Below are 72,089 nucleotides of genomic sequence, written 5' to 3' on the forward strand. Positions count from 1 at the left end.
GAAATCCCTTAAAAATCAGAGTTATTTGTCCAGTAGCCTTTCCCAAGTCTGAGTTTTCCTGATGGCATTCTTGTAGAACCATCTATCCCCTGTGTTTCCTGCAAATTAGTTAGATCTAAAATCTCAATCAGATTCACGTTCATATTTTTTCAAGATTAATTCATAAGTGATGGTGTATACTTCCATCACATAAGGTCTGGCTGTCTCTATTTTGTGATTTTGGCAGCATCGATAAGCATTGCCTAGACCCATTAGCCTATTAAATCTATCATTCCTTCTCACTCATTAGCAAAATACTTCTCTAAAGAGAAATTTGCCCTTATCAACTGTTCAGTTACCTTGAGGTTCATATTAGAAAGACAGGGACTTAATTCTTTCCTTTTATTTCTCAGTTTTCAAAATAATGAGTATAAAGGAAGAAAAATAAGGGGAGAGGGTATAGTTCAAGAGGTAGAGTGCATGCCTAGTGTGCACAAGGTCCTGGGTTCAGTCCCCAGTACCTCTATTATAAATAAATAAATAGACTTATTTACCTCCCCACCCCCAGATAGATAAATAAATAAATAAATAAATAAATAAATAAATAAATAAATAAATAAGCAGTGATAGAGGAAGACCTACTCTGATACTTTATTCTGAGAAGAAAGAGAGAATAAAGTGAGTTGATTTAGGATGGTGTACATCAGGTGTTGATAGGGAGAAGCCAGGAAACAACCCCCCAAAAATCTGAGGGTGGGAAACAGCAACCTGAAGGCTTGTCTGTTTACTGCTGAGTCTGAGAGAGAATTCTGAGTCAAGAGTACCTTGAGGGAATGCGGGTCAGAAGCCCATATCTGTGCAGAGGAGGGCCTGGTTCAGAAGCAGCATCAGCAGCCAGAAAAAGCAGGTCAGGGTGCCCTGTGGACCCAGGGAGCGAAGAGTTACACAAATGAGCAGTGGGTTATTGTGTGCAGACTCTCTGCCAAATGGAGACTGGAAATACTCTCCTTACAAACTGACAACAAGCCAGGAAGTTTCCTAAGAAACAGCACGGGATCGGTAACATTTAGCTTAGGCAGCATCACTTCTAAGCAAGGCAATAAAGATCAGCAACTCTGGTAACCATGTGTTCTATTTATTGCCTTTATTAAACATGTCACAACTCTTGGTGAGGATCAGTTTCTTTATCAGTTGTATGGTCTTGCCCTGGAAACAAGAAGAGGCTTCGGAGTTGAGACATGAGCTTAAGAATGTTGGTCTGTTTGCTCCTCCTAGTAACCACTCCTCCTATCCACCTTTCTCCAGGGGGAACTCTCTACCTTTCCTTTCCCCCTCCCCACCTGACCCTGCACCCAGTTGACTGTCCGTATTAAATTCTCATTGGGAAAAATTGAGAAGGAGCCTCTTCCCAGGAATATCAGCCTCTTTTTAAATGGGACTCATGAAGCCTACCCTGTCCTGTTCTCCAGAGAGAATGAACAAGTGAAGACTTGGCACCAGCTGTGGAAACATGACCAACCCGTTGCTTCCAGCGACTTTGAGTTCCAAACCTGTGAGTCTTGGCTTTTTTACTGCCTTTCAGCTTCCTAAACCCATCCAGTTCAGCATTAGGTAATGGCTGTGATGACAGCTGACTCATCTGGGAATGCAGTTTTCCTGGAGGATTCCTCTGCTCAGGTAATCACACCTCAGGAGAAAAAAACTGGTTTATACAAGCTTATACTCCTGGATATTGAAGAATGTCAGCACAGGGTGGGGATTTCTCCTGGCGAGGAGGAGAAAAGGCATCAGACTTCTGGGACCAACATGTGAGACTTCAAGTGAACAGTCTAGGAAATGTGGGCCAGCAGGGTGCCACTGCTTAGAGCCAGAAGCTGAGTGGTATAAAATTGAATGAGAAACCCTCCTTTGCCTTTGATAGCTGGGGACCTTCAAACCAGGTTGCCCTCAAAGGTAAGTTTTGTGAGAGCAGGGACTTCTACTTTTTTATTCACAGTTGTACTCCTGATGGATGGATGGATGGATGGATGGATGGGGATTCACATTCTTTATTCCTCGGTTTTCTGATCTGTTAATGTAGCCTGGGATAACCAAGTCATAGGCTTGTTGGGAAGATTAAACAAGATGGAATATGTACATTACTTCACTGGGACCTGGACCCTAGCGAGCACGCAGTAAATTCTTGCTCCTGGTATCCTTTCTGCCTCTGTCTAGACATCTGGCTGAGGCCATGCTCTCTTTCCTCATCACTTTTTGACCAAAAGCTCTAGGAAAAGATTGGGTGATTTTCAGGCCCTGGGAATAGCACCTACAATAATACAGGTCACCAAGATAAGTTAAACCACATTCTCCAAAATCTTTTCCCCCCTTTTATCTCACTAGATCCTCACAATTATCCTAGTAAGACTTAGGAAAGCAAATGTTTTTCACATTTGACAGGAAGACAGGTTTAGAGAATCCAAGGGCCTTACAATCTGCCCAAGATCTCAGAACTGGTTAGTAGAACTAGATTCCAGGCTATGGGAAAAAAACCATACCGCATGTTTTTCTCCCCATGATACTCAAAAGGGTTAGAGGTCACAGGAAGAAAGAATTCCCTTTCTAGAACAAATTACGTTGAAGCTGTACACAAATTATTCCTATTCATTGATTTCATCTGTTTTATTTCATTGAGGTAGCTCTGTGATTCAAACGATGGCCACGTGGGATGAGCAAAATGAGAACAATATATGACAATGTATCCTCCTTGGAATGAAGAAAGGTAAGTCTCCATCATAGAATGCCAACAAGACTGCAATCAGCTTACTGATAGCTGATTTCTGCAGCCTCATTGCAGGGGAGGGGTGCTGAGTATCGTTAATTTGTCTGAAATATGTGTTTTCTTAAGTAGTATATTCTCATTAAAAAATTTCAATGAAGAAGCTTATCTTAAAAAAAAAAAATCAAAACCTCCCCTCCATATTCATCCTCAACCCTAATCTACAGAGTTAATTTCTTCTGATAGTTTTCTCTGCATGTAGTTAAGATACACACACATATACACATTTTGTGGGGTTTCCTTTTTTTTTAACATTTTTTATTGATTTATAATCATTTTACAATATTGTGTCAAATTCCAGTGTTCAGCACAATTTTTCAGTCATACATGGACATATACACACTCATTGTCACATTTTTTTCTCTGTGAGCTACCATAACGTTTTATGTATATTTCCCTGTGCTATACAGTATAATCTTGTTTATCTATTCTACAATTTTGAAATCCCGGTCTATCCCTTCCCACCCTCCCCCCCACTGGCAACCACAAGTCTGTATTCTCTGTCTATGAGTCTGTTTCTGTCCTGTATTTACGCTTTGTTTTTGTTTGTTTGTTTGTTTTTTAAATTCCACATATGAGCGATCTCATATGGTATTTTTCTTTCTCTTTCTGGCTTACTTCATTTTGAATGACATTCTCCAGGAGCTTCCATGTTGCTGCAAATGGCATTATGTTGTCGGTTTTTATGGCTGAGTAGTATTCCATTGTATAAATATACCACCTCTTCTTTATCCAGTCACCTGTTGATGCACATTTAAGCTGTTTCCATGTCTTGGCTATTGTAAATAGTGCTGCTATGAACATTGGGGTGCAGGTGTCATCCTGAAGTAGGGTTCCTTCTGGATACAAGCCCAGGAGTGGGATTCCTGGGTCATACAGTAAGTCTATTCCTAGTCTTTTGAGGAATCTCCATACCGTTTTCCATAGTGGCTGCACCAAACTGCATTCCCACCAGCAGTGTAGGAGGGTTCCCCTTTCTCCACAGCCTCCCCAGCATTTGTCATTTGTGGATTTTTGAATGACGGCCATTCTGACTGCTGTGAGGTGATAACCTCATTGTAGTTTTGATTTGCATTTCTCTGATAATTAATGATATTGAGCATTTTTTCATGTGCCTTTTGATCATTTGTATGTCTTCCTTGGAGAACTGCTTGTTTAGGTCTTCTGCCCATTTTTGGATTGGGTTGTTTGTTTTTTTCTTATTGAGTCGTATGAGCTGCTTTTATATTCTGGAGATCAAGCCTTTGTCGGTTTCATTTGCAAAAAGTTTCTCCCATTCCGTAGGTTGTCTTCTTGTTTTACTTATGGTTTCCTTTGCTGTGCAGAAGCTTGTAAGTTTCATTAGGTCCCATTTGTTTATTCTTGCTTTTATTTCTACTAGGAGAAAATTTTTGAAATGATGTCAGATAACGTTTTGCCTATGTTTTCCTCTAGGAGGTTTATTGTATCTTGTCTTATGTTTAAGTCTTTGATCCATTTTGAGTTGATTTTTGTATATGGTGTAAGGGAGTGTTCTAGCTTCATTGTTTTACATGCTGCTGTCCAGTTTTCCCAACACCATTTGCTGAAGAGGTGGGGTTTTCTTAATCATAAATGGGATCATACTAAGCATACTCTTCTTCAACTTTCTTTCTACAACTCTGCGGTAATCATGGACATCCTTCCATAACAGCAGAGATCATCTTTATTCTTTTAAATAATTGCACAGTATTGTATAATAAGCCATACCATGGCATTCTCCTATTAATGGACAATTAGATAGCACTCGAGTTTTTCCTATAACCAAAATTAATTCTCCATGTATCTCTGTCCATTTGCATGAGAATTTCTTCAGAATAAGAAGGGCATTGACCAACATTCCTTGAGTCCTTTGCCTTCACATCACGTGGGTAAGAAAAGAGGGTATCTGAGCCATGGGTGTAAAGTCGTTTCACTATTAAAAGAAAAGTAGAGAATTAAGGCTTAAAAAGGGCCAAAGCAGAGTTTTTGGTTTTTGTTTTTGTTTTACAACTAAGTGAGTGTACATTTGTGCCACTCCACATTACATCTGAGAAATTTTCCCTATGTCACCTTCTAAAAAGTCTGTTGAAATACTTGCTTGCAACTTATTACAGGCTGATAATCGGAGAAGATTGCCATTTGCTCTGATTTCTTCTTGTTTGGTTTGTACATATTTATGCTACACATAATCATGCAGAATTAAACAACAAGATAAATTTTAACCTATGAAATTAGCAAAGAATTTTATAGGTAGTAATTTTCAACCCTAGCAGAGATATGGTAAATGATCACCTTCATTTATTCATGGTGGGAGTCAAACTTCATAAAATACCTTTTTACTTATTATTTTTATTAATTTATTTTTAATTGAGCTGTAACTGATATATGACATTATATTTCAGTGATTCAATATTTTCATATATTTCAAAATGACCATCATAGGTGGAGGGTATAGCTCAGTGGTAGAGCACATGCTTCGCATACACAGAGTCCTGGGTTCAATCCCCAGTACCTCCTCTAAAAACAAATAAATGAATAAACCTAATTACCTCCCCCTTCAAAAAAAAAAAAAAACGACCACCATAATAAGTCTAGTTAACACCCATCACCATACATAGTTACAAAATTTTTATTCTTGTGATGAGAACTTTTAAGATCTCTCTTCGTAACTTTCAAATATGCAATACAGTATCATTAACTATAGCTATTTGATATGTGATTAGAACAGACATTCAGTTACCTAGCTTCAAAACCCAGATTCCCTTTAAGCTCCAAACATATTCATATTCTAAGGATAAGATATCAAAAGGCTGTATTTCTTTTATTTGAACCCCTTACCCTTTATCCCACTTAGCTACACAACTACCTGCTTCCAGAGAAGCCGAGTGGATGAAAAAACAAAAATGGCTAGAATCTAGGTGCTCCCAAGAGACTACTCAAAGCAGAGAAACTTTTAATATATCTTCTGACTTTAATGCCTTTTAATCAACTATACTGAGATACAATTCATGCAATAAAATACACCATTTCAAATGAACATTTTGATGAGTTTTGACAAGGGCACACAGTCATGTAACCACAACCACAGTCGAGGTGAAGAGCAGTTCTAATACCATAAAAATTCCCTCTTGCTCCCTTACAGTTGAGTCCTACCCATCCCCTGCCCTAGGCTGTCTTATGTTTTTTGGAACTTTGGGGGTTTTGTTTTGTTTTGTTTTGGGCTTTTTTGACATTTCAGATTTCCCTTATCTTGAATTTCACATAAATAGAATCACGCAGAATTAATCTTTTGAACCTGGCTTCTTTTGCTCAGTCAATGATTTTGGAGATTCATACATGCTGCTCTATCAGTAATTCACATCTTTGTATTGCTGAGTGGTTTTCCGCTATAGAGGTGCACCACACTGTATCCATTCGGTGTTTATGAATAATTGGGCTGCTTCCTATTTGAAGCTGTTATGAATAAAGCTGCATGAACATTTGTGTACAAGTCTTTGTATGGATATACTGTTTTCACTTCTCTTGGATAAATACCTAGGAATGATTCATATGATAAATGTAGAGTTCACTCGATTTTTAAAACTGCCAAAATGTTTTTCAAAGTGTTCGTATGTTTTACTTATCCACTGAGAGTTCCCCACCTCCTTGCCAGGACTCAGTGTTGTCACTCTTTAATTTTGGACTTCAAAGAAGTATGTCCTGGTATCTCATTGTGATTTTAATTTGCATTTCCCTTACAACTAATGATGCTGAGCATCTTTTCATGTGTTTATTGACCATTAATATATCTTCTTTTGTGAAGTATCTGCAAATTCTTTGCCCAATTTTATCAGCTTGTTTGATTTCTTATTATTTAAATTGAGATGTCTTTGTATATTCTGTATACAATCTGTTATTAGATATAAGTATTGCAAATATTTTCTCTCAGCCTATGACTTGTCTTTTCATTTTGGGCAGAACATTTTAATTTGATAAAGTACAATTTATCAAAATTTTCTTTTATGGTTCATGTTCTTTCAGTTTAATCTAAGAAGAAATCTTTGCCTACCTCAACGTTGTGAAGATTTTCTTTTTTGTTCTCTCCTAGAAATTTTATATATTTTAACTTTTACATTTAGGTCTGTGATCCATTTTGTATACAGTATAAAGTAAGAGTATGAATTCACCCATTTTGCATATAGATTACAGTTGAAAATATTATCCTTTCCCTATTGAATCTTGGTGTATTGGTCAAAAATTGGTTGACTATAGATGTAAAACCCTTAAAATGTAAATGTAACCCAAAATTCTATGAGTTCTGTTCCATTGTCCTATGTGTCTATCTTTGTGCAAATACTAAATACTCTCTTGATTTCTATAGCTTTATATTTTTGTAGCTTTATAACAAGTTTTAAAATAGGATAGTTTAAATCTTCAAATTTGTTTGTTTTTTTTCAAAGTTGATTTGGCTATTCAGAGTTCTTCGCATTTCCATTTAAAATTCAGAATCAGTTGGTCAATTACTACCAAAAAAAGATTCTGATGAGATTTTGATACGGATACCAAACCTGTAGATAAGTATGGGGAGAAATGCCATCTTAATATTATTGAATCTTCTAATCCATAAACATGGAATTCCTCTCCATTTATTTAAATCTTTTTCTTATCAACATTTTGTAATTCTCAGTGTTTAGTTCTTGTGCTTCTCTTGATGAGTTTATTCCTAATTATTTTATTCTTTCTGAGGCTTTTGTGAATGGCATTTTTTAAAGATTATTTTCAGATTGCCCTCTACTATAAAATACAATTACTTTTTGTTTAATGACTTTCTACCCTGTAATATTGCTGAGCTCATTTATTAGTTTTAGCAGTTGTGTGTGTGTGTGTGTGTGTGTGTGTGTGTGTGTGTGTGTGTGTGTGTGTGTATGTGTGTGTGTGTGTTTGAGGGGGCTGGGTTTCTCAGTATTTTCTATATATCGGACTATGTCCTCTGCAAATATGTAGACAGTTTTCCTTCTTCCTTTACAATCTGACTGCCTTTAATTAATGAATTAATATTATTTTATTTATTGCATTGACCAGTACATCTAGTAAAATGTTGACTAGAAGAGGATAGCTTTGTCTTGTTTCTGATCTCAGGGGGAAGGAGTCAGTCTTTCACCATTAAGTATATTGTTAGCTGTGAGGTTTTTTGTAGATGTCCTTATTTAAAACAACAAAAACAACAACAACAAAAACTCTTTATATTTTCTATTTCTCTCTTCATTATATTAATGTTCTCTCAAGTCCTTATACATATTTGTAATAGCTTCTTTAAAGTGCTTGCCTGCTAATTCCATTGTCTGTCACTTCTGGGTTTGTTTCTATTTATTTATTTTTTTTCCTCTCTAAGGCTCATATTGTCCTGCTTTTTCACATGTCTAGTAATATTTGACCGGATGCTAGACATTATGAATTTTATATTCTTGATTACTAAATTTTGTTAACGTTCTTAGAAGAGTGTCAGACTGTTCTGACAGCCAGTTAAGCAAATTGAAGATAAGCTTAATCTGGCCGAGGTTAATGTTTCAGTTTTTTAAAGGGCAGGCTTAAAGGAGCCTTTACTCAGAGCTAGTTCAGCCCCCACTTCTAAGGCGTGACTCCTCTGTGGTCTCTGCAGAAGGCCTGGGTGTCCAAGGAAGATTTTATACTCTGGCTAATTGGAATTCCAGATAGGCTCTGGGATGTTCATCTTTCAGCTCCCTAGTAGTTCTTTGCCTAGTTTCATATAATTTTGCCCTACACGTGTACAATTTAGTATTGAGCAAAATACTCCCTGGGACCTCTATGCAATTTTCTGGAGCTATATCTCCATTCAGCTCCTTCCTCTGCAACACTCTGCCCTGTAAGTTCCAACCACCTCAACTTTCCCAACCTCCCATCTCAGTCTTCTCAATTCAGTGACACTGCAGTGTCTTATTTGAGTTTTCCCTCCGTGTACAATGGTCTAGAAATTACCTCCATGCAAAAATCTAGGGTAACCATAGGTCTCATCTCATTCATTTCCCTTCTGTCAGGGATCACAGTTCTGCAACATTTTGTCCAATGTTTGGAAACAATTGTTGCATAATCTGGTCTCAGTTACTCCATCGTTGCCATTGGTAGAAGTCCAATTTTTTTTCTAAATTTTGAAAATTTACTAACTTACCCAAAACTGAAACCTTAGTATAGGCCCATAACTCAGATGTCTCAATTGTCAAGATGAATAAGTTCTGAGACTCTACTGTGCAGCATGGTGACTATAGTTAATAATACTTGAAAACTGAAAATTGATGAGAGTAGAACTTAAGCATTCTCATCACCAAAATGAAAAAAGAGTTAACTATGTAAGGTGATAGATATGTTAATTATCTTGCTCTTGGAAAACATTCCATAATGTAGAGGTATATCAAATCATCATGTTCTAAATGTTGAATATATATAATTATATTTGTCAGTTATTCCTCAATAAAGTTTGACACATAAGTAAATAAAACTTGATAATTATCAAGATTTTGCCTTCCATTCTATAGTGTGCTGAATGGTGGCCCTCCAGAAGATATGCCCACATTCTAATCCCTGGAACCTGTGGCTGATACTGCCTTATCTGGTGAAAGAGTGAATATTACCGCGTATGGCAAAAGATGTGATCAAGAATATTGAGAGGAGGTGCTTATCCCGAATTACCCAGGTGGATTCTAAATGCAATTGCATGTATCCTTACAGGACAAAGATACAGGCAGTTTTGACACAGAAGTGGGGAGGCAATATAACCAAGGGGGCAGAGATTGGAGTGCAACAGCCACAAGCCCAGGAAAACCTGGAGTCGACGGAAGCTGGAAGGGGCAAGGGATGCCTTCTCCTGTGGAGCCTCTGGAGGGAATACTGCTTTTCCCAACACCTTGATTTTGGATTTTCAGCCTCCAAAACTGAAGACTACATCTCTGTTATTTTAAGCCATCAAGTTTGTGGTAATTTGTTATGGCAGCCACAGGAAACTAATGCACATTCCTTTTACTTTATTTTTTTTTTTTTTCTTCCCTTACTGAAGTATTTTAAAGCAAATCTCAGCCCAAATGTTATCATTTGACTTTTTCTTTTCTCCCCCCTCCCCCATTTCCTGTAAATAGGAGTGCACCTCTGGAGGCCTACTTAGAGTCAAGTTTGCATTATTGGCTAGAAACTTCCTACGTGGCGCTCCGGGCCTCATACTGCATCACATTAGCCAACACACAGTATCTGATTGTTCCTTAATGTGTTTTTAATGAGGCCCAATTTTTCAAATAACTTACACAATCCCTGCTTAAAGACAATTTCCAAACTAATTTTAAACCCACATTTAAAATGTGTCTTCCAATCCAGGCGTAAAGAGTGTTGCAAATAATATTTGATCTGAAAATATTCTAATATTTTACTCTTCCCACTCACACTTAGCCAAGTTGTCCCCAGCCTCTCTTGCTTCTAACTCTAGATCAAATGCCTCTAAGCTTCTGTCTCTAGCTGTCACTAAATAAATACCCATGCCACAGTCCCCCAGAATGATCAAACAAAACAGGAATAAAATAGACAATTATCAAATAACCAGTTTTCCAAGAGGCCCACATTATGCAATTTTCCAGTGTGGATCTTCACTTCTCCTCAATTGCATTGTAAGGAAACCATATTTATTTTTTCTGTTCACTGTCTCTCTCATCAGCACTTCACTTTTTTCTTCAAAGTTCCCTGACCTCCCCCTGGAAACTCAACCATCCAAGAGTTTCTTTTTTCTCTGTCTTTTGCCCCAGAATGCTTCCCTGCAAACCACCAACCTAATAGAGGGCTACTGGGCTCCCAGTTTGTCCCCTGGTCCAATACCTAAGGAATGGGTATTATTATTTCAAAATAAGCGTCCTTTGTGTAACAAGGAAAGTGTTCTGGACTGAGTCAAAGGGCCCACATTCAACCCCTGGCTCTGGCTCTTTATGTCTGAAATCCTTTTAAGGGAAGTTAAAATGATGAAGGAATAGAGTCTCCCACCCTGAGAGATGAGCCTGTGTAGACATTTATCCAGCAAAGAATTATATTGACTCACATAGAAAGTTACTCAAATTTCAATTCTTGTCTAATTTGTGTGATTAGGTCACCTTGATTTTGTGTTATTGTGCCTTTTACAGCTCTCTTAACTATTCTTTTTTTCTTTTTAATTGTAGTAAAATACTCATCATAAAATTTACCATTTTAACTGTTTTTTAAAAAGTGTATGGTTAAGTGGCATTAAGTACATTCACATTGTTGTGTTTCCATCACCACCAACCATCCAAAGAACTCTTTTGATACTGAAAAACTTAAACTCCATACACATTAAACAATAACACCACACTTTCCCTTTCCCCCAGCCCCTGGCAACCACCATCTTACTCTCTGTCTCTATGAATCTGACTACTCTAAGTACCTCATATAATTGGAATCATATACAGTACTTTCTTGTCTTTTTGCAACCAGCTTCACTAACCTCACTAACCTCAAGGTCTATCCCTGCTGTAGCATGTGTCTGAATTTCCTTCCTCTTAAAGTATGAATAATATTCCATTGTGCATATTTACAGCACATTTTATTTTACCAATGGACATGGGTTGCTTTTGCCTTTTGTCTATTGCAAAAAATTCTTCTATGAACATGGGTGTAACACTGGCTATTCTTCCTTTTAATAAAGAGATGGGGAGGCTCAGACCTGTTGTAGGCTCCTAAGCATCTAGCTAAAATTTAATAACATTTAAGAGCATTGTCTTATTTTTACAGTTTTATTTTTATGGCAAGTATGCTGGTTTACAAGGACTGCCGTAACAAAGGACCATGAGCTGGGTGACTTTAAAAAAATGTTATTACCTTATAGTTTGGGGGACTAGAAGTCCAAAATCAAGGTGTTGGCAGGGCCATGCTCCCTCTGGGACTCTGGATAGAAGCCTTCTTGCCTCTTCCTAGCTTCCTGTGGTGACCAGCTATCCTTGACGTTCCCTGGTTTGCAGCTGCCTTCGTCATCATGTGGCCACCTTCGCATCGTCTTCCTTTTGTGCATCTCTGTGTGTGTCCAAATTCCCCCTTTTTATAAGGACATAAGTCAGACTGGATTAGGATCTGCTCTAATAACTCCATTTTAACTTGATTATCTCTATAATGACTCTATTTCCAAATAATGTCATATTTGGGGGTGATGGGAACTAGAATTTCAATATATCTTTATGTGGGGACTTAATTCAACCCCATAAAAGCAGAGAAAACTGGTTTTCCATTTGCATGGTTACAGAGCAGTAAAATCTAAATCCCTTAGCGACTAAATATGTATACATTATTGACTCAAAATGAACAGGCTCTTCTTTAACAAGCAGAAATTGCATAAGATTCCTTTTCTCCTTGAATTTCCATTTTCTATTTAGCTCCCCCCACAAAATTATAACCTAATGCTGTGGTTCTCAACTGCAGGTGATTTTTGCCCCTCAGGGGACTTTTGGCAATATCTAGACACATTTTGCATTGTCATAACTTGGGAGGGGGGTGGGTGTGCTACTGGTATATGGTTGATAGAGGTCAGCAAGGCTCCTAATTATTCTGAAGAACACAGGAAAGCTCTCCCCCAAACAATAACAGAGAATTAACTGTCCCATAATGTATTGTGGTTAAGAAACCCTGACCCCACGTAATATATTCTTAAGCCTGAAGGTTTTTATCTACCTACTGCAATAAAAATATGCTTTTAAGAATACAAATTCATATTTGCTATAGACTGAATATTTTTATCACCTCAAAATTCATATGTTGAAATCCTAACTTCCAGTGTGATGGTATTACAGGGGGAAGCCTTTGGAAAATGATTAGGTCATGAGAGTGGAGCCTCATGTTCTTATAAAAGAGACTTCAGAGGGATACCTCACCCCTTCCACCAGCTAAGGACACAGCAAGAAGATGGCCATATAGGAACCAAGAAGTGGGTCTTCCCCAGACTCCAAATCTGCCAGCACATTGATCTTGGACTTCCCAGCCTCCAGAACTGTGGGAAACAAAATCCTGCTGTTTGTAAGCCTTCTAGTCTAAGGTATTTTGATATAGCAGCCTGAATAGACTCAGGCAATTTTCATTACCCATGACCATAAAGTTCTAGGTGTTAAATTTTTTTCTCAATTAATTTATAATTATATCATTATATCAGTATACATTAAACAAAAAACTTTAATGTATTTAAAATCATGATGAATTTCAAACTTAAAAAGAAAAGCTGTGGGGGCGAGGGGTGGGAAGGGACAGATTGGGATTTCAAAATGTAGAATAGATAAACAAGATTATAATGTATAGCACAGGGAAATATATATAAGATCTTATGGTAGCTCACAGAGAAAAAAAACTTGAAAATGAACATATACATGTTCATGTATAACTAAAAAATTGTGCTCTTCACTGGAATTTGACACAACATTGTAAAATGATTATAACTCAATAAAAAATGTTTAAAAAAAAAGAAAGAAAAGCTGCACTGAAAACACACATCTTAATAAGATGAATATAGCTGATAATTTTTTAAGTTAACTGATGCATTCATGGATGAAAATTACTTACCAGTTGAATGAGACAGATTTAGCTTCAACTCCATTTCTATTTTTCATTTTTATAGATGTCAGCTCTGAAAAACCTTGTTGATGTAAATGGTTGAGAATGGGAGCTACATTAGAGCAACATCAATCTTTGGATTCATTTGAGTTCTATCCCCAAATCCACAGAGTGATCTTTCCTCGTATATTATCTTACTGATCAATAGGGCCTTTCTTCAATCTGACAAAATCAAAAATTGAGAAACTCCTGCTTTGCAAAAGGACTTGTTACCCAGTCAGCACCTAAGCTGATCTTTCAAACTGTCTGTTTGGACCTGAGATTTTTATCCTCCGGGGTGAGGCCACACAGTAAGAACAGGATGGGGGGTGGGGGGAGGAAGGAGCACATGCTCAGGCAGAGCTGCCAGAAAGAGGACCAGTGGAAACTGATCTGAAAATCAATTGCCTTAAAACTATCCTTGCCTGGTTCCTTTTGTAAAGTCTTCATTCCCCACTTTGAAGATCACCATTATAAATTTTTTTTTTATGAAATGCTGATGTAAAACACAAACAAAAAATAAGTTGATTTAAGAATCTATCTTAATCAAGAAATAAAGCAGCAGTACATGTGGCACAAGTGTTGATGGTGGGGAAATGACTGAAGCATTGGGAATCCTTACATGGCTGATAAAGCACTAGCTTTGACACCAAACACACACAGATTTGATTTTTAGGGACCTTGCTTGCACAAGTCACTTTACCACTCTGAGCCTCAGTTTCTTCATCTGTCAAATGGCAATAATACTTGTTTCACAGTGTATTTCTAAGAGTTATATAAAATAATTGATAGACAATTGCTTCTGCAGACTAGAAAAGAAAGTTATAAAGCCTTGATGAAAGTGACAGAAGGGTGTGTCCTCCCATCCCCACCCTCAGCATTAACTGAATGAATGGCAGACATCTCAGCAGAGGAATATCTTCCCTTGGGCCTAAGTCCTGGGCTGAATAATACAGATTCAAGAGTTTGATTCTGTCAAAATCCTATAAGTGAGCATTACACAGGACTAAACGATTTTAATCACCCCCATTTATCTAGTATCATCTCTTCCTGGCTCAATTTACGCCAACAAAACTGAAGAGAGGCACACTGCTCTTCACACCATCGCGTGTCTATGCAATGGAATATTACTCAACGATAAAAAGAATGAACTGTTGGCATTGCTATAGCAGGGATGCATCTCAAACCTGAGAGGTTTTATACTAGCTTTTTCTTCTACCTGGAACACTCTTTCTCCAGGTAGCACATGACCTGCTTCTATATCTCTTTCAAGTCTTTGCTCAAATATCATCTTCCTTATGGAGACTTACCTGACCTCTCTGTCCAAATGATCAATCAGTTTCTCCACCTTCCACCCTTGCCATATATATATCTGTAGCATTTATCATTTGACATACTATTTCACTGGTTAATATACGTCTGATTCCATTATATTTTGCCCTCTGCAAAAGCATATATTTTTATAATTTTTAACTGCTGTATCTCCAAATCCTGCTCTAGTTTCAGGCACATGGTAGATATTCAGTAAATACTTGTTGAATAAACAAATAGACTAGGTGAATTATGTTGATTGATTTCCATTGTTAAGCCAAACTTGCATTTCTGGGATGAACTCACTTTGGACATGATGTATTGTCCTTTTTGTCTATTGTTGGCTTTGACTCAGTAACATTTTATTTAGAATTTCTGCATCTAACTTCACAAGGAACTGGAACTCTCATACACTGTTGATGAGAATATGAAATAGTAGAACAGTTTTGGAAAACACCTATCATATGGCCCAGCCATTCTACTACCATGTGTGAAGCAAGAGAAATGAAGTCATTTGATGGTACAAATACTTGTACACAAATGTTTTGTAGCAGCTTTACTTTAATTGTGAAAAATTGAAAACAAACTGTCGCAGCGAGTGTGGCATGCCGTGATCGTATAGTGGTTAGTACTCTGCGCTGTGAAAACAAACCAAATGTCCATCAGTAGGTAAATAGCTAAACAAACCATCGCGTGTCTATGCAATGGAATATTACTCAACAATAAAAAGAATGAACTGTTGGCATTGCTATAGCAGGGATGCATCTCAAATAACAATTCCCAACTAAATAAGTCAGATGAGACAAGAATACATACTAAATGTTTCCATTATATCAAGTATTACAATGGGTAAACTAATCTATAGTGTTAGAAAGTAAATTAGTAGTAGTGTATGGACAGGCTGTAAGAGGCATAGGAGAGATGGATTACAAAGAGGTCCAGGTTAACTTTTAGATATGATGGAAATGTTCATCATCTGTATGTACAGTTGTGGAGACATGTCAACGCTTACCAAATTATACACTTTAAATAAGTGTATCTTACTGTCTGTCAGTTATACCTCAATAAAGCTATGTTTAAAAAAGAAAAAAAGTTAAAAAAAAAGTTTGATTCTGGTATTAGAAAAATTAATTGATCCAACAGTTAAATCTATAGCATCTTTTTTTTTTTTTTTGGTAGGAGGGATGGTAATTAGGTTGGTTTGTTTGTTTGTTTATTCATTCATTTTAATGGAGGTGTTGGCGACTGAACAAGGATCTCGTACATGCTAGGCACACACTCTATCACTGAGCCAAACCCTCTCCCTAAATCTATAGCATCTTATTAGCATTTATTTATTCCCTTGCTAAACATAACAATCGTGTCCTAAACCATAAAGCTGCAGCCAGTACTAAGGTTGCTCCCTGCCCTAGAATGCTGGGAAACCGCAGGGGAGAACTACCTCATGAGTAAGTCCGTGCCTGGGAAGCTCACTCCTCTGTCTGCCTCACTATGTATCCGCTTTTGGATGACGACTGCTCTGTTCCATGCCAAGTGTCTTAGCTCATAATCGCCACACACATTTGAGGTTATTATTTGATGTTTCTGGTATTATTAAACACGTAATATACAAACTTGCTCCTCGTGGACTGAAGGCCAAGAGAAAAATGTCTCCAATGACAAATAGTCTTGGAGTTCAAAAGCTTTGTGCAAATTAAAAGAGCAGAATGGCTGAACGAGTCAACATAAAAATGAATGATTGTACTCATCAGGTTCTAGAAAAATCAGCAGAGAGCTACCAAACAGGATATAATTAAGGATTTTTAGAGCATCTAAATCAAGGATATATGGAGACCATAAAACATTTGGATGGTTTGTGTACTTCTTTCTTTTGTTACAGTGTTCTCATATAAAAAATGGGATTTTTAAAAAATATTATGCTATGAGGCAACAGATAGCAACAGATCTGATATTTTATCCCATATAAAATTTTACCCCCCTAACAGTATTGCAGCTATGAAGCTATGTGATAAAATAACCCTAAAATGCTGTTTTTAAGAATTTGTTTTTATGTCACATTTTATAACAAAATATAAAATGGAAACATTTTACTTAATCTCATTATGCTTTCTTTGCTCCTTGTAAAATCTGATGATTTAATTTCCCACTCTTATTATTCTTCCTGTTATAAAGATTTTAAAATGCAATAAATTAAATTTATATCATTTCTTACAGTATTCAGCTGTTCAGGAGACATCGTTTTGCTGTCTCTTTTAATCCAAGCACACATTGTCTGCGTTGAGTACTTGTGGCTATTCAGTCAAAATATGTTCTAATTTTAAAAGTGTTCTGAGATCAAATAAGCTTTGTAAAGATTAAACATTTAAAACCTGCTAGTGTTCAAAAGAATCGGTTAGCTATGCAATGACAGAAAAATAACCATGATCTATTGTCTACTGAAAAATTACAAAATAACATCAGTAATAATTTTGTTGTTTAAAGGCTTTTTATATGTATACCAAAAAGTCAGCAAATATCCTCCAAATTGTTAGCAATGATGACCTGGGGAATTTTATTTTTAATAACAATCAACTGGGAATGTAGTTTTAGCAGCAGCAAAAACTTAAGTCAATTTTGATCGTTACTTTCAACAGTGGAGTCTCCACCCCATCAATGTATTTGAAATTTGCCTGGTTTAGTCATGAAGGGATTGGAAAGCACCTCCTCCAAACTCCCTGAATCCAGGAGCTGCCCTCCACCACCTCCCAGAGCCCCGCCCCGGGTCTAAGTGTCAAGACACGCGAGGTGCATTCAGTTAGCACTTCCCGAGCGGCTGCTGTGCGCTGAAACTGAAGGGCTGTGCAGGGCCGCGGAGCCAGCCACTCAGAGGAGAATCGCAGCCTCAGCTGACTCAGGATGAGCTCTCTGTGTTCTGATTTGCTTATTTCCCTGCCTTAGACTCGGTCTCTCTGTCACACTGTTTCTGCTCTGTAAAATTGTTCTGTTCCCCAGTTCCGTTCTACAGACTCTTTATCTCTTGGTCAAGTTATCTCCCAAGCTTGTCTGATCACAAGAATCAGCAGAGATGTTTGCTAAAAATTAGGTTCCAAACCTCTACCCAGACCTGCTCACTTAGAACCTCTGAGGTACTTTTAAAGTCACCTGGTGAATCTTAGGATCAGGTAAATTTGAAAAACATTGCCTTAGTTAAGTGAGTATCTAACAGAGTCGTAAAGTTTTATAACCAGATGCATCCTAGAGATATTATAGGCCAGTGGCTCTAAACTCTAGCATTCATCAGAATCACCTGGAGCATTTGCTAAACTACAATTGTGGGGCTCACACTCACTTTCTGAGGCAGTAAATTTGGGGTGGGATTGAAGAATTTGCCTTTCTAACAAGTTCTCATATGATGCCACTGCTGGTCTGAGGATGACACTTTGAGAACCACTGCTCTAGTCCAGTTGCTTTCAACTTTCTTTTAAGCACAAGTCACAATAGGAGATACATTTTACATCAAAATGCAGGATTCACGCATGTATTCATCTGAAAAGTTTCATAGAACAATACTTAATTCTTACTAAGAGCAATGCACTCTGATATTTTATACTTTATTTCACTTCTTTAAAATTCCCTAAATGGGTTGCACAACCCAACAACAGGTTGCAACCAGCAATTTGAAAAAACTCTGAAAGTCGCCTAATCTTGGAAAGGTATTTATCTGTAATCTCCACACTTTTTTAAGCATATGCCATTAAGAGTGAAACATTTTTGAGCATGCACTCCCAAATTTTGTACAATTATAAATTATATACTTGTACGCTGTTGATCCATATATCAAATATTAGTAAAGCTTCATATCGTTTCTTACATTCCAGGTGGAAAAAATGTAAATAAAGGTTCTAACATTTCTACCAGCTCCCTCATGGATCATCTTTGCACACGCTCCACCTTTGAGACAGACACCAGAGACATTGAAGGAGAAGCCCCAGGTCACACAGCTGACCTCCGGTGAGGCAATTTTGGTTTTGTTTAAAAGCTCTTAAAGTAAGTAGATACTTATTAAATTACAAAATTAAATTTTTTGCTCCATTTTTTAAATCCCCAAGTGATACAGAAAAAAATATGAATACTGTTACATTTTTGTCAAAAGTCTACCGATATTCCTATGATGTAATTTCACAGAAGCCTCAGAATGGTGGTGATTCACGGTACCTACGAGATGGGCTTTTCTCGAACAGTGAAACCGGTTCCAACACCCCCATTACTTTCTGATTACAGTGACAACCCTGCCAGACGGTCTGCACAGCGAGACCTCGTGGGGAAGTTCTGCCCCTAATTTTATTGTGTCCAGTTCCTGGTAAATAAAGAGAAGTAAGCTGCAGACACAGGACCATTTCCCCCTCTTTGTGGTGAGCGATAGTGACTGAAATTTTGGATCCCTCAAGAGGCAGGAAATAGGGTCTGCTGTTCCCCAGAGGGAAGTTTTGTCTCTGTTCCCATCACAGAACATCTTCACAAGGTTCTGATTAGACAGTATGCGTGTGACCCTCTTTGGCTCACTCACTCTCTTTCTCTCTCTCTCTCTCTCTCTCTCTCTCTCACACACACACAAACACACACACACACACACACACACACGTAGACAATAGGTTTGATTGGCAGCAAGTTTCAGAACAATTATATGGCCACTAGAATGATTATAACTTCCAAATAATATGAAATGAGAAAGCTCCAACTTAAAAAAAAAAAAAAAAGACATAAGCCTACCTGACTGCTTCTGCAAGTTAAATACCTCGACCCCAAAGACAGCACTTCTAAAATTACAAAGAGGGAACTTAAAAATGCAAGTGATTTCCTTACTTGGGATGGGAAAATCTTTCAAGTTGGATGGAAAAAGAAATATTCATTTTAAAATTAAACTTCAAAGTTTGCAAATAAAAGCAGACCCAGTTCCTAGTTCAGAAAGGGGGATGCCTGGGGGCTTATCAGCCTTTGAAAGAGCTCTGTGGGGTTGCTGACCCGGATACCCTTGGTGCACAGGGAGGAGAAGAAGGAGCAAAACGGTGCTGGCCCCGAGACAGACAATCAGACTTGGCTCCCTCTCCATGCTTCTAGCTCACACTCCAGCCCAACCTTCAACCGCGGCTGTTTCACTCTGTGTAGGCCTGTCTGTGTCTGCTTTCTTTTCTTCCTCTTTTTTTGTTTTTTTTTTGCTGCTGTTTTTCTCTATTTCATCTCACTCACCCTCTCACTGGCCATGAGGTAGCACAAAACTGTATTTATTTTTGTTAAACTCATTTAAAACATACAGGTTTCCCAACTGTAGTTGTAAAAGCCATTGGTTTGAATGTACTAGGTTCTCTTGGAAAAATCGTGTTTCTTTTAAATTTGCATGTGGCCTCTGATCTGTAGTTTTATTCCTTAGGAGGTCAGTGGCTCACTCACAAGAGGGGAAAAAAAAAAAATCCTTGCCCCTGAGTTAGCTTAAGGAATCGCTCAAATTCGGTCTAAAGCCAACACAGGGAATGCCTTCATTAGCTTTGTGTTGTCTCCACCTGGTGGTTGAAAATCAGAACACAAGCCCTTAATAGAACTGGAAAAAATTACTCATTTCGGTTCCTCCCTGCAAATACAGAATCCACAAATAATGAGAATTGACTGTGTTTCTTTAATGTCAGTCTCCCTGCTGAACTGTAAGCTGCATGAGGGCAGGAACTGTGGCTTGTTCACTGCTATTTCCTCAGGGCATAGGCTTTATCTATAGTAAATAATAAATAAATAAAAACCAGTACATAAAATGAATAAAAACCAAGATGTGAAAAGCACTTTATGTAGTTTCATTTCCATTGCCTTTACTTGCCCTCCTATTGTTCTTGTTCTTTTAATACACTATAATTATACTTTTCATATATTCTTCTTTATTCATATTTTAATATTAAAGAGAAATCTAAATGAATCCTACAACCAGATGGCATCCTGTGTTCACCGTCATCCAGGAGGCATCTATGATACGGTTGCCATCACCTGTGCCTTCATGTACTTGGTTGTGGCTGTCCATATTCTCTTTTGTTGAGTTGTGTGCATGGTCCTGTTGGATGTGTTCAGCTTTATTGCCCTTTAAAATATCTTCAAAAATGTTTACACTCTGATTCAATATTGAAACAAAAAGACACCATTTACAAAGAAAGCCTTAGTAGCAAAGGTGTGGTAGTTAAGTTTGATATTTGTAAAGCAAATATATGTTGAAGGAATTACTGCAACTCTATGCTTTTTTTGCAAAGCGGCAAGCAAGTACTTTATGAGACCTAAGACAAGAAGTCAGGAGTAGGTGACGAGGAGCTGCATTTAGTTAAGGAAATATATGTGCAAAAGATTGCCTGTCACCTTGCTACTCAGCGAGTGGTGTGCAACCAGCAGCAGCTTCTGGGAGCTTATTAGAACTGTAGAATTTTAGCCTGATCCCAGACCTTCTGAATCAGAATCTACAGTTTAACAAGACTCCCACGTGATTCATGTGCCCAGTCAAGTTTGAGCAGCACTGCCATTACGTGCCAAGAACATGCACCTGAGTGCATCTGGAGAGCTTGCCAAATCCTTCAAAACAGATGAAACAATTATCAGACATGAGAGATTAATGTGACCAATTATTGTGTAAGGACTTCAGCTGAGACCCTGTGTCATAGTTTAAGTGGCAGCATTCTTTTTTCTTCTTAGTGATACATAATATATTGGCTCTTCCTACAATTAGTGGCATCTTAGACTTGATACAGCAGTATCGGTTCAAGACATTTCTTTGGCTCTAACTTATCATAGTCACGTGTATGGAGACCCAAGAGGGGAGAATTTGTCACAATTTACAGTCATTCAAGCAGCAAGCTCTCAAGTCAATAATGGTTTTCAGTTTCAGCTCTTGGGAAAGCCCAGACTAAAGCGTCAGTGAAGCAGAGAGAGAGGGACAAAGGGCTCTTCTTTGGGGAGAAGGAAAGTAATAAGCCACGTCTTCACAGGTGATCGAAGTGCATGAAAAAAATCCTACACTGTCCGCGGACTGATTGGGGATTCGAAAGGAAGGGAGACAGACGAGAAATAACGTGCAAGAATACTCTTCATTTTGAGAGGTAAATTGCCTTTACATCTTTCTGTTAAAAATGCTTGATATTCTTCATTCTTCAGCATACTGGTCCACAATAGGGACAGTAAGTAAAAATGAATAGAATCGGGGAGAAATGCAACAATTTGTTCAATATTCACAACATTGATTGTTTTTCTTAAGCATCTCTAGGGTTTCTTTTTGTTTATTGAAGTATAGTCGATTCACAATGTTGTATGAATTTCTGGCGTGCAGCTTAGTGATTCAATTACACATATACATATTCCTTTTCATTTCTTTTTCATTATAAGCTATTACAAGGTATTGAATACAGTTCCCTGTGCTATACAGTAGGACCTTGTTGTTGCATCTCTGAGTTTTTATAGGCTCATACATAAGTAAATGCCAAATGTATGCCAATATACTCATTTCAAGCCATTAGATATGTTACCTGATATTACAGAGGCTAACTTAAACCCATGGGCTCTGGAACTACCAGGGTTCAGAGCCCAGCACCAGCACTTTCTCACAGAGTGACTTGGGGAAAGATAATTAACTTCTGGGACCCAGTTTCCCCATTTGAAAATAGGAAAAACAAAAGCTGCTATAAAGACAAAATAAGTAAAGCCTTGGGAATAGTGTCATAGTATGTGGCCAATAACTATGAGACGTGGTTCTGATATTAATACCATTATCATTGCACTTTAATTCTCAAAGTGTAGCCCATAGACCAGCAGCACTGATTTGTTAGATATGTGAGTTCTCTGAGCCCAGCTCCAACCTACCGAAGCAGAAACCCTAGGAGGCATGCCTGCAGTCATTAGTTTCAACATGCTCTTCAGGTGATTTTATGCGGGCTACAGTTTGAGAACACCTGCCGCAGGCGAACAGCCCTGTGGTGGTGGTGACCTAAAGTCTGGGTTCCTGACTCTTAAGCTCTTTAGCTGTTAAGGAAAGAGCCAGTGGAGGCACCGAGTCGATTTGTAATCTTTGGCAGGCCCACTCTGAAGGCTTGATAACGCTGTACTTAAATTGGAATGAGCAGGTCGCAGTAAGGATCAAGCAACACAAAGAAGAGAAGCCCAGGGAACAGGAAAGCAAAGTCCTGGATAAAGTGCTTACAGGGCAGCCAGAGGAGAAGCTTGGACGGCAAGATTCTAAGAATAACACATGAGCGTGGGGCACGTGCTCCAGTGAATAATCAGCTACGAACAAGAAGGCAAAATGAGCCAGAGAAAAGATGATATGGCCTGCGATGTCAAGCTGGCTGAGTTGTGAAATACAACACTTCACTCGGATGCAGTGAGACACTGGGCACTACTGTGCATTCTGTTTAGTTATTCCCTAGGGACAGTACCTTTAAAATCTAGGATGTCAACAATCAAGATATTGACAAGGTCTGTAGCTCAGTGCAACGGCCGCTTGCATTTGTTACCTTCTGGGGTTGAATTCCCTCCTGGAAATTTGGAGCTAGTTTTCTTGGTTGTTTGACCAGGTATGCCCAGGCCTTGGCTGCCAATCCTTTGATGCATCTGATCTTTATTTGCTCCGCTTGGCAATGATGAAGGATGCTCATTAGAAGTATTTTAAAGCAGCAAAGTATGGTTTTCTGAACTTTAAACATAGCTAAGGAGTAAATGAGAAACTCAAAGTCACATGTCCAAATGCTGCTTGTTCATTTTTTGTAGTCTTAGAGAAAATTTTGCCTTGTAGCAGGTCAGTTTCACTAAAGGGGATTGAGAAGGCATTCCCACCCCTCTTCCCTCTTCCCTCTTCCCCTCCCTCTGGCCCCAGGCCAGGACTCACCTTCTCTCCTTATATCCTGTTAGATCTGGAGATTTCACTGATTAAACATAAATCCCAAAGGACAATGAAAATGCTTGCCGGACTAAATTGATCACACAACACTTTGCACACATGCAGTGTTACATAAAATCTCAACTAGAAAGAAATAGTATTTCTGATAAGTGGCTATATTTGATGCTGCCCCATAACCGTTTACTCTGTTCTCAGCTGAACTGTCTCAGGCCTGCCGGGTGATTCATATTTAGTTAGACAGTAGGCACTGAAGAACTGGGGACTATACAAGGAGTGTAATGCAAGTGATCCGAGAGTCACAAAATTTAACACATTGTACTAGGAAAGACTTTCTTCTAAGACTGTCTAGCTGTTTAGACTAAATACACAAATACCTGAAGTGGTCCATAATCCCTTTTTTGTTTTTAAATATATTTTTACTGAAGTATAGTCAGTTTACAATGTTGTGTCAATTTCTGGTGCACAGCACAACATTTCAGTCATGTAGGAACATACATATATTCGTTTTCATATTCTTTTTAACCATGAGTTATTATAAGATATTGAATATAGTTCCCTGTGCTATACAGTATAAACTTGTTGTTTATCTATTTTATGTATAGTAGTTAGTATCTGCAAATCTCAAACTCCCAATTTATCCCTTCCCACCCCCTTCCCCACTGGGTAACCATAAGCTTGTTTTCTATGTCTGTGAGTCTATTTCTGTTTTGTAAGTAAGTTTGTCTTTTTTTTTTCATGTTCCACATATAAGTGATGTTATATGGTATTTTTCTTTCTCTTTCTGGCTTACTTCACTTAGAATGACAATCTCCAGGTCCATGCATGTTGCTGCAAATGTCATTATTTTTTATGGCTGAATAGTATTCCATTGTATAAATATACCACAACTTCTTTATCTAGTCATCTGTCGATGGACATTTAGGTTGTTTCCATGCCTTGGCTATTGCAAATAGTGCTGCTTTGAACATTGGAGTGCATGTATCTTTTTGAATTAAGGCTCCCTCTGGATATATGCCCAGGAGTAGGATTGCTGGATCATATGGTAAGTCTATTTTTAGTTTTTTGAGGAACCTCAATACTGTTTTCCATAATGGCTGCACCAAACTACATTCTCACCAACAGTGTAGGAGGGTTCCCTTTTCTCTACAGCCTCTCCAGCATTTATTGTTTGTGGACTTTTGAATGATGGCCATTCTGACTGGAATGAGGTGATACCTTATAGTTTTGATTTGCATTTCTGTGATAATTAGTGATATTGAGCACTTTTTCATGTGCCTATTGGCCATTTTATGTCTTCATTGGAGAACTGCTTGTTTAGATCTTCTGCCCATTTTTGGATTGAGTTGTTTTTTTCTTATTAAGTTGTATGAGCTGTTTATATATTCTGGAAATTAAGCCCTTGTCAGTCCCATCTTTTGCAAATATTTCTCCTGTTTTTGTTTTTTGTTTTTTTTTTTTGCATAATCCCTTTTCTATTTCTTTTTCCTTCAAATATATGTTGTCCTCAAATCACAAAAGTATTCTGCATAGCAAAAATAATCCAAAAAGTCAAAAAGTGGAAGCAATCCAAGTGCCTATCAGTGGATGAATGGATAAACAAAATATGGTATATACACATAATGGAATATTATTCAGCCTTAAAAAGGAAGGAAAATTTCGCACATGCTACAACATAGATGAACATTGAAGACACTATGCTAGGTGAAATAAACCAGTCACAAAAGGACAAATGCTAAAATGATTCCACTTATATGAGGTTTCTAAATTTGTCAAATTTATAGAAACAGAAAATAGAATGGTGGTTGCCAGGACCTGGTGGGGAGAGGGGAATGAGGAGTTATTTAATAGGCACAGAGTTTCAGTTTTGCAAGATGAAAAAGTTTCACAACAATGTGAATATACTTATTACTAAACTGTACACTTAAAAATGGTAAAGATGGTAAATTTATGCTATGTTTTTTCATACAATAAAAAAAATTAGTTTTCCCCTAAAAAAAAAGGCTAAATGATAAGTTATGTTACACTGTGGATTTTACCACAATTAAAAATAAAAAGGAAATGCAAAAAAATAAGAGAAACAGTCCAAAAGACTAAAGTGTTACTCAGATAAGAACCCTACACTTTTATTTCCTTATAATCAGATCACAAAATAGTCCTATTGGACAGTAGCTATTTATGACATAACACTTTAATTTTACTAAGAAAAAGCTGAAGCCCAGAAGGAGTAGTTGTCCTGTCTGAGGTCACCCAAAATATAACCTAGGTAGTCTGCCTCAACATCTGCTTTCTTAAATGCTGAACTAAACAACTCTTTTTCAACTGAGAAAGAGAGAGGAGTTTAAAAAGAAAAAGCTCCTTGTCAATCCAGGGACACCACTGCTGCCTACAGATGGGCAGGGCGGGGGGACTCCCCCAGACCCCGTGTGTACAGCTAATGTCTGGACGAGTGTGCAAGATTACCCCATGAGGGGTGGTGAGCAGCTGCTGCTGTCAGGTCCGAGAAGCAGCCAAGGAGGGATGGCCTCGAATTTCATCAGATGGATTGGGGGTGGATGTTTGCAAGAAATTTCTGCCTGCGAAATTAACAAATGAAGGGTTCTGGAAGGTGGTAGAATTCTCCAGAATAGTTTTTCTGAAATGTTGTTGGTGCAATCCTGAGCAAGGTCAAAAGGATGAGGGGGAGAGCATTCATCAAGGTCTCCTTTAACTCTGTGGCTCTTTTGTTAACTAAGATTATTTGAACTCTCAGGAACTTGAGATGAGGTCAACAGGAGCCTCTGTGGTTCCCAATTCCCCTGAGAACAGGGAAGAAGAGATGAAATGTGGGCAAGAAAGGCTACCACAGTGTGTGTGTGTGTGTGTGTGTGTGTAATACACAGGAGTGGAGCCAGGCCTTCAATTGTCAGTTAGAACTGATTGCAAGCAGATAAAGTAGTGGTGAGAGGGAGAAGCAGGGAGGGAAGAAAGGGCAGGGGATGATAGCAGAAGTTGAAATATCTCTATGCCCCGAGGCCAGCTGTTCTCTAGAGGTAGCAGTTTTGTTTATTTTTCAGCCCTTTCAAGTCATTTCTCTTCATATTTCAGAGCTCAAACAGTGAATGAAATTTCAGAATCGCCTTTCCCCAAGGCTGAGCCATTCTGCTTCCTCTCAGTCAAATCTCGCTTCTCTCCCACTTGCTGGCCCCATTCCTCCACGTTCACTCTCCTCCTCCACCTGCAGAGAAGGCCAAACATTGTCTATTTTTGTCCACTTCAGTTCTGATTCTACTGCCCCTCAAGCTGGTGAGGGGACAAAAGTCAAGATATGAGAGAGACCTGGGAAAAGAATTATTAGGGTACTTTGTGGCCTCAGGGAATGTCCTGAATTATAGAAATAGCAGTGGGCCCCATTCAGTTTTGGAATATGGTCCAAAACTTCCATATGGCGTCAAAACTTACCTAGAAAAGCTTCCCCTGTGGATGAGGTCTCCTTCTCTTTCCAACTGAAGGCTAACTGGGAGACTGGAAGGGTACAAGGTCTCTTATGATTAACATCTTCAAAAATCTTTTTTAAATCTTTGCTGTGTTTGGGTTTTCCCCTCATTATTACCTGATCACACCCCTTTGTAACATCATAGGTGTTACATCTACACATCCTCGCTAGGAGGCAGTGTGGGGTTAATCCCAGCTCTGCCACTAACACCCTAAAACAGAAAAAAATTCCTGTTTACCTCCCAGGGCTGCTGCTTAAAGATCCAAAGATGTATTTTTGAATATTTATATTAAGAGAAATAGCCTGATCATATCATATATGTGAAAACTTTATAAACTGATAGAGGTTACACAAGTGATCCTTTTACTTCTATTATAGAAATCTAAAAATTATAGTCCCCTGTTACGTAAGTGATAGCACTGGGACAACTTCCACCAAGTGGGCCTTTGAAATGAGTCTAACAAACTCCAAAGGCTCCATTCTTCAATCTGAAAATAAACCCGGCCAAAGTCAAGGGAATGGTAATGTTGGTAAAACTGACATCAGGACACTAGATAACAAAGTATCTGAAAAATATTATACTCCCAATTAGCAGCGTTGTCTGAGAACCTGCCGCAGCTGCAGCCTCGTTTGGGAAATTGCTGGAAGTGCAAATTCTCGTGTCCCAACCCAGAGCTTCTGGAATCAGATCAGAAGCACTGGGACTGGGGCGCAACAAGCCATGCCCAGGGAGCGTCCACATGATTCCGGGCGTTTGACTCTGGGTTTGAGAACTACCTACCGCTGTACCCAAGGACTTTGTGCAGGGAAGGGCTTTCCAGGTGATTAACATTTCAAACACCTGGCTTCAGCTCGCTAGCACTGGACCTAGACTCTGATTTTTTGATCCTCCTTTCTTGTTCTTTGCCGAGGTTTGCATCTGCTTTGCATTTTGAATCTCAGGCCACAGGCTGGGGCTTGTTTTATTTTTTAGCACCTTAATTTGGACCCCTGTCCTGGGTGGAAGAGATCCATTTCAGTCCTGCCAGGTCTCTCCCCATCCCGAGCTACAAAGCTCCTGGGGTTAACTATGGACCTGGAAAATGGGTCTCACTTCCAGTCCCTCACTCCCTCGGGGTCCCCGCTCGCAGTGTGCCTGTGGGGCTCACAGCCTCCACACCCGGCATGGGGAGCACCCACCCATGTCACTCCTAGCTCCGAGGGACTCTCTCACCCTCCATGACCCCTGGCTTTATTGCTTTTCTGGGCTTTTACAAAAGACCAGGAGAACACTGAACTTCTGGTTACTTCTGCACTTATTCCTGCAGGAATCTCTGAAGCCTCAAAGCCCTAAGAACCTGAAAGTCAGAGAGAACAAACACGAATTTTAAATTCCATAAGTTATCTTGCATAGGTATGTCCCACCGTCAGCTAAGCAATCTGATATATTCCACTTCAAGGTTATAGCTATGGGTAAAGTGTGAACATTTGCAGTCAGGTCATAGTAAGAGTAAGAAAATTCATCTTTTTCCTCTTTCATCTTCCATCCTTTTTCTTTGTAAAATTATCCAATTATTATAGACACAAAGATATAAACAATTTTTTTTAAAAGCATACAACCTTCCTATGGTTAAAAAAAATCCAAGTTTATGTTACCCATATTCCTTTCCCATTTCAGTATTGATATATCAGTACACCTACTATTTTATATCCTGCCCTTCTCACTTATTATGAATGATTTCCATGTTACTATACAAAGCCCGTTAAACTAATTTATAGGGACTGCACGAAACTGATTAAAAATATGGACAAATCCTTCAATCTATATAATTCCAGCTCCTTAGAATTCTACATAACGCAAGTGTTCAGAGCAAACTTATCAATCTTTTCTTCCCTGTAAATTTCTCATTCCTCCCCACATTTAAGAAAACAGAATTTTTCCACATTTTACTCTATCCCTTTAATCTCTACTACATGAAACAGAAACTGCCTAAGTCAAGTGCCTCTGTGTGGGACACAGACAGAGACATAAAATCAGTGAAGAGTAGAGCCAGCTGCTTGCCCATTGCTGGAGGAAGAGCTCATCTTTCCTGCCTTTTATCCCACTCCAGGACTTTTCACCCAACTCCCTTGGGGTTCCCAAGGCTGGGCATGCAGGGCTGTCGCCAAGTGCTTTCAGCCCTGTGATAATATATGAGCAAAATCTGCTTAATCTTCCTTCCTAGAAACAAAAGTGATAAAGTCCAACCCTGGAATCTAAAGGAAAATCCTGAATGCAACTTCACCTTTCAAACGTCTGTAGTGGTTTTCAAAATATGTTTCACAGGGAGTGGTTTGGAGTAGTAGGTGAATGGAGAATGGATTTTCTGTCCCTCGAACCTAAAGCACTTATACCCTGTGCATATTCCACAAATAAACAACGGCTGCCGGCTACCCATCACCCATTCTTCCTTAAGTAAACAACCTGACAGGCTAAGGCCCCAACAATGACTAGGATCAAACGTTCATTTATGGCCCCTTACATTTTCTCAAACATTTCAGGAGGAAAGGGGAGATATATTATAGTAATTCCTTTTCCTTCTTTATCCCCTATTCCCACATCCAACTTAGGCTCCATTAACTGAGCAAAAGATAGAAGAGGAAATGCTGGGTTGTTTTTTGTTTTTTTTTTTCCCATTATGAAGATAAAGAAATAATTATGAAGGTAATCTCCAAAAAACTACTAAAACATCCAAGGTTGTGTTAAAAAAAATTATTCATAACACTAGTGAAAGACTAGCAAGGCAGACTTCGGGACCATTCTATAGGTGTGGGGACCATTGCAATGGGAGAGAAAGACTGGGTTCAACTCCAAATGCAATAAGAAAAAGTGGGAATTTGAAGCCAAGGAACAGGGTGAGGTCAGTGAATGGAAAATTACTAAGAAAATGTCAGTGGTAAGGCAGATAGGCTAATCTGAGCTGACAGGATTCTTGCTGAAGGGAAGGCGGTGATTAGATAACACCCAGAGGATCCTGGAAAAGGAACCTGATCAGATATTGAGGATAGGGGAATCTGGCTAAACTAGCTTAGCAGGATTCTTGCTGAAATTGGACAACAGAAGGGTAAACGCAGAAGCCCAAAAGTCAGGGCCTAGCTGAGAAAAGATATTCTAGTCAGTTCAGGCTGCTAGAACAAAAAGGTAGACCAGGTGATTTAAACAACAAACATTTATTTCCCAGGGTTCTGGAACCTAAGAAGTCCAAGATCAAGGTGCTGGCAGATGCGATGTCTGGTGAAGGCCCACTTCCTGGTTCCTAGAAGGCTATCTTCTGGCTATGTCTCCTGTGGTGAAAAAGGTGAGGGAGCTCCCTGGGGCCTCTTTTATGAGGGCACTAATCCCATTTCTGAGAGCTCCACCCTCTTGTCCTAATCACCTCCCAAAGGCCTCACCTCCTAATATCATCATCTTGGGTATTAGAAATTCAGCATATGAATTTGGAGGGGACACATTTAGTCCACCAGAGAGTTCAGAGACGGCTGATTAAAGTTTGGTCAAAGAGAGACTCTTGGTCAGTTGCAGGAATATTTGGAAATTACAAAAGATTATTGGGAGTCTCCAGTGGAAAACTGGCACTATTTAGAGCCCATCTTTTCAGATTATCTGATTCCAACCTTTCATTGCTTTTTAGCTATTTTACAACTCTGTAAATTACAGATAAATGATAACAATTCAAAGTAAGGCTTGTCTGTAGACATGCAAATATATTCTGTCTGATGGATGTTCAGTGGACTTTCCTCCTCCCCATGGAAAAAGCCAGTTTCCCTATTCATTTGTAAGTTCACTTCAACATTCCTTTATTCCATAATTTTGTGTTTTTTGACTTCTTGTTGGACCTGGTAAACATCTTACAGTTTCCTTCATTAATAATAAATTAAATAAAATTTTAACACATATTCATGTTATATCTAAACAAGAGTAATGATTTTAGCCTTTTTTGGAGGCTAAACAAGGTCAAGCCCCCCAATTCCAATAAAAGGACCAAAAAACTACCCTTCCATTCAAAGACTTGCTAAATAAAATAAAACAATAATTTCCTTAAGTGAGTAGCTAAACTTGCAGATTATAACGGAGAATCCGCAAGTGCTATAGTGGTAAAGAAGGAAGGGAAAACCAAGGTGGTAAGCACAGGAGATAATCCTGTGGCTGTCCTGGAAGTGACAGAGGGACTAGAGACAAACTTTGGTTCCACAAGGTTTCAGGAGGTGGAGGTGAATAAATTGAGCCCTTTGGAGGCCTACACCCCTAGTGAAAGAAAGGATCAGAACAAAATGTGTCCACCACATCAGGAAGATGTCAAGGAAGCTTGTCTGTCTCTGACCTAGACTCTGGTTAAAAGCAGGGTTTTTTGTTTGGTTGGGTTTGTTTTGTTTTTAGAAATTTAAAACCCTGGGCCTAATACATCACAAGAATCTCATGATCCAGGAGCTGCATCCCTACCCCACCCCAGCTGAGAAATAAATATAAAATGCTGTGAGATTAGTGATATCTTCCAGAAAAATCCAAAGCTCTTCTGTGGAAGAATGTTTCTACAACTTGGACCACTGCCTACTTTCACAGAAAACACAAGCCCCACTAAAGATGAGTTAACTGTAAAAAAGTGCTAAAGCGGGAGGAAATAGTCTACCATAACTGAGTCAGTGAACTCAAGCACCAGAACTTGAGATAATTTAAAATATTTCTTAATAATCAAAACCAAAAAAAAAAAAAAAACTTTGAAAAAGAATTAAACAGAAATTTTAGAAGTAAAAAAAAAATTCTTAAAATTAAAAAACATGCATAATGGAACAATAGATGAATAAAAACCCATTAAATAAAACTAAAGATAATTATCAGGCTAGAAGATGGATATGAGAAAATGAACCAAAATACCACAGAGATAAAGTGAAAGGATTGTGACCAAGACATTAGGAGACACCGAAAGCAGTATGACAAGGTTAATCATACTTAAAATAGGAAATCCGAGAGGAAAGAGTCAAGAGAGAAATGTGAAGAGATAACTGGCAGAAAATTTTCCAGTCTTGGTGAAAGATATAAATCCCCAGATTCAAGGATCACTATGATCTGGAAATCAGGAAAAGTTAAGTTAGACCCACTGTCCCAAACACCTTAGTGAAACTGAAAAACACCAAAAGCAAAGAGAAAGCCTTTTAAGACTTAAGAACTCTGAGAGGAAGTACGTAGAACTCATAAAGAAGGGACAGTAAATTGATAGCTGACTTTATAACCACAATAACAGAGAGGCCAGGAGGAACTAGAACATCTTCTGATTGCTGAGAGGAGATAGCTGTCAACCTGGAGTCAATACCCAACTCATTCAAGAGGGAAGACAAAATAAAAACATTTCATACAAACTGGGTTCAATCCCCAGTACCTCCACTAACAAACAAATAAACCTAATTACCCCCCCAAATTTAAAAATTAAAAAAAACTTTTAAAAAGTTAAACAAAAAAAACCCTCAGTCTTATCAGATTATTCTCTTGCTAAAAGCCCTTTAATGGCTTCACAGCACATTTAGAATAAAATCCAAATTTCTTACGCTGTAAAGCCCTGTATTACCACCGCCTACCTATTCCTCCACCCTCCCCTCCTCCCACTCCGCCCATTGCTCTCCATCCCAGCCGTTCATGCGGTATCTCCTGCAGTTCCTTTAGCTCAGCTCTTCCTTGTCCCCCACTGACCATCAGGTTCTTCCTCTGCCTTGAAATAGATGGTTTCTCTGTATAATTCAGGTCTCAGATTAAACATAATCCGTCATGACTTACTTCACAGTAACCTGTGTTCCTTGTTATTGTTTTCATAGCACCATGGTTTCCCCCTTCTTAGTTATTTGTTTGTAATTATATATATATATATACACACACACAATTATTTTTGCAGTTTACTCATTTAATATCTATATCCCATGCCAGAGAGTAAGGCCTTGAGGGCAGGTACAGAGCCCCTAGGACTGTGCACACATAGGTGCCTTGAGCATCTTTTTTCAGCTGATGAATGGACTGGATAGCAATGGGGAGCAGTGAATTCTGAATAGGTGTGGAGCTAGAGGAATGCTCCGCCTCTATTTCACCACACACAGAGGTCACGTTGATCTCTTCTTTGAATCCTTTTGTTTCATTTAATTGAAGCTTTTTGTCAGTAGAAAGAGGGTAAGAGTATTTTCATTTTCATAGTCTTTAAGGAGCAACATTGTTCCACAGAGCTAGCTTAGTGGGGAGGATTGTCTCCAGTGCCAGGCTCTGAGTCTACCACTCCCCACATTCCTCTCAAACAGAAACAGACGTCTTTGTCCTCTTGAGAATCACATACTCAGTGAGCCAAAGTCCTTCCTTAACATCTCAGCAATCACCGGGCGCCAATCCTGGGCTCCCCACTGGTGACTTTAGGGTCACAACTTTAGGGCATCTCAGTATATAAGCTGGTCCTATCCAACTGATTTGGGACCTTTTTCCTGTTGGGAGCTCAGGAGAACCTTTTGTTTAGTTTTAGCTGGGACATCCTAAATTTAGTAAGATTTAGTTTATAGAGTGTTGGCACATAATGCTGAATTTATCATCTGAGCAGCAGGGACTTAGTTCATAGCATGCTTTAAGTACTCATTTTCCTGCGTCCAGTGGACAGCAAGTGGATACTGGATTGTGCCCAAGAGCAGAAGCAGAGTCTAATACAACGTATCTACTTGTCACCTGTCCAGGGCTAGTGTCGCTCATCTATTAAGATTTATACAGTAAATCACCCAATCTTCTTAATCTAGGTGGCCTGTGAAACCTGAGAGATTGTTCTCAAAGTGGTCATATTCTGGAAGTTATTCTTGTCAAAAAGATACAAAAGTAGATGTCAATGATGCAAAAAGAGCAGAATTCAAGGAAAGCCAGACGCAAGCTCAATAAACTCAAAGAAGCCAAAGAAATGGGGTCATGCAAAAATTTTTTTAAAAACTCTCCCATGGCCGAAAGTTGCTGATGGAGAGTAGTAGTAAATAGTAGCTTAAAAAAATTTTTTTTGACTGTTGAATGCAATTTTTGCATTCAACAATTTTTAAATGCAAAATTATTGCATTACTAGGTAAGAAATGCAACCATTTTTTAAGGCAATATTTACCCATACTGTGAATGCAATTTTTCCCTCCCTTCCCTTTCCTTCTCTTCCCTTCTCTCCCTTTTCTTTCTTTTCTCCACCTTAAACCCCTCCTTCCCAAAAGAGCTGGGCTCAACCTACTGGGTTAATTTCTTGACAGTCTGATGGGTGTTAACTTGCAGTTGCCAAAACAAACAAATAAAAACACATGAAAGAAAAAAAAAAGAAGCAACCTACCAATAAACAAACAACCTTTGTTGTGGGAAATACTGGAGAGTAATAGAGCCTCCCTCACAGTATAACTGACAGAGGTTCTGTACTCAAAGTGAACTTTAAGCAAGCACATCAGCAAATACCTGGAATTTCCTGCAAATAGTGCTAAGTGTCCTGAGGCAGGGAGTCAATAACCCAGCACTGAATGGTGTGAAAAGAGAACAGTGTGGATCACACACTAAGGGATCAATAGTCAACGCAATAAGAAGGCAAAATATATTGCTGAGTGCAAATGCATTCCTTGGTGAGGAGTTAATATCAGAGTCCCATTTATTCTTTTGTTTGCTAATTCGACCGATTCTTTTGAAAAGTTTGGACCCTAGGTGGGAACAAGACACACACCGTGCCTTTAAGGAATTTATAGTGAATGTATTATTTGTGGTTTGATATATATGATGTGACAATTAATATATAATAGTGTGTAATATAACAATGGGCTGGAAGGAAGAAAACCACATATAATTCATGTTCTGCGTTCTAGCTTTAGTTGTTTTCAGTTAACCCTTCTTATTAGATGGTTTGAGTCCAGAGGCAGAAGTGCTTCTTTACATGTTTTATGTAGATATTTAGACGATGTGGACACCAAATCACAATTGTAGTCAAGAGTGGAGAGCTCTAGTAAATAAAACCTTTAAAATAAGATTAATTTAAAAATAGACTTATTTTTTGGAGTATTATGTATTCTGCTTACACATATTAAAAACATAATTTTAAAAGACAGTTTTCCTATGAGCTTTTCATACTAACATTGAGTTTTACAACACTGTTCAATTTAGAAATCCACTCGACATTGCCTTTTATTGATTTTTAATTTGGTCAGTGTCTTGCCTACCCACAACTAATTATAGTCTCTTTAAAGATAGGATTTTATTCTCGCTTTTTACATATTTTTTAAGTGAGTTTGGGACACACACAAACATTAAATAAAATGATGAGCTCATCAAGTGATTACCATAGAAAATTGTTCTCCTTCTGGAGGAGAGCCATGACCTGCATGAACGTAAGGTTAAGAAAATTCTGTTTCTTCCTATGACATATAGTTTCTTTGTTTTCTAAATAATCTGTACCTTGTTACTGGCTGTTGTTACTGGTGCCAGAACATACCCTCCAGTTGCTGTAACTCCCTAGCAGCTGAAGTAACAAAGAGTGTATGAAGTCTATGGTATGAGGGCTTTAGGGCTGCCATCATAAGTTACCACAAACTAGGTGGCTTCAACAGTGCAAATTTATTTTATCACAGTTCTAGAAGCTAGAAGTCTGAAATCAGGGTGTCAGCCAAGTTGGCTTCCTCCGAGGGCAGTGAAAAAGAAATGACTCCCTTCCTGCCCCCTAGCCTCTGGGATTTCGCTGTCAGTCTTTGGTGTTCCTTGGCTTGTAGATGGCCCTCTTCTCCCTGTGTCTTCATATCATCTTCCCTATCTGCACGTTTATCTTTGTGTCCAAATTTCCCCTATTTGTATGGACACAGTCTTATCGGGTTAGGGTCCACCCTAACAACTTCATCTTAACTTGATCATCTATAGATAAGATCATATTCACAGTATGGAGGTTAGGACTTGTATATCTTATGTGGGACACAATTCAACCCAAAACAACTAGGTTGTGAGATTCTTTGATTTGACTGAGAACATCACCTAAATCTTGCCAAAAGACTTACACAATGTTCACGCCTGACTTAGAGAGAGACATGTGCCCACATTTTATCATGAAGTCTAAAGGCTCCTCACAATTCCTACTGTTATTTTGTCAAGTGATTTTGTCTGTTTGAATATTCCACAATTTAGAGTACTGTCAAATAGAAATGAATAAATTCCTGGAATTGTACAAACTTCTAAGACTGAATCAGGAAGAAACAGGTAATCTGAACAGATTTATTACTAGAATAGAAATTAAATCAGTAATCAAAAAAACAAAGAAAAGTGCAGACCCAGACTGTTTTACAGGTGAATTATACCACACACTTAGAGAAGCACCTATACCTGTTCTTCTCCAACTATTCAAAAACATTTAAGAGACTGGAATGCTTCCAAACTCATTAGATGGAGGCAGCATTACCCTGATATCCAAACCAGACAAAGACACAATGAGAAAAATTACAGGCCAATATCCCTGATGAACATAGGTGCAAAAATCTTTGGGAAAATATTAGCAAACCAAATTCAATAATATATTAAAAAGATCATACACCATAATCAAGTAGGATTTATTTCAGGTAATCAAAGATGGTTCAATATTTACAAATCAGTCAGCATGATACACCATATTAACAAAATGAGAGAGAAAAATTTTATTATCTTCTCAATAGATGCAAAACAGTAGTTGACAAAATTCAACACTCATTTATCATAAACACTCTCAACAATGCAGATATAGAGGAAACATACCTCAACGTAATAATTACCTTATACGACAAAGCTACAGCTAACATGGGTTAGTTAGCAATGAAAATGCTTTTCCCTGAGATTAGGAACAAGACAAGGGTGGCCACTCTGACCATTTTTGTTTAATATAGTTGAACATTGGAATTCCTAGACATAGCAATCATATGGGAAAAAAAAGAAAATGCGTTGGAATGGAATTGGAACAGAAGAAGTAAAGTGTAAAACTATTGCTATTTGCAGGTGACATGATACTATATATGGAAAACCTTAAAGACTCCACCAAAAAACTATTAGAACTAATAAATAAATTCAGTAAATTTTCAGGATACAAAATTAATATATATAAATGTGTTGTATTTCTGTACAAACCATGAAACTATAAAACAAGCTATAAAAAAGAGAAATTAAGAAAATGATCCCATTACAATTGCATCAAAAAGAGTGAAATGCCTAGGATTAGGACCTGTACTCTGAAAACTATAAAGCATTGACAGAAGAAACTCAACACAACACAAATAAATGGAAAGACAGACCAGACTCATGGACTGGAAGAATCAATATTATTAAGATGTCTGTACTACCCAAAGAGATCTACATATTCAGTGGAATACCTATCAAAATACCCATGCCACTTTTCACAGAACTAGAACAAATGATCCTAAAATTTGCACAGGGTCACAAAAGAACCTGAAAAGCCAAAGCAATGTTAAGAAAGAAGAACAAGACTGGTGGTATCACACACTCTGGTTTCAAAGTATACTACACAGCTACAGTAATCAAAACAGTACTGGCAGACAGATCAATGGAACACAACAGAGAGCCCAATAATGAACTCACACTTATATGGTCAACTAGTCTATGACAAAAGAGGCAAGAATGCACCATAGGGAAAAGACACTCTCTTCAACAAATGGTGTGGTGAAAACTGGACAGCTGCATGCAAAGGAATCAGGTTGGAGAACTTTCTTACATCATATACAAAAATAAATGGATTAAAAACTTAAATGTAAGAACTAAAACCATGAAACTTACAGAAGAAAACATATGCAGTAAGCTCTTTGACATTGGTCTTAGTAATATTTTTGGTAAGATATCTGTCTTCTCAGGCAAGGGCAATAAAAGCAAAAATAGACAAATTGGATTACGTCATTTAGAAAACCTTTTGCACAACAAAGAAAACCAACAAAACAAGAAGGCAACCTACTGAGCGGAAAAATTTGCAAATGGTATGTCTGATAAGATGTTAATATCCAAAAGACATAAAGAATTCACACCACTCAATATATATATAAAAAAAAACCAATTTGATTAAAAAGTGGGCTTAGGTCCTGAGTAGACATATCTCCAAAGAAGAAATACGGTCAAGAGGCTCATGAAAAGATGCTCAACATCTCTAACCATCAGGGAAATACAAATCAAAACCACAATGAGATATCCCCTCATTGAGATATCACTTGTCAGAATGGCTATTATCAAAAAGACAAGGAATAACAAGTGTTGGTGAGGATGTGGAGAAAAGGGAACCCTCATGCACTGTTGATGGGAATATAAATTGGTAAAATCATTATGGAAAGGAGTATGGAGGCTCCTCAAAAAAATCAAAATAGAACTACCATATGATCCAGCATTTCCACAGCTGGCTCTTTTTCTGAAGAAAATAGAAACACTAATCGAAAAGATACATGCATCATAATGTTTATTGCAGCATTGTTCACAATAACCAAGGTATGGAAGACCCTAAGTGTTAATGAATAAATGAGTAGATAAAGAAGATATGACATATATAATGCAATATTAGTCATAAAAAATGAAATCTTGCCATTTGCAACAAGATCGATGGAGCTAGAGGCTATTTTGCTAGGTAAAAAATTCAGACAAAGACAACCATCATATGATGTAACTTATCTGTGAAATCTAAAAAAGCAAAACAAATCAAGCAAACATAACAAAACAGGAACACTCTCATAGATCTGGAGAACAAACTAGTGGTTCCCAGAGGGGAGGGTTGTAGGAGGCTGGGTGAAACGGGTGAAATGGTGAAGGGTATTAAGAGGCACAAACTTCCAGTTATAAACCAAGTAAGCCTCAGAGGTGTAACATACAGCCTAGAAAATACAGTCAATAAGATTGTAATAACTTTTTATAGTGACAGATGGTAACTAGATGTATCATGGCGATCATTCTGCAATGTATAAAAATATCTAATTATGATGTTGTACCCCTGAAGTTAATATAATATTGTAAGTCAATTGTACTTCAGCAAAAAAGGAAACAAATACAAAACCCAGTGCATTTAATATATACTCATAGAATGCTATATAAAAACGACAAGTTCTTTTCCTACCCCAACGTTGAACTATATGCCCACACACACGGCATACACACATACACTGAACACAAAGTTTTAGCATGTAAAATGTCTGAAGCCTAATTAGGATGATTGAAGATGTGGGAATTGTGACACTCAGATTTTCTTGTGCTGATTTCCCTGCTGGCCTGTGCTGTTAGGATTTCTACTCTGCTGGATGCAAGAACATTGCCTGTGCCCTGTTCAGCCTTTTCTTACAAATCGTTTCTGTGATTTCCACCCTGCTATGTGACACATATCTGCTCCATTGCTCTATTGCAGTTATTTTTCTCCACAGTTAGAGCACCCTCTATTATATAGTGCTTTCAAGTGAGCTTGTTAATATCTAAAATAGACTGAGTCATGTTCACTACTTTTCATTCCTTGCTCCTCAGTGCAGTAGGTGCTAATGGGAAGTAAAATGATGGTGAAGAACAAGCAGCAGGAATGAGAAGAATAAGGGAAAGATGTAGCTAATGTAGAAATTGGATAATTGCCTCTCAACATGTAGTTCTTGTCTTGTCCATTGTCCTGGTGAGTGAGAGGGAAGAACCTTGGATGATGAGGGGTGTGGTGGTGGCACAGTCTAGGGCTTTTCCCTCTCAAGATATACCTCAGCCTTTCATGTATTTCCAGTTCAAGGAATGCCCAATTATATCCAGTTATGCATCTGGTAATTACCGATGTGTTAATATCTGACACTTTCCCTGGCAAACTTATAGTCTCCAAATTTTGAAGAGGAATTTTAATAAGAGTATGGATAAACAAAATAAGTCGAACAAGGCCAGTTGCTCCATGTAGATAGTTAATATTTTTACCTGATGGAAATTTTTTCTGGTGTTAATGTATTCCTCTCCTCACTCATTCATTTATTCCACAGATGTTAATGAAGGCTTCCTGGGAAAGATGCTTGTTATGTGAGACTGTCCCAGACCACAGGGGCTGAAGTTCAAGGAATGCAGGACACACTGTCAGCTATGGGAAATGTTTTGACATAGATTACTTATTATGTTTAATCACTCTCAGCATAGGCTTTGAGCATTCATTTATGTATTTGTTGAAATAGAAGAACTACCTGATTTTTTAACGTACCTTTGTGCAGGCTAGAGGATCTCTTAAAGAAGGAAATAGACCCTGGATTTAATTTTTCCACAAAGGCAAATGTTCCCTAGGCTTTAGAACAACAATAACAACAAAACTCCCTGCAATATTTTTGGCTCTGTTAAGGGTTCTGTAATATCTAAAAGGGATTGTTGATGTTCATTTTTTTTTTTTAATAGACTTTATTTTTTTAGAGCAGTTTCAGGTTTACAACAGAATTGAGCAGAAAATACAGAGTTCCCACACATATATACTTCCCTACCCTCAACAGCCCTCATCAGTGTGGCATATTTGGTACAATCGATGAACCAACATGGGCACATTATTATCAACCAAAGTCCATAGTTTACATTAGGGTTCACTCTTGATGTTGTACATTCTATGGGCTTTGACAAATGCATAATGACATGTAGCCACCACTATAGTATCACACAGAATAATTTCATTGCCCTAAAAATCCTTTGTTTTCCATCTATTCATTCTTCTCTCCCTCCCTCTCCCCAGACCCCTGGAAAACACAATCTTTTTATTGTTTCTGTAGCTGTGCCTTTTCCAGAATGTCACTTGGTTGGAATCGTACAGATTGTAGCCTTTTCAGACTGGCTTCTTTCATTTAGTAATATGTCTTTTAAGTTTCTTCTATGTCTTTCATGGCTTGTTAGATCATTTTTTGTTGTTGCACATATATTTTTTAATTTACATATATGTACTGTTCATAGTTTCTAAGAACGTTTAGAGCTTTAGCTTTTTTAACTTACATAGTTATCAAAGGAATAAAGCCAACCACAAAATAAGAATTAACGCAAAAAGATACATACACCCTGCTATTAACAGCAGAATTATTTATAATTGCCAAGATATGGAAGCATCCTAAGTGCACATCAATAGTTGAATATATAATGGAGATGCAGTGTGTATATATATATATATATATAACGGGCTACAATTCACCCATTAAAAAAGAAGGATATTTTGCCATTTGCAGCCCATCATTCACTTTCTTTTTTCACTTCAAAAACCAGAATTTTATAACTAGCAGAGACATTTCCATCACAGTAAAAACAACAAATCACCTAGAAATAAACTTAACCAAGGTTACCTATACTCTGAAAACCGAAATGACACAAAGAAATGGAAAGATTTCTTGTGCTCTTGGATTGGAAGAATCAACACTATCAAAACGGCCACACTACCCAAAGCAATCCACAGATCCAACGCAACCCCCATCAAAATACTCAAGACATTCCTCACAGAACTAGAACAAACAATTCCAAAATTTATAAGGAACCACAAAAGACCCCGAACTGCCAAAGCAATCTTTTGTAGGTCTATTTTTTTTCTCTTTTTTCTTTTTTTGTTCTCTTTTCTTATGGTTTGACGACTAGAGAAGGTCCTTTAACATTTGTTGTAAAGCTGGCTTAGTGGTGCTGAAATCTTTTAGCTTTTGTTTATCTGTGAAGCTTTTGATTTCTCCATCAAGTCTGAACTAGAGCCTTGCTGGATAGAGTATTCTTGGTTGTAACTTTCCCCCTTGCATCACTTTAAATATATCTTGCCACTCCCTTCTGGCCTGTAGAGTTTCTGCTGAAAAATCAGCTGATAACCTTATGGGAGTTCCCTAGTATGTTATTTGCTGCTTTTCTCTTTCTAATTTTAATATTTTCTCCTTATCCTTAATTGTCAATTTGATGACTATGTGCCTTGGTGTGTTCCTCTTTGGGTTGATCCTGTGTGGTACTCTCTGTTCTTCCAGGACTTCAGTGACTATTTCTTTTCCCAAGTTGGGGAAGTTTTCGGTTATTATCTCTCCAAAATTTTTCTCAGGTCCTTTCTCTCTCTCTTCTCTTTCTGGGATCCCTATAATGCAAATATTAGAGCATTTCATGTTGTCCCAGAGTTCTCTTAAACTATCGTCATTCCTTTTTATTCTTTTTTCTTTTTTCTGTTCTGAAGTAGTGATTTCCACTAATCTGTCTTCTGGCTCACTGATCCGTTCTTCTGCCTCGTTTAGTCTGTTCTTGGTTCCTTCTAGTGTATTGTTCATTTCAGGGATTTTGTTCTTCAGCTCTGTTTGGATATTCGTTATATTTTCCAACTCTTTGCTAAAAACTTCATTTTGTGCGTCTGTACTCCTCTTGAGCTCTCTGAACATCTTCGCCATCATTACTTTAAACTCTTTCTCAGATAAATTACCTATCTTCTCATCACTTATTTCTTCTACTGGGATTTTATCTTGTGCCTTGGCCTGGGAGATATTCCTTTGCCACCTCATATCTATCTTTCTATGTGTTTGTGGGTTCCTTCCACAGGCTTTGGGATTATTTTTTCTTATTTCTAGTATCTGCCCCTGGTGGATGAGGCTGGACTAGAGGCTTATGCAAGTTTCCTGGCAGGAGGAGCCAATGCCTGCCCACTGCTGGGTGAAGCTTGGTCCTGGACCTCTGGTGGGTAGGGCTGTGTCTAGAGGTGTTTGTGGCTTGGGAAGTCTGCTGATGGGTGTGGCTGTGTTCCCACCCTGTATGTTGTTTGGCCTGAGGCTTCCCTACAGGCTGTTGTGTGGGGCTAGGTCTTGGTGCTAATGATCCAATCAAGGTGTCAGCCTCCAGGAAAGCTCATGTAGATAAACACTCCAGGAATGTCTTCCACCAGTTTTTATGTCCCCTGAGTGAGCCGCAGCCGCAGCCATCCCCCATGTCCGCAGGAGACCCTCCAAATCCAGCAGGCAGGCCTGGCCCAGGTTCCTATGAAATCACTGCCTCTGCCCTTGGACCTGGTGCACATGAGTTTCCGTGTACACATCCCAAGCAAATGGAGTCTCCGTTTCCCCCAGTCCCATGAGGCTCCCAGAGCCAAGCCCCCCTGGCCCTCCTTCTCTTCCGAATGCCAGGACCCAAGCTGGGGAGCCTGACGTGGGGCCTAGAGCTCTCACTCCTGTGGGAGGGCCTCTGTGACTTAACAAATCTTCAGCTTGTGGGTCGCCCACCCGGAGGGTATGGGGCCCAATTATATAGCAAGCACGCCCCTCCTACCGTCCCACTGTGGTTCCCTCTTTGTTTCCAGAACATCTTTTTTGCTAGGTTCCAGTCTTTGTTCAATGGTTGTTTAGCATTCAGCTGTGGTTTCGTTGTAGTCATGAGGAGAGGTGAGCTCGTGGTCCTACCACTCTGCCATCTTGACTGGAACTCCCCCAACATTAAGTTACTGCATTGTGATATATTATGCATTGTTATCGCACAACTGATTTTTTTTTCTTGGCCAGGAGAACTACAGCCCCTAAGCCAGTGCCCCTAAATCTTGCCAGCATGTGGTTGAGACTAGCACACATATGCTTTAGTAATGAACTCTCTTACACAGTTTTATGTGAGCAGATGGAAGTAGGTTTGATTTCCAAAAAAGGTACGTGTGTGTGTGTGTATGCATGTGTACACGCATATGGAATGGCAGAAGTACCACAAAAGGAATTTTAACCACCAACATATCTTAATATATCAGTAATCACCAATGTTAAATTATGGCATATAGCTTATGTAAACTAAATAAAAATACAAGTTGACCCTTGAACAACGTGGGGAGGTTAATTTATAGCTGACCTCTGTGGTTTACTCCACATCTGCAGATTCAACCAACCCTGGACCTTGAAGCATTGTAGTACTTACTATTGAAAAATATCCTCATGTAAGTGGACCCAGTTCAATCTTGAGTTGTTCAAGGGTCAACTGTATACAAATCATGGGATTTGTCTTAAACATTTCCCCTGAACACAATTTGAAAACCATGGCCTAGATTATTCTATTTTATGATTAACCACATGTCGGCCATGATAACATTTGGAGAATCTTTAATTTCCTTTTCCATATCAGGTAAAATTGTTACCTAAACTTTTGTACTCTGAGAAAGAAATAATTTTTGTGTAAAACCCTTTGTGTAAAATGGCTTGAAATACATTTGCCTATGAAGTCCGTACTTTATTCTCGCTGGGGGAAACGGAAAGTACTTACTGAGCACATCAGCTAGGATTCTTATATTTTGTAGAATGCGGATATTTCAAGGATCTGTAATGAGAACGTGGTGCTCCATGGACAAACCTCATTCAGGAAAACACTGCTGGATATCCTCTATGTTGGTGGTTCCCCATTTCAACTGACCACTGGATTATCCAGGATGCCCTGGATGTAAAATCCTTTTTTAAAAATCCTGATGCCCCGATGCCTGGCTTTCCCCCCAGCCCCCACCCTGAAATTGTGACTTAAATTCATATGGGGTGAGTTTCAGGGGCTGGTATTTTCAAAAAGTGCCATGGGGAGTCTAACATGAATTCAGTGTTGGAAAGCCCGCTTCTATCTGGAAGGGCTTATTTTGGGTACTAGAGGAAGAACGATTATCAATGTCTCCAATGGGAAAGGAAAATAAAGAATAATTTAACATATTATGTTAAGTGCTAAAGAAGAGACAATATAGAAAGTATTATATTGAATTAATAAATAAGTAGTTAAATCTGATGTTGAGCTCCTTCTGATAGACTTATAGTAATTATAAAGTTGGCAGAGTGTAGAGAGGCTTTCGGTGGCTTCCTGGAGTTGATGATGGTTGAGTTGGAAGTAGGGTTCTCTCAGCAGGGAAAAAATGATATGAATAAAAGTGTAAGGCCATGAGATATAGAGAGTCATCCTCCACTTCTGACAGTGGACAAAGATGCTCAGGACTTTGGGGTCACCTGACTCATTTCCTAATCCTGAGCACAACCTCCCAGAACGGGTCCCTGATCCCCCTTTTGTGGTACCCTGTGTATACTGGGAGGACTGGGTCTTCGCAGTAAATTCCGTATGCTGAGAAAGAGCATTAATTCTTTCAGATAATCATGCCCAAGGAGACATAATTTCATTAATGGAATTTATATAGCTTGATAAGTTAATGCGTCTTCCCAAAGTAAGCATCTTAGTCACTTCTCAAGAGCAGGACAAAAGCCATTACCTTGTCAGGGTAAAACATAAAGCAAAGAACTCTTTCCCCCACGAGGTCTGATAAAGCAAATCACCTACGTGGAAAGACACTATTTTTGCCTGAAAGATAGGAGCACCTGGTGAGTCATAAATCAATAAAAACATAACCATAAGCTATTTAGTGATTCATCCATTACTTATTTCTAAAATAAGCTTCCAGCAGAAGAGCATTTTACTTATACCCTCAGATTCTGCTCTAAGACGCACCCATAAAAAAATCTAGGGTCAAATCATGCCTTTGACTGCTAGGGGAAAATTCCCATTGATGCAAAAACTCAGGAAATCTGTGGTTTGCAGAAGAAAGGTAACAATATCTATCTCATTGCTTCCATTTGAGAAAGCTTTCAGACTTTCTTGTCTGTAGCTAAATGAAATTGGATTTTACTTTTCATACTTTTTTTTATTTTTGAAAAGAATTTCACTAAGTGTGGCAAAGTGTATTTTCCGAAAATGGCCAAAGCAATATTCCCAGGGTCAGCTGTCTGCCCTTTGCCATTTCCCCGTTAAGAGGAAGAGTCTACCTACTTCCCTTCCCTTTGAAGCCTGGCAGACCTTTGTGACTGCCTAGATGAAAAGAATGTGGTACAAGTGACTTTAGAGTGTCTGTTTCTTTTCTCCTTTGAACTTGGGTGGACCTTTGTGACTGCCCAAATGATTGCAACGCACGGAAGTGATGCTTCTGAAGGTCAGTCATGAAAAGTGATTCAGCTTCCATCTGGCTGCCTCTCTTCTGGAATGCTTACCCTAAGAATCCAACCACCATATTGTCAGGAAGGCCAGGCCACATGGAGAGGCCCTGTGCAGAGGTCCTGGTAGGCAATCCCAGCTCAGGTCCCAGTCAACAGCCAGTGCCAAGTGACAGACACGGGTGCGAATGAATCTTTAGATGATTCCAGACCCCAGCCTTGGAGCCACCCCAGCTGAAGCTGAGTAGAGCAGGGTCAAGATGCCACCACTGAGCACTGCCCCCCCCCATAAACTGCATATTTGGGAACAAAATTCATCATTTTGTTTTAAGTCATTAAGTGTTGGCATTTTTTTAACACCACAATAGATAATTGGAACACTAAACAACAATAGTGAATAAGCAGATTTTTTTCATTTCAAGATGATTTTCAAGAGTTAATCAATGCCACTTGAATAATTTAAAAAGACTTACTAACCAATTAAGTCTATTGTAAAATAGAAGAAAGCAGAAGGAAGATTCAAGAACTACTGTAGAACAGAGGGAGAGGAATCTATGTTTCAGAATTACCTCCCACTTCTAATTTCCTATTTCCCTCCATCACCTAAGTTGGTATGCAATAGCCAGTTTATTTAGGGAAGACCAGAGCCAAGAAATTTAAGTAAGGTTACCCAAACCTCGATCTGACTTACTTGCCTCCTATTTATTAATATGTAATAAGTATTTCAGTCCCAAGAAGTGATGCAGATTACCTTCCTAGAATCTTCTCTTTCTCCTCACTGTGGACAGATACACAGCCTGCACCTGGGGACCAGCTATTCCAGTGCCCTTCTGCCCAGCACTGAGCAGATTTCCACAATGGTAGTTGCCGTCCCACATGCTGAACCCCCTCACCCACATCCCAGCCTTTTTTGCCACGTCCTCTTGTGGCCAATCTTGAGCTACCACTTTCTCAGTTCTTTTCCTGTGGTCGCCAGTGCTGATGAGGGACATCATAGCTACACTAAGTCACTCTGTGCTTATTTCAAGTCAACATTCATGTTATTCAGCAAGACTTTTAAAATTTCAGCCTTCTTAAATTGCGTATAATCTGGAAGTTCGCTGTCCCAGACTTTTTCAAAATACCCTACTTAGACTCAATGCTTCTAATATATGACCTAAATGACTTTATATGAATTTAGAGGTCATTGGAACTCACTGTCCTTCTTCTGTGATCTGATATCATTACATTTCGAAAGCTTTGCCCCTCAGCCCTGGTTTGGAGTGTGTGTCGCCTCTGATATACATTTCCTTCTGATGGGGAAAAAGAATCTTTCCTTGGACCTCCTTCTGTTCCCCCAGCATATAGTCGTGCTTTTCTGCCTGAATACGGCCTCGTTGGGCCAGCCGACTTCTCACCCAGCACTGACCTTGTGGTCTCTAATACACACATGTACACACACACTGTCACATATCTGAACAAAAAAGTCACAAAAATACTTATAATTATCACGAGCATTGTATTCTCTTATACATGATTCCATTTAATTATATTCTACATTTTAAAATGCTGGCCTACTAGTAGTTTGAGGATTGCAGTTTAAAAGGCACATGTGTAGAGGGAAAGGCTGGGTTACCAGTCCGCAGGCAGGTATGAGCCAGACCGAGAAGGAAGAACTAAAGACCAAAGTTGGTATCAGGAATTTCTTAATAGAGAAGGGACAGCAGATAGCAAACCAAGTTCAAATAACAGACTTGAACAATTCAAGGTGGGACACAGAGAAAAAAAATTCAAGAAGAAAGTACATTTAGACTTTTAAGTGTGTATATTTACAGACTCAAACCCAGTGGACAGACAAGTGGCAAGTAAGTGGGCCCTAATTTTAAACCCAGTGGGACTGGTGCCACACGGAGGAGACAGAGAAGAGCTCATTTCCTATTACCCGGTGGGCTGTTGGAGCATGATGTTTTGCCTGAGAGATCTGCAGACAACCTGAGCAAATGCTTGTGGAGGCAGAGAAATCTAGAAAAGTTAAACTGGCAAATGCAGGAAGATTAGAAAGAAGGCAGATACACAGCCTCTCTGCTGAGGGAAGTTTTAGCAGTTGGAGCATCTCCGGGAAGGTGGATACAAAGACCAGGGAAGGAAACTGCTCAGTTTAGAGAAAGCCTAAGGCTTATCGAATCCTATGGAGGATGCAGCATTTGAGGACAGAAACCAAATGAAGGCTTATTGCCTGAAGAACAAATGCAGAAAATTAAGCCAAAATTTCTAGGGTCTCTGATCCTGCACAGGTGGAAGGCAACGGGACTTACAGTAGAAGAACCACTGGCCAAAATATGGAAGCTTATTCTTAACTGTTCCATGCCTCAGTTTCCCAAGCTGTAAAATGTGGATCATAATAGAATCTCCCTCATAGGATGATTGGAAGGATTAACTGGATTTATATCTGTGAAGAGTTTAGAACTGGGCCTGCCATATGACGAGCATTAAGTAAGTGTTCCTGCTGTAGTTGTTTTTACTGCAAAATTCAAATAGTATCAAATCTTGATTCCAAAGTTTCCAGTTTCTTTGACTCTTTTAAGTTGCTGAATGACTTCATCAACTGAGGCTTCAGCTTGAATAAGATGGAGAAGGGTCCATGTTTTGGGAGAATCTCCATTTCTTTTCAGCTCCAGTGATACTCCTGGCCTCTTCCCAGTCCCTCATCACTGTTCCTGGGAAAGACAAGTGGCTTGTTTATTGAGTTTGAAAAAACTGCTTAGAATGTGCCTTTCCATACCATCTCCTCTTTCACTTTTGGGTGCAACATGCCTGCCGGAAGTATTAATTTTCTGCTTCTCCATGTCATAAACCTGCAAGATCAGGCCTACGATTGCCTAGAGCTGCTTGTTACTGGCTGGGACATTTGTCTAATTCAAGGGTGAAGCAGAGGAGGCCTGTTGTGGCCATAAATCTAACACAAGTCATGTCTTCCAATCAGAAATTTATTATAATAAAACGTATCTTACTGTCTGAGCTCTGTGCCTTTGTCTCAGTTGGTTTTGAACCCAGGAATGGAAGGGAATGGTACTATTTTGTGTCTTCCTAAATCTTGGGAGGGAAAACTCATGCAAGGCATTAAAGTTTTAGTTTCAAAGCAAGTACGCACTTTATAAAAGGTATACTATCACATTTAGATGTTTCTTTCTTTCCTGTGTTGATCTTTTTGGATACTCAAATTTTTATTTCCTCCTGATACCGTATAGCTGATTAAGCCATTAGCAACTTTAATAATGTATTCTGTTTTCACAAAAGGGTGTTTTCCTAACATGTGCTCTATCCATGCCCGATGAGTCCTTGGTAGCCACCCCAAATGGAAGCCATTTTCCATAGTGATAATTAATGACAAAAGTGCCATTCCTGTTACAATCAACCCTGTGTCTCAATCAATATTCCCAACATACGGCAGCCTAATGAATCACTTGTATGTATTCGTAAAGTGCATCTGTCCAGAGCAGTCGTTCTCCACCAGAGGGATATTTCTGATTCACTTTGGGAGCTTTTATAAAGTGCACGGTAACATCGTTCACTTCTCTAGCACAAGATTCTAGCCACCTTATGGTCATAAGTAATCTCCAGTTATATCAGAAAATAGACTGACAGGTTCTTAGTTTGTCTTCTTTATTTATATTTTCTATGCTTGTATGTCTTCTGATTTCTGAGTCTTTCAACCTTAGTTACTTCTTATTTTATTCTAACCTATGTCCTATTTTCAAATATATATCAAATTGGTCTTTTACTTGTTGGGGTTGATATACTTAATGGCTCAGAGTGTGGAATTTTATGGTACTAGTGAAATCTGGATTAAGGACTCGGACCTGCCTCTGTGTAACTTTTCTTAATCAGTCATAAGCCCTGATTTCCTTACCTATAAAATAGAGACCAAAGGGGTATCTATCTCATAGGGTTATTGTGAGGATTAAAAGACAAAATGAGCTGATGTATATCAAGTGCTCGGTAAAATGTGCAACCCAAATATATGAAAAATAGTAAGTGTTCAATAGTGTTATCTATTATTATTATCTTGTGTTAATTTCAAGAGGAGTTTTTCTCTTTAATCTTTGTCTAATAATCTTTTATTATTTCTTACTTTCTATGTTGCTGTCCATCTCAAGTGGCTTTAAATGACAATTATCTGTTTTCTTCAAAGGAATAAACTTACTACTTTATTAGCTTCAATTGGAATTAATTAAATAACCAAGTCAACTATACAGTAATGGACAATTTATCTCACATAATTCTTTTAATATGTATATTTTTGAGTGCCTGTCAATTGACTGGAGTCTGTAAGATTCCTTTCCTTAAATTGTATCATTTACTTTAAAATATTTTACTATTTCAGACTGGCCTTCCCCAATTTTTCTGAATTAATTATGTGTGTCTATGTAAGAAACAATAAACTGATCTAATTTGGTCTATAATGAACCATAGTGTGGAAAACCTCAGTGCCAATTCATCCATCCAGTAATGAATATTCCCACATGAAGTGTCACTCCGTTCCATCTTCCATGCTTTACTAAGAATTAGAGCTGCCAGATGAAATGCAAGATGCCCAATTAAATTTGAATTTCAGACAAAAAAATGAATATATGTCCCAACTATAGCAGAGGGTATACTTCCACAGCACTATTCATTATTTAACTGAAATTCAAATTTAGCTGGCATTGCTAAGTCTTGCTAAGGATGTGAGCAGAAAGGAGATTTAAAAACTGAAAAAAAGGTAATGCATTTAGTACGATTGCTAAACTTAGAGATTGCCGGGCCATGCTCTCCTCTTGTGTTTATGTATATATTTAACTTAATCAACCAGTTATTTGCCATAACTGAAGAAAAAGCTGCCTGTGTTCCCTCACTTTGTGGTTAGAGGGGACATAGCTCAATCTACAAATCCAGGACCAGAATGTTGTTGGCGGTCATGCTGGTCAGGCTTAATGGATGTAATATCAAAGGGCCAATTCAAGCCTGCTGTCTTTCCAGGGGCCCTAAGCCCCACCTTGCTTTTCTACCTTCCTGAATCTTGTCTGTGTACAATTCCTCCATTGATTTCTCGGGCTTCATCTGGAGTTCCACCTGGGTAGAGCCGGCAGGATCAGATTCATATATCAAACACAGAAAATAGCTCCATACATAGATTGGTGTGTAAAGGCTATGAGATCAGTACCTGACAGTGACTTTTGCCTATAATTTATTTGTCAGCTTCAGTTCTCTGAGCTCAGACTTAATGACCAGGTAACACAAACCTCAGTTTTAGAAGAAATTAATTTGGCTTTGGGCCTCTTTCTGTAAGTGGGGAAGCAGAACTCCCTCTCTCTTTTCTGCAGTGTGCAGTTTTGGCTTTCATTCTGTAAATATCCAGTCATCGTTACTGTCTTTAAAGTATCTTTGCTTGGCCTCTGGTCCCGCCATGTACCCCGGTGACAGGGCCAAGGTAACTAAGTCTTGGAAACTGCATACTGAGCTGGTCAGAAGAAAGGAAAGGGATCATCTGCTGAGCTCTGATCGTACTCTCAATCGGGAAAAGTGCTGGAGCCTAAGATAATGGGACGGTCGTTGCCTTTCTTCAATTAAGTGCATTTTTCCTCTTCTATCCGGAAAAAAAGGCATAAAAACATTCTCTATTAGAGTAACTCACCTGGAAATATCTGCGTTGTCTCCTAGAAAGGGGGCATCAATAACTACCCAGTGGTACATTCCTACAGGAAAAAAGAGCTATTGGCCTACATATAGGGCATAACTGTCAATGATGAAAACAGTAAATTTGAAGGATTAGGTCGCTGCACCTGTTTCTACAAATTAACGTTCATAGTTAAAGTTACAGGGTTGTATTATAGTGGGGGGACAGTGATTAGCTTAGATAATACACATACACACACAAATATCTCAAACTTGCTATTTGGATTAAAGCAGTATTCTTTCAAAAAATAACTATAAAAAGAACAGTTGATTACCAAAAATGGAGTATCATAAAAAACAAAGATTAATATATATATATATGAATCGAATACTGTCTCATAAAAAGTGGAAGATGAAGATTACAATATATTTAAAATATATTTCATATTGTATAAATAACTTAATGAAGACTGAACCCTAGAGTAATATATACCCTTATTCATGTGAATCACACATTATATAACCCAAACATACACATGGCACTTTGCATAGACATGTATGTGTGTTCAAATAGTATATTTTCCTCTAAGATGGGGGTTGGTGGATTACAGCTCATAGATTGGATGTTTGTTTTTGTAAATAAAGTTTTGTTAGAACACAGACACACCCATCTGTTTACGTATTGTCTGTGGCTCCTTCCACACAACACAGTGGACGTGAATAGTTCCAATAGTGATTATATGGCCCATGAAAAATTTCAATAAGACACAAATATGTACCTGATCTTTTAAAGAAAAAAAATGAAGACATGGTTATGGTATCTGTAGCCATAAAAAAAAAAATCATGTCTGTTTTAACAATTTCATAACATGAAATTCAGTTTAACTCTTCATTGGACAGAGGAACAGGAAAGCCAGCTACTGGGTGAAGATTTGAATGTGCGTGGAGATGAGCAGAAGAAACTTCTCTGGGTGTCCACTCCAAGTTTCCTCTTTTTTTATAATTTTACTTCTATTTCTCTCTGCTCATTTTTATTATTCTGTTTCTAGCTTCTTGTCATTTATCTCTGTTCTACTTGTTTCCACATTTTTCACATTTCCATCATTTTCCACATGTATTTAAATTTAAATTTGGGATTCTTGTAAAAGCATAAGGACTTTTTGCATAGAAGATGTATTTACCCATATCTGTAAGAGCAGTGTTGAAAACTTTTCATCTCTAATGAACTAAAATGATAAACTGAGTAAGATGAGTAGGCCTCTTGACAGTTTCCCTGACATTTGTTTGATGCTGTGTAACAGCAAGGCAGGGAAAATCCTATCTGGTTCAATATACATGTAATACGCTTTGGTGGTAACTCTGGTAATTTTTCAGACTTTGGAGACCAAAAGGCAAATAAAATAGGTCCAGACTTTTTGTTGTTCCCTTTCATACATCTTGCACTTTCTTCTTTAAAAAAGAAAATTTTTTTTTATTGAGGCATAGTTGGTTTACAATGTTGTGTTAATTTCTGGTGTATAGCTTAGTGATTCGGTTATCCATATCCATGTATTTCTTTTCATGTTCTTTTTTATTATAGGTTATTACAAAGATATTGAGTATAGTTCCCTGTGCTATACAGTAGAACCTTGTTGTTTACTTTGCACTTTCTTCTAAGTGGTTAGGATCATTTGCCCTTTGTGTGTGCAAGGGGGTGTGATTTAAGTAGATCTTGCTCTAGACTATCCGCGAAGACCAGGAGGACGTCTTGTGCTTATACTTTTATTTCCAGTGCCTATTGTATACTAGGTCCTCCAAGAATATTTACCGAACTGCTTGAATGAATGACAGAGGGTCATTGAAACATTTTAATAATTAGAAGGACAAGCTCATTTAAGTCTTAACCTAAGTGATTCTAGCAGTAAAGTTTAGATTTATAGGATGTCAGACTGAGACTGAGTTGGGTCTTGTAACATTCCAAGACAGAAAATACAGAAAATTCTTTAATTAAAGAAACATTAATTGAACATGCTTTATAGGCTAGATACTGTTTTCAGTATTGGACAATCAAGACAAACTTGATTAAGACACAGTCTTTACAATTTAGGATGCCTATGAAATGTGTGGTAAATTCTGATTAGAAAACTCAAAGGAAAGTGTTTAATGGAGAATATGGCATGTGAGAATGGCACTGAGGGATAAATAGGAATCTGATTGGGAGAAAGGGTATTATAGGCTGTGGGAGTAAATAAAGCCAAAGAGGGTAGAAGGCAATGCTCGCCACTGGCTGGCAAACAGTCTACTGTGAGGGCAGCACTTAGGGAAAGTAATATCTTGAACTACCAAGAAAGGTGGCAACATGCTGACTCTGACAAAAAGTGAGCGGGAAGCACTGAAAGTTTCCCAGAGGATATAATGTGATACAATTTGTGTTTTAGGAAGAGAAGTTTGGTGGCTGTATCAGGAGTAGGCGACAGGTGAGAAATTTGGTAAGAAGCCTATGGGAATAGCTCCAAATTCAGACAATAAATACTGAACTAATGAATTCAGTATGGTGGAGGAGAGGAAGACTGAATACTAGGACACTGAGGAGAGAGGGATCAACAAATTTGGACATGGTGTGAGTGTTTGGGGTGAACTGAAGCTACCACCGTTGGAAGATTCCAGTTCACTGGCACTTTCCAAATATGAAAGAGAGGATGGAACCTATTCAGGATGAAAGATAGCAGGACTCCCTTTTGGCTGCAAGAAATGAGGGTAATGGGTTAAAACACACATTGGATAAGGTTGTCCTCTCAGAATGCAATTCAATCTTCAAGTACTTCAAGATGAACCATTTTGAAGTCAGTGAGAGTCAGTCTACGTGTTGTATAATATTTATCTTTACTCCACTTAACATTGAGAAGTTGCAGTGCTAAGAAGGGGAATCATGACAGTGAGAAAAAGGAAAACTAAGTGTGTTTTTTTGAATTGACAGTTACACCATAAAGTTAGCTGTTGAAATCTTATGATACCATCTTTCCTAAATGCTGTGAGTTTGTAAAACAGAAGTCTGAGTGAACAAGCATCATTTTTGTTTCCATACTTGTTGAACCAGGGAATAGATAAAGTGTAGTCAATGGGGTTTACTTTATACAGTAAGTTGATAAGCTAGCTATAATCGTGTGAATTAGGGTACCAAAACACTGATAGGATTCTCAAAACCGACAGCCATCTATCTTCTAAAGTTATAGGGAAAAAGTCCTGAACAAAATGCACAGATAAAATCATCATTTAAGGTGGTAATTGGAATGAATTTCTTTAATAAATTCTTTAACTGGGTAGCAAATAGGATTTAAACTTCATTTCTTCAACCATTAGACAATCATAATAACACCAGATTGTAGAAGAGGGAAGGGAAAAAAAAATAACTGTTTACTTGATAGGATCTTAATAGTTACTTTTTTAATGTCGTGTAAAGAAATTTGGTCTTTCATGTGCAGCAAAACAAAATAAGGTATTTATGTAATTCACCAGTTTGGGGGTATGAAAGGCATGAACCTAGAAATAAATGCTTCTCCAACCCAGTCTGGCTCTTTGCCCCATGATAGCTACCGCCTTTCCCAACCCCTCAGGTGTGCCTCTTACTTCTCGACTACTTGCCTGGATCCGATTTGCCAGCCCAGCTTTGGTGGGATCTATGTGAGCAGCTCCCATCTATTTTTGTGCTTTTCCCCAGTCATGTAATTGGGATTTTTCATTGTTCTGGGAGCTATTCCTGTCAATTCACACTAGGTGCGTTCGACATCATGACAGGTTCTAGGGATAAAATGATGAATAAGACAGCTGTCACAATCTATAAAGGGAGAAAAATGAAACATGAATAATAATATTAGGTGACAATTGCACCCAGTTATGTACCCATTATAGAGGTGGCAGAGAGGAAAGGGTGAATATGCCTGTGTGATGGCATTGGAAAGGCTTTATAGAGGAGGAGACATCAGCACTGTGCTTTCAAAGACTAATTCAAATTTTCAGATTTAGCAGAAGGAAATATGGGCAGATTGGGAGTAGGTATTCCAGGTGGAAGGACAAAAAAAAAAAAGGCATGAAAAAATTAAAATATTTGCCACATTTTATGTAACTAACCTCTGTTTTGGTTCCTCTTCCCGTTTCTCCATTCTTATAATTTGCCGAAGTCCCATTCTCCTCCAAAAGAACTGAGTTCTGCCCCTGAATAGCAATCCTTTTTGATAGTGGCCATTAGAATTCCCTGATGCTGCCTTTCAGCCCCAGATCCTCATCTGAATGTCACCTGCCCCAATCCCCTATTTCTGCATCGACTTTCTAACTTGGATACCTATTTGCCTGAGCTAAAATGCTGTGGTTGTGACTCTTGAATAATGAGCTTTGTCTCTGTTGTAGATCAAGTGCCCTCTGAAGTGGGACGTTTAGTTAAGGATTCAGGTGCAAGTGATTTAGAAAGGAGGGCTGCCTGGAGAAACAAGTGAGCAGGTGGAGGAGAAGCAGCCAAGCAATGGTGTGGTTTCAGGTGTAGCTTCAGACTCAGCCTGGTCCAACTTGTAGCTCTGCAGTATGAATTATCTTTATGAGGCTGTCTCATCTCAGGGGAAAGCAGTGGGGGATTTTGTTCCCACCTAGGAATCAGCCATTGGCTACAGTAGACCTGGCAGTCTGTGTATGTGGGGACCTAACCTACCAGGTACTTGCAGGCAAGGTAACTCCAGTACACAAGGGGGAGCCTCTGAAAGTCACAGGTTCAGCTGTTAGCAGCATTGCAATCAGAAGACAGTGAATGCTGGGAAGGAGGATCAGCAGGGAGCAGGAAGGTGAGTGTCCACTGCAGCCTCACGCTGCATCTCCCCCGTGTTCATGCCTCAGATGCCTCGTGGGCAGGGATGCTTTGGGCACCTGAATCTCGGACTTTTCCTTCCTGCTAGAATTAGCTGGGCTCTGCTGGGCCGTAAAATGCCTGCATTCCTGGGAAGCTATAGACCTTTCAAAGTTAACAAAAACTGAAGATGTTTTCATTTCTTAGGAGGCTAGTACAATTTCAGAGGAGCAGAGAGCTTTTGGTTGCTATCAAAATACAGTTCTATGCTGAATACAGAATTTGAAACTTTAATATGCACAAAATAAGAGTAAGATTGATCTTTGGATTTGAAAAGCATAGCTGTTTCCTAATCAGTATCCAAAGCAAGGTAAGGTATTTCGAGGATATTTTGTATTCAAATTTATTATGCTCCGAATTCCATCTTTCTGACTAGAAGGTTTACTCTTGCTACAATATAAAAGCAAGTATAGGACAAGGGTATACAGCTAAATAATTTTTTGCAAATTCAACCAGAATTTTAAAATATTTTAAGCTATGAGACAAAACTGTATGATTAGAAGTAATGTAGAAAAAAATGTGCCTTTTTCTCTATTATTCTTATGTGAGGATTACCCTAGTCATTTTCTCCCCTTTCTTCCTCTTTCTCCCAAATAAAATATTTTAAAAATCTCAAATTACAGAAGTTATAAAGATGTACATTTGTATACATCTATAAGAAAGACAAATATTGTATTCATGTGATAGAAATTTGTTGAAATTAACAACTTTCAGGTCAAATTAGAAAGCTAGCATTGTATAAATATACCACAGCTTCTTTATCCAGTCGTCTGTTAACGGACATTTACGTTGTTTTCATGTCTTGGCTATTGTAAATAGTGCTGCTATGAACATTGGGGTGCATGTGTCTTATCAAATTAGTTTATACAATGGAATACTACTCACCCATAAAAAGAGTAAAATAATGCCATTTGCAGCAACATGGATAGATCTGGAGATCATCATTTTAAGTAAAGTAAGCCAGAAAGAGAAAGAAAAATACCGTATGATATCACTCATGTATGGAATCAAAAAAAAAAAAAGATGGCAACGACATTAATGAACTTATCTGCAAAACAGAAACAGACTCATACACATAGGAAACAAACTTATGGTTACCAGGGAAAGCAGGTGAGAAGGGATAAGTTGGAAGTTTGAGATTTTCAAATATTAACTACTATACATAAAATAGATAAAAAATAAATTTCTTCTGTGTAGCACAGAGAACTATATTCAATATCTTATAGTAACCTATAGTGAAAAAAATATGAAAATGAATATATGTATGTATATGTATGACTAAAACATTTTACTGTACACCAGAAATTGATACATTGAAACTGACTACTTCAATTAAAAAAGAAGCTAGCATTGATTCAACCTAGTATCTAAGCCTAAGTTGTTATTCAGAATTACTAGCATAGCATAGCATAGTTACTGCTGTGAACCAAATGAGTTAATTTGTATGTACTATGGTTTAAATATCTTCTGCTTTTACTCTATTTCTTGGAAAATTGGTGGTTTATGTACAATAATTCTTACTTAATAAGACTATCCAGTTATTCAGTTTCCTGTCATTCTGAATAAATGGGCACTGGCTATGTCTTTGTTTCCATCATACTATGTTTGTGGTGACGTCATACTCCAATTTTAAAGATAATTTTATTTGTCACACCGGAATTGGCCAATGCCTGGAAAGGTTACATCTGTAAAGTAAACAGAGAACACTATGGAGCCAGGTGGAGCCCTGATGATTTGTTTACGCTGAACATTGATTTTTTTAAAACCTCATTTCCCTGTTTTGTTACAGAAGGCAGTGGAAAAAAACCCCAGATTACTATGTTGTAAAAACGGATCCTTGATATTCTTCCTGTTGATCTAGGGAGACGCTGACATCCACTTTGTTACCTTTGCCTCTAGAGGTAGGAGTGAAGGTCATTTATGCTATGATGCTTGGATGTTTCTTCAAACACAGGAGAGTAACAGATAAAAGGAAATGACGTGTGGAGTTGGCATGGATGGCAACTGTCAATGGGAGGAGAGATTACACTATTTATCCACATTTGTGACTATAGGTCATTTTCCTTCATGTTCTAATTTTTATAACTTTATTCAAATAGCAAGTAAACATTAGCATTTTCCTTTTGTTCCCAACAAATGTTCCTGGTAATACTTTGAGGACAAGGGTACTTTTTGACTCACCTTGGTTACATTTGAATGATAATGAATGAAAATATAGATGACTAAAACATTTTATTGCTTACCTTGGAAATTGATAGTTTTACAACTTTACCTTAGATAGAAGAGTACAAACAAGTAGTAGTCTTTCAAGAAATGTCTATGGAATTTTAGTTCATAATCTTGTTGGAATTGTCATTCCTGAGTTGAGTTCAAGTCATTCTTTATTTAAATTGCCTATAAATTGAAAAATTAATAAAACAGTCTTTTGATATGTTCCTATTTAGTGGCTGGATCTTCATTTGGTCTTTTAAGTAAAAGCTGTAAAAAGAAGATGGATGATGCATTTTCCCAGTACTCTTGAAAAATGTATAAAGATTTAAATTGAACAGAATTTCACAAAATATCAGATGCATTGTCTCCTTTTAGTAGACTCTTAGTGTGGTACACAGGAGATACTCATTTAGCAGTTACTATGGATATGAGGCTGGATATTGATTTATTAATACATTTTCTCATTAAAGCTATATGTTTTATGTATTTATATACACAGCATATTCTAAAAGTGTTTACTGATACCAGTAGAGCAAGAATTTAAATTTCTCTACCAAGTGGTATGTCGAAGTGAGTCCTTCTGGACCAGAATTCACTTCCCAATTACATTGGCAGTAACTTGAATTGCAAAAGCTCTACTTAAATGATTGAGATGTGATCCCTACAGAGGCAGGGATCACTGATGGACTTTATGAGGCTTAATCATGGTTTCTTAAGGGGGCAGTTACCCTGGAAAGTAGTTAATAGCACAGATTGTCATATCCAACTGTTATATCCAACTGCCAATTCATCGGGAATTCCTCTTGGCTCAATCTGTAAAATATATCCAGCATCTGACAACCTGTTACCATTCTGCCCCCGCTCTTCCAGGACACCAACCCCTCTCACTTGAATTGTTGCCATAATCTCCTAACTGATTTCCCTGTTACTACTGCTCCCTCTAGGTTCGGTCTCAACACAGTAGCAAGAGAAATCCCTTGAAAACATGAGTCATGTAATGTTGTTCCTCAGCTTAAATCTTTCAGTGATAGCCCACATCACTCTGAGTGAAAGCATAAAGCACTATCACAGCCTTCATGTTCTACAGAACCTGCTTCCCTCTCCCCATCACCTCTTTGACCTGGTATCCCATGAATTGCCCCCTTTCCTTTCCTCCAATCCCTCTTCTCCAGCCTCACTGGCCTCTTCACGCTTCCTGCCTCGGAGTTGTCTCCTTTTCCCCAAATATCTCCATTGTCTACCCTCTCATTTTTTTCAATTCTTTGCAAATGTTTCACGTTATGTTCTCAATGAGGCTGCCCTTTACCCCCCATCTTATTCTACTCTCCATCCCTTTAACATGTTTTTTCCCATTTACTTTTTTTTTTATTGTTAATTTTATTTTTTCTATATATATTTTTGCTTTGCAATGTCGTATTAGTTTCTGGTGTACAGCATAGCAATTAGATATATCTAGATATAGATACAGATATAAAATATATATTCTGTTTCATTACAGGTTACTACAAGCCATTGAACATAGTTCTTTGTTCTATGCAGTAAGACCTTGTTGTTTATTCTTTACATAGTTTTTATCAGCCAATCCCAAACTCCCAAATAATCCCTCCCTCTTCTCTGTGCCCCCTAGTAACCATAAGTTTGTCTCCTATATCCATGAGTCTCTTTCCATTTTGTAAATAAGTTCATTTTTGTCATTTTTTTAGAGTCCACATTTAAGTGGTATCATATGATGTTTGTCTTTCTTTGACTTACTTCACTTAGTGTGATAATCTCTCGGTCCATCCATGTTGCTGCAAATGATATTATTTCATTACTTTTATGGCTAAGTAGTATTCCATTACATATCTATGAGATACATCACATTTTCTTTATCCATTCATCTGTTGATGGACACTTAGGTTGCTTCCATATCTTGGCTATTGTAAATAGTGCTGCTATGAACATTGGGGTGCAAGTGTCTTTTTGGATTAGAGTTTTCTCTGGATATATGCCCAGGAGTGGGATTTCTGGATCACATGGTAAATCTATTTTTAGTTTTTAAGGAAACTCTATACATATTATTTTTGTATCTTCCTTTTCCTCTTCCATTAGAATATGAACTTCATGAAGAAAGGGATTTGACTGTTTTGTTCACTGATGTATCCTCAGGACCTAGCACATTATAGACGTTCAACAGATATTTGTTAATGAATGAATGAATCCACTGCTATTTTATGACAGTGGTAGAAAAGAGTGCTTTGGTCACCATAACATGGGCTACTACCTTCTGCTGAAATGTGTTGGTATCTTCAAGGGGGCACCAATAAATAGTTCCCCCTGCCTGGTCTAGGTCTAATTGATAAATAAAGCTAAGTTTCAGCAGAAAGAGGACAAAATATCACATTATTGAAAGGACCAGTGAAAGGACATGCTTATTTCTGTAGGCAAATCAGTTACCTAGGACTGAATCCCCAAATTAGACACATGTATCTGCAAAGCAGCACTGGACCACAGCAAATCTCTCTGAACAGGAGAGGAATGAGTTCCCAGGGAAGCAGAGAATTCCCACTCCCCAGAATAAGGAAAGAGGAAGGAGCTGGGCTAGTCGTGCAGTTTCTCCTTCCAAATTCACAAATAACATGTTTTCCTTCTTGGAGGTGAGTGAGAAGTGGAGCAGTTGATGGGATACAGTAGAGAAATGTGTGGTGAGAGGATGGAGAGGCCAGAAGTGTTACCCTAAAAAATATCTCTTCATACGGAAGAAAACATCAGGTGGGGAAGAAGTATTGTCCCCTAATGATACCTGTACTGTTCTTCTCTTGAATTTTTTTTTTTTTTATGGTTAGAAGTAATAGATCTCACATATTTGAAATTGTCACTTTTGCTTTCAGCAAACCCAGAGATTACTAGGGATTTGGGCTTCATCTGAAGGTTCAGGGAATGATGGAAGGAGTTTAGCAAGCTGGTGACATGGTTAGATGTGCTTTTAGTAAGATCACTGGTGGGAGGGTAGAGAATGTTGGACGGGAACAAAACTAATGCCATGTGTCCAGTTGGAGGTTGTAGGTGTAATTCAGATAAGAACCAACTAGAGCCTGAGGAAAGCAACCAGATTCTGGAACTATTGAAGAGGTGGGGCCTCAGGACTCAGTAATCACTCTGTATGAGGAGAGAGAGAGGAAGCATCAAGGATGTCAGTGTTTCGTTAGGGCGGTTTCAATGGAGTCCAAGTGGAGAAGCACTGGGAGGTGACAGAGGAAACACTAAGGACCCTGTAAGAACCATCAGCGAATGGGTGGTAAGACTTTGAAGAGTGGCCAGAAGAAACCAGGGTGAAGAAGGGTTTTAGGATGGAAGCCTTATTAGCAAGTTAACATGATGATGAGCGGAGAACAGAGAAGAGAGAAGGAAGAGAGAGGATAGGAGATGTCTGATAGATTAAGGACCCTGGGAGGTAGGAGGCAGAGTCTTGTGTAGACAGGATGGACAGGAAAGAGGCAGATATGAGGAATTCACAACTCTCTCCTCCTTTGAAAGTAGCATCAGAGCAGTGATGAACAGATGCTGAGTGAATTAATGAATCAGCGCATGAAAAGATGCATGAAATGCTGGACATGTTCAGGCAAGCCTCAAACAGCAGAACTCTAACAAAGGCGGGCATGTTCTCAAGATAGGGGTGGTGGACCTCTAGTGGCCAAAAAGAAAACCCAGAAATCTAAAGGCCGAGAAAAAAATTGGAATAAAGTGGCTGAGGAAATTTTATTTACAAAAGAACAAACAGATAAAAACTTTGCCCTACAAGGCTGTCGATCTTGTTGTGTGTAATCTTTGCTGTGTTGTTTCTTATCGATAGGGTTAATGGCATATGCCTTAAGAATTCAGTTTTATAATCAACTACTTAGAGTGAATGGCTTATAGAAATGAAGCCACTAATATTTTCATTATGATTAAAACTTTTAAAAAATACCTGCAGGAGGGGACTAATTAATTATGTGTGGAATTTCATGTACAAGCTAGATAAGATAAAAGTATTTATTCATTTTCAAATAGAGAAAAGGGGAAGAGACAATTATAACCAAAGGAGCCGTTGATTGTCAGTCTCAAATATGATGAAAAGAGTGAATGTAAAATCAACAGCAGCAAGAGGATTTTTTAATTAAGGAAAAATATAAAACAATAGAAAGAAGGATGAAAAACAATTTTAAAACATAAAAGTTAATAATGATATCCTAAAGTCAAGATATTTTGAGTAAACCAGTGAAGAATTATTTGTTGATGTAAACTATGATTCTTTTATGATCCTGAGTGTTTTCTAAAACAGACCAAATTCAGTGTATGCACCCCACAGGACTGGGGGTGGAGGAGCACCATGTCTCATTGAGACAGGACGCTGGGTGCGCCTCCACCCCCAGGCCTTGTGCTTAATTGATTGATTGATTGATTGATTGATTGACAACGCAGGTTCCCTGTGACCTGGTTGATTCAGAGCTCAGGTTCCTACTACTCTAGGTTTTTCCTTTCCCCTCCCTCTCCCTTTGCCTAGTGCTCATTTCTATTTAAGCTACCTAAGATTCCCCTCTCTAGTCATAAGACCCCAAATCTTGGGGATGTAGAGAGTGAGAACTAGAACATTCTAGCTACTTCCTGCTGATCTGGGGCAACGATGGAGCTCATTGGGGTCCCAGACTAGCTGGCTGTCCTTGGCAAGATGTGAGTGAAGGGTTGGTGTTCATTGAGGGGCTTGTATATAAGTGGTCTTGGCTAATTGATTGATTACCTTGTTATATAATCATTTGAAGTTTATCTCTAGATGAGAAGAAACACGTGTCATAAGAAGGTTGAAAAGATAGGGGGCAAATATATAGAGCTAATCGTAGCCAAAGGACGAAAGGGGCAAACAAGGGTCTTAAAAAAAAAAAAAGTGGTTTCTGTGCTTTCTAAAGTTGGTTTAGGTTTTAGAAAGCAGATGTTGGAGTGTTAGTCCAGTGAACTAAAGGAGGAGTAAAAAGAGGGACCCTAATGTCAGAGACATTTCAAATTAGTATTAAAACAGTTTGGTGGGGGCCCTAAAAGAGAAAAGATTTGAACCAGGAGACATTGAAGAAAGAGGTTTATCTGTCAGGGATCCATAGTCCCCTAGGGCGATGTCACCAGTGTTGCTTGGAAAGCAGTCACAGATCACTAAGAGGTTCCCAGGAATATGTGGCTCCCATCGGTGAACCAGATCTCATCAGGGTTTTCCAGGGGTTGGTCGGTGAGATCTGTTCTAGCTCCTAGAGAAATGGATAGGGTTTCATGACATATATGAAAGGGAAGAGACTGGTCTGGTGGAGGTAATAGTGTAGCAGGGTTGAGTGTCCCACAAACGGAGACAGTGACATCTGGGTTTTCCAGTAATGATGCCTGATATTTAAGAAGCCAAGCATCTGAGAGCCAGGAATGTCCCTTGCCTTTTAAAAGGTCAGAGACTTGGTTAGCTTATGCTTGTATAGGGGACCCCAGAGTTAGCTTAAAAGCTTCCTCAGGAGAGCGGAGAGGGCTCCCAACACTCTTAGGCAGGAAGGCCAGCCTCAAGCAGTGGGATCTAGCCGCGTGGAGAGGTATCCCTTAGGCTGCTGGGTAGGACCCAGCCATTGCGTGAGGACCCCCAAGGCTATTCCTCCTCTCTCATGAACACAGAACTGGAAGGGCCTGTGGGATCTGGAAGCCCCAAGGCCGGGGATCTTACTAGGAGGTTTTTTAATTCTTCCATTGCTTCCTGTTGGGAAGGACCCCACTGGAGAGGTACTAAGTCATCCTTACCCTTTAAGCTGTCATGTAGAGGTTGGGCTATGGACCCATAGTTAGGGGTCCTAAGCCTACAGGAATCTGTTAGTCCGAGAAATGCTCTGAGCTGTTTTCAAATAGTGGGATTAGGGAGTTGTAAGATTCCCTGAGTTTGTCCAGGGGAAAGGTTTACGGTTTCCAGGAGGCAGACCAACTCCTAGATAAGTGACCTCTTGTTTGACCATTTTGACCTTGGACTTGGAAACTTTATATCCCCACTTGGCCAAGAAGTGAAGGGTTTGGATTGCATGTTGGATGGTCTATTCTTGAGTAAGGGGGCAGATAAGTAAGTCACATATTGTTTCGATTAGGGAACCAGGTAGGATCTCTGAGGGAAGTGACACCCGGAGCAGCCGTCTTTGCTCGCCCTGGGACGCCTTGATCCCAGACAGCAGGATTAATTTTATTCTCCCAGGCCTCTGGGTCCAGAGGTTTTTCTCCTTCCCCAGAGAGCAGTAAGAGTTGTAAAGAGGTTTCTAAGTGAAGTCAGCCAGAAAGAGAAAGAAAAATACCATATGAGATCGCTCATATGTGGAATCTAAAAAAAGAAAAAGAACATAAATACAAAACAGAAACAGACTCATAGACATAGAATACAAACTTGTGGTTGCCAAGGGAGAGAGGGGTGGGAAGAGACAGACTGGGAGTTCAAAATTTGTAGATACTGACAGGCATATGCAGAATAGATAAACAAGATTATACTGTATAGCACAGGGAAATATATACAAGACCTTGTGGTAGCTCACAGTGAAAAAAAATGTGACAATGAATACATGTATGTTCATGTATAACTGAAAAATTGTGCTCTACACTGGAATTTGACACACAGTGTAAAATGACTATAACTCAATAAAAAATGTTAAAAAAAAAAAAAAAGAGTTGTAAAGAGGTGAAAGTTTGGGGACTTTTTCCCAGGATAACTCGGGTTCCCAACTCGTAAAGAAGATCTTGGCCTAAAAGGGTGCTAGGACGTGCTGGCACGCATGAGAAAGAACGTGCGCATGGCGTTCATCCCATAAACAACAAAGGGGTGAGTAAAGAATCTTAAGGTCGGTTTACCTGTGACTCCCATGACGGGACAGAATCTAGAGGAGAAGAGTCTGGAGAAGGAAGTTAGGACAGAGTAGGTTGTCCTGGTATCCAAACAGAGTGATTGTCCTACCTGCCACATCCACTTTTACCCGTGGCTCCAACCCAGTGATGAAGATCTCTTGCGTTGGGGCTGACTGGAGGGGGCTTCTTTATGTATGTGTGTGTACACACACACACACACACACACACATATTATATAATATATAAATATTATATATATACATATCCATACACAGACATGTATATACCATATATATATTATATATGTATATATAATATATATTATATATCTTCATACACTGACATGTGTATGAATATATACATATTTAATATACATATTATATATGTATATATATAATATACATATTATGTATATATACATATTCATACAAAAACCTGTGTAATTATGTACCCCCATATAATAGACAAGTGATACGAGTGCACGTCCATTCCCAGACCTGGGTGTGGATGTGTACCTGTTTAATAGACACATGATAAGGGTGCACTGCGCCTCCACCCCCAGTCTGGGGGTAGAGAGGCACCCCGTCTCATAGATACATGACACAAAAAGATAGAGAATTTGTCCCTCCCTGTTAGTTGCTGAAAGCAGTACTATGGGATGTACTTCAGGAAGAAGGAAACGGAACCCAGAAGGAATGATATGCAAGGAGATATGGCGAGCAAAGAAACTGGTAAACATGGAGCAATATAGAAACAGCCCTTGCTCATCAAAAAACAACAGCAATAATAGCTAATTTGGGCAAAAATAATTACTAGAAAAGAACGTACATTATGGAAGATGGAGATGGTTGAAATCAATGCATTTTATGAAAATGAATATATATATGTATATGCATGACGGGGACATTGTGCTGTACACCAGAAATTGACACATTCTAACTGACTGTAGTTCAAAAAAAAGAAAAGAAAAGAAAAGAAACCAAAGCATTTTAAAATCTTTTTTCAAGAAGGTAGAAATAAATTAATTTTAGACTTCATCAAATATGCCTGGTTAAGTTTTTAAAGTGTTCATTGAGAGAATAGGAATAGAATGTGTAACTATGAGAAAAATGAGGCAGGGAGGGAAGTAAGGAAGCCTCAACTGGATGCTTTCCACACTCAGCACCCAGCCTCCCAGGACTGTTGTGTCCCACGCACCAGGGAAGGAGAGGAACCCAGATCTCCATCACAACCATGCCCAAGAATAAAAGCAAAAATAGGTTCAGAGGTAAGAATAAGAATGAATCTGAAATAAAAAATCTAGCGTTCAAGAATGTACCAGGAGCCCAAGTAAGTAAATATTGGGAAATGGACAGAAGCTATGTGTTTTGATGAGCAGAAGAAACTGAGAAAAGGTTTCAATAAGAACTTCAGAAGTTATGTTGGTGGAGTTGCAAGATTGCTGAACAGCAAAGTTACATTATTTTTCATTACACTTCATACATAAAATTGGACATCTGAAGGCATATGTTGAGCCTCCAAGGCAAGCTACAGTCAAATGCAGGTTGCATTTGTTCCCAAAGATGATGCCAAAATCCAGTTTGATGACGGAGATGAGGACGAAGACACTGAGAATACCTAAATTCAATTCAACATTGTACGTTCTGATTTTTCTGAGCATTTTTGCACAATTTGGATCACAGCCACAATCTGTGAAGAAGACTAAAACATCATTGGCATGAGTGAGGTTTGTTAAAGCAAGTTGAATTTTGATTATGTTTCTTTTAAAATATATAATACTGAATTATCTTTTTAAAAATTTTTATTGAAGTATAATTGATTTACAATGTTGTGTTAGTTTCAGGTGTACAGCAAAGTGATTCAGTTATACATCTACATACACACATATACATATATTTTCAGATTCTTTTCCATTATAGGTTATTACAAGATATTGAATATAGTTCACTGTGTTATACAGGAGGTCTTTGTTGTTTATCTATTTTATATATAGTAGTGTGTATATCTTAATCCCAAACTCCTAATTTATCCCTCTCCCTGACCTCTTTCTGCTTTGGTAACCATGGTTTTTTTTCTATGTCTGTGCGTTTATTTCCAGTTTGTAAATAAGTTCATTTGTATCATTTTTTCTAGATTCCACGTATAAATGATATCATATATTTGTCTTTGTCTTACTTCACTTAATATGATAATCTCTATATCCATGCACGTTGCTGCATATTGCATTATTTCATTCGTTTTTATGGCTGAGTAATATTCCATTGTGTATATATACCACATCTTCTTTATTCAGTCATTTGTTAATGGACATTTAGGTTGCTCCCATTTCTCGGCTACTGTAAATAGTACTGCTATGAACATTGGGGTGCATATATCAAATTAGAGTTTTCTCCTGATATATATCCAGGAGTTGGATTGCTGGATCATATGGTAAATCTGTTTTTAGTTCTTTAAGGAACCTCCATACTCTTCTCCATAGTGACTGTACCCATTTACATTCCCGCCAACAGAATAGGAGTCCTCCCTTTTTCTCCACACTCTCTCCAGCACTAATTATTTGCAGACTTTAATGATGGCCATTCTGACTGGTGTGAGGTGATATCTCATTGTAGTTTTGATTTGCATTTCTCTAATTAGCAATATTGAGCATCTTTTCATGTGCCTGTTGGCCATCTGTATGTCTTTTTTGGAAAAATGTCCACTTAGGTCTTCTGCCCATTTTTTGATTGGGTTGTTTGGGGGTTTTTTGATATTAAGTTGTATGAGCTCTTTGTATATTTTGGAAATTAATCCCTTGTTGGTCTCATATGCAAATATTTTCTCCCACTCCGTATGTTGTCTTTTCATTTTGTTTATGGTTTCTTTTGCTGTACAAAAGCTTTTAAGTCTAATTAGGTCCCATTTGCTTATTTTTGCTTCTATTTCTATTACTCTAGGAGTCATATTGAAAAAAACTGCTGTGATTTATGTCAGAGTGTTCTGTCTATGGTTTCCTCTAGGAGTTTTAGAGTATCTGGTCTTGCATTTAGGTGTTTAATCTGATACTGAATTATCTTAAGTCAAATGTTAAATCCACTTTGTTCTTTTGTTGTAATGGAATTTAGTTTGGTTAAAAATAAATAAATAACAAAGACAAAACAAATCTACAACATCAGCTGTTTAGAAAAAAAGAGATAAAAATGACTACTTTTCCTTTTAGGATCACTTCACTCAAGTATATGGATGTTTTGAATAATAAATTTTATGCCCTCTAATTATCATGGATTATGTGTAAATACCTAGCTTTGACTAGCCTGTGCACTGATCAGGGTTTTCTTGTATGCTCCAGCTATTTTGATGTCCTCTTGAGATATTGATAAAATTTAAGGGCGGCAGAAATCTGTGTTTGATATCACAATGCATGGCTATTTTCTCTATTTTAGTTGCTTTTTAAAGCTAATTTTGATCACATACATTATTTGATCACATACATTATCTTATGTTGCCACCATAAAGAAATCAACAAAAACCCATTTCCAAACACAGTTTTGAGAGGTTGGATTTGAATTTGTAAGATTAGCAGTTGCAGAAATTGAACACTGGGTGGCACCCAATCATCATTAAAAATATTAATTTATTGGTTAACTTTTTTTACTTAATTGGGCATGGAAATTTTCACCAAAAAAGAAACTTTCTTTTAAATATTTTGCAAAATATGGAATTTAAATTTTTTTCTTTGGAAATAATTTCAAAGTTATAAAAAGTTGCAAATATAAGAATAGTACCAAAACCATCATATACCCTTTACCCTGATTTACCTATTATGAACGTTTTATATCATTCACTTTATCATTCTGCCTCTTTCTTTCTAATAATTCCTTCTTTCCATCTGTCTATTATTATTTTCCAGAACCATTAGCCCATAAGTTACATACATGAGTCTTTACCCATAAGTATTTACATGTGCATTTCCTAATAACAGGAATAGTCAAAAGTTTCTCTTTTAATGGTATTTAGAGAATATTTTTACAGTACAAAAGATTAAGATAAACTTTTTTCAAAAGCTTAATACATTATAAGCTACAGTTTTGTGTGCTTATGTACACTTAAATTATGATTTAGAAATAAAAATAATTCCATGTTAACTTCTACAAAGTAAACCCTTCTCAAGTTATCCCTAAGCTGGGAGGAGAAGAAGAGACTGCAACTTAATGAAAAGACAGCCTCTAATTTCCAATTTAAAAAAAAAAGAGCCACAAGTAAAAATTATAATAAAGTGTCATGCTGCTGAGACAGATTTTACTCACAAAAAAAGTGCAGAAATCCCAAATCCCAATCAATCCAATAGAAGGCAGGAATAGAAGTTAAAAATAACCAAAATGAAGTAATTTTTTTTAATTTAAAATACATGATAAACAGAAAACAATAAATATGATAGTAGAAATAAATACAAAAACATCACTAATAATAATATATTAATGAACTAAACACATTTTTTAAACTACATAAAAACATATTCAAAATTCAGGTATGTTCTATTTAAAATAGATACTTAACACAGAAAGATTGAACATAAATAGATAGAAAAAGACCCTGCACAAACTGAACACAAAAGAAAGGTGAAAATATATATATATATTCAACAGAGTAGAAAGGATAGCAGTAGAAACTGGATTTCTCTCATAGTTTTCATAAATGATCTTTTCTAGACTTATAATTGGATCAAACCAGTCAGTGCTTCAGAATCAGCTTTTTTTCAGACATAAATGAAAGAATGGATGTTTACTTTTTAATTGTACTTCCTACTTTTATTACTAAGTATGAATTTAAAAAAAAGAAAGAAAGAAACGGGATTTCTCTGAAGATACATTGCTCAGTAGATTTGACTTTAGAATCATGTGAATATGTTACATAGTTATAAAATCTAATGTAAAAATTTAAAAACATTCCCAAAGTGTCTATTTCTGGCATGATTATGTGAGGATCTTTGTCATCTCCTTCCACAGTGAAACTGGTGAAAGTCACTTTTAAAAATTTAATTCTCTAGAAATGGTCTTTAGGTCATATAGCAAATTAAAAAACAAAACAAAACAATACAAAACAAATTTATTTGGGAAAAGCTACCAAAACTCAGTAAGAGCAGTGAGAATTTGTCTGCCTCCAAACCTGCTTCTTCCCCACTCCCAACTCTGGGTGATGGAAACTCTACTCCAGATGGTATTTCCAAGAATACAGGGCTCCCATCTTCTTCCCACCCCTCACCCATGGGAAAGAGGCTCTATGTTGGGTTTGGCACACTGAGAATACTAGAATCTGATTGCCTTTGCCCTAGCTCATTCATAGAGTAGAGGTTTCATGCCCAGACAAGCAAGTCAAGAACACCAGTGGCGATAGAGCAGAAATTAGAGAAATAGAAAAACAACAGAGGAAGTAAATAAACTGAAAAATGGGTTCTCTGAAAAGAACAACAAAGTTGACAAACCATTAGCTGGATGGATCAAGAGAAAGAGAAAAAGAAGGCTCAAATGTAAGGGGGACATTACTACTCATCTTACACAAATAAAAAGAATTGTGAAGGAGTATTATGAACAACTGTATGCCAGTAAATTAGATAACTTATATAAAATGGACAGATTCCTAAAAAGACATAAACTGAATCAAGAAGAAATGGAAAATCGGACCTAAACAAGCAGAGACTGCATTTGTAATTTTTAAAAAAAAAACTATCAACAAAGAAAAATCCAGACCCAGATGCTTCACTGATGAATACATTTTTTCACAGCTTCGTTAAGATATAATTGACATATAACATTGTATAAGTTTAAGGTGTATCATTAAAATGGCAATACTTCCTAATCTACAGATTCAACATCATCCCTACCAGAATGCCAGCTGACTTCTTTGTAGAAATTAATATTCAAATACTAAAATTCATATAAAAACTCAAGGGACACAGAATAGCCAAAATAATCTTGGAAAAACATAATTGAATGACTCACACCTCCTGATTTCAAAATTTACTACCTAGCAAAAGTAATCAAGACATTCTGATACTGGCATAAAGCTAGTCATATAGATCAATGCAATAGCATTCAAAGTTCAGAAATATACCCATGTGTATCTGTATGTGTGTGTGTGTGTGTGTGTGGTCAATTGAGTTTTCAAAAAGAATGCCAGTTCAGCAAATGGTGTTGGGAAAACTGGACAGCAGCATGTAAAACAATGAAGCTAGAACACCCCCTTACACCATATACAAAAATCAACTCAAAATGGATCAAAGACTTAAACATAAGACAAGATACAATAAACCTCCTAGAGGAAAACATAGGCAAAACGTTATCTGACATCATTTCAAAAATTTTCTCCTAGTAGAAATAAAAGCAAGAATAAACAAACGGGACCTAATGAAACTTACAAGCTTCTGCACAGCAAAGGAAACCATAAGTAAAACAAGAAGACAACCTACGGAATGGGAGAAACTTTTTGCAAATGAAACCGACAAAGGCTTGATCTCCAGAATATAAAAGCAGCTCATACGACTCAATAAGAAAAAAACAAACAACCCAAT

General features: G+C 38.1%; 1 long non-coding RNA gene across 1 annotated transcript; it reads left to right on the top strand.

Annotated features, from left to right (window-relative positions):
- The first annotated feature begins 991 nt into the window (after window positions 1–991).
- LOC116152312 (uncharacterized) lies at window positions 992–21,798 on the top strand. The gene is made up of 6 exons (XR_004135905.2): window positions 992–1,531; window positions 2,658–2,740; window positions 9,328–9,485; window positions 12,622–12,863; window positions 18,580–18,712; window positions 21,712–21,798. It is a non-coding gene; the product is annotated as an uncharacterized LOC116152312 (long non-coding RNA).
- Window positions 21,799–72,089: the final 50,291 nt, after the last annotated feature.

This window comes from Camelus dromedarius, chromosome 2 (assembly GCF_036321535.1).
Source record: "Camelus dromedarius isolate mCamDro1 chromosome 2, mCamDro1.pat, whole genome shotgun sequence".
Lineage (NCBI taxonomy): Eukaryota > Metazoa > Chordata > Mammalia > Artiodactyla > Camelidae > Camelus > Camelus dromedarius.